This window comes from Nothoprocta perdicaria, unplaced genomic scaffold (assembly GCF_003342845.1).
Source record: "Nothoprocta perdicaria isolate Ctin4 unplaced genomic scaffold, notPer1 scaffold_66, whole genome shotgun sequence".
NCBI lineage: Eukaryota > Metazoa > Chordata > Aves > Tinamiformes > Tinamidae > Nothoprocta > Nothoprocta perdicaria.
The window spans coordinates 3,346,039-3,416,668 of NW_020455932.1; the positions used below are offsets into that span (position 1 = coordinate 3,346,039).

The window sequence follows — 70,630 nt, forward strand, 5'->3', positions numbered from 1 at the left end:
GATTGAAGTAACTGAGGTSTGGCAAGTTTCTGAGTTCACAAAACTTATTTTGGAAGAACARGACTTGGCTTTTTACAGATCATGAGCAATACATGAGTTAATCTTGATATCTTTCTGCAACTCTTTATTATGAGCTCCAGAAACTGAACTGAAAGTCTAGAAATATGTAGTGCGTGTAGTCAGTGGATATCCTAGACACTTCTCTAGCATTGAGACAGACCAGGCATCAGTCAGTGGTCCAGACAGATGTGACCAGAGCTACTTACTTTAGTTTCTCTAGTGCTCTGTGCAGCGGGAGAAACTGYGGGTCAGCAGCTAGTGGTACCTAGAGGATTCAGAATAGAGCCAGAAGGACTGTGAAACCTGGACTCACTGGTGGCCTGGAACAAAGTAATGATTGAAAGGAACAGATGATTCTCATGCAGCTGGTGCCTTGGGGAGGATGTGGAGATTAGGGAGCAAAGATAGAGGTATAGATRGATAGAACTGCTGGTCAGAGCTCACCTTGGAAGGGACCAGCTGAGGAGAACTTGACCTGGGCTAGGGACCATTGCTATGGCCCAAGAGAGTGAAGGAAAAGGTATGTGGCTTTGTGTAGAAGAGTGTGGAGGGACTGGAATCAGATCTAGTGCAGAAGCCACTTACTATGGAGTCYGAGTCCAAAGCTGCATATGGTCCAGAGCAGGCAGGTCACGTCTTCCCGGGCGTGTGTTATTGCAGTCACATACAGCCTCTGGCTCCTGCTCTGGAGGTCTTGCTCAGAACATGACTGAAGAAAGCAACTACTTTCCATCCTTTTTGGATGGTAACCACTTTCCGTGGCAACCACTTTCCATCCAGTTTTGCAAAGTGTGCTGGAAATGTGATTCCAATCCTTCTTACACCAACTCGTCCTGCCCCCCCGTCATAGTCTTCCCTCCAGCCTGTGTTGTGGTTGCCCCTTYTGATCATTTTTCTCTTAGGAAAAGCAGCTTTCCAAGCATAGTGTGGACTCCAGGAACCTGCTTCTACATGTGTTCTCATCTCTGCACTACATTTTTCACTCATATTTAGACCCTGTTAGTGGGCAATTCATCTCCCCTTCCTTCCAAATGTCCATAACTGCCTTGTGTGCTGCAGCCACTGCAGACCAGTGGCATGGCTGTGGGGATTCTGGATACTGGGCCAATACCTTGAATTTGGAGGACACCCGAACCTGGACCTCCTGGTGATTCCTCTTCTTTTTCTGGCATCCATAAGCACAACCAGACACAGAGAAGTCACACCTGCCTTTGGTGTCATCCCCATCACTGGTTGGAAGCAGGAGCACATAGTTGCTGGCCAGGATATGTGCTTGGTTGTTCTGGGGCTGCTGGCTGTTCTTGGTCCAACTATGTCTCTTAAAAAAAATGCCCTACATACATGAAGCTTTCCCCAAAGATCAGAAGTTGTCTCAAGTGTCAGTGTGACTCTCTCCATTGCATTGCTAAGGAAGTCATTGTCTCCATGAAAGTCTTAATTAAAAATATATATTTTTTTATGATTGTACTCCCAGGCGCTTCTCTGCAGAGTTATTCTTCAGCAGATCAATGCCCAGCCTTTACTGTACATGGGTTTATTCATCCCTAGGTGCAGGACCTTGCATTTGCCTCTTTGAACTTCATGAGGTTCTTCTCCCCATCTCTCCAGCCTGTCGAGGTCCCTCTGAAYGGCAGCACAGCCCTCTGTGATACCTCCTTTTTTCCCAGTTTTGTATCATTAGCAAACTCTCTGAAGGCGAGAGTCCCTGCATCCAGGTCATTGACGAATAAGTTGAACGGTGCTGGACCCAATATTGACCCCGGGGTATACCACAAGTCACAGGCTTCCAGCTAGACTTTGTGCCASTGATCCCRAGCCTCTGAGCTCTGCTGTTCAGTCAGCTTTCAGTCCAYCTCACTGTCAGCTCATCCAGCCCATTCTTCCTCATCTTGCCTATGAGGATGTTGTGGGAGACAGTGTCAAAAGCCTTCCTGAAGTGCTCTCCCCTAGTGTACCCAGGTAGTCATTCTATCATAGAAGGCAATCAGGTTGGTTAAGCATGATTTCCCCTTTTTGAATCCATACTGATTACTCCTGGTCACCTTTTCTTTCATGGGCTTAGAGAAAGCATCCGAGAGGAACTGCTTCACAACCTCTGCAGTCAGCGAGGTGAGGCTGACTAGCCCATAGTTCCCGGTGCTCTCCTCCCTGTCCTTTTGGAAAGTAAGAGTGACATTTGCTCACTTGCAGTCCTCAGACACCTCTCCTATCTCTRTGATCTTTAAAATATCATTAATATGATCAAGAGTAGCCTTGCAATGACACTCTGCTCTCTCYGCACTCATTGGTGTATCCCATCAGTCCGATTTAGGTCCAGTTCTCCTAAAGGATCCCTAATMTGATCCTCCTCCACCAAGGGAAATTCATCCTTTCTACAGACTATCTCATTGRTCTCCGGGGTCTGGGTTTCCTGAGGGTCAGTCTGACCAGTAAAGACTGAGATGAAGAAGGCATCTGATACCTCTGCCTTTTTTATATCCTTTGTTACCAGTGCCCTTGCTCTGTTAAGCTGTAAGACCACATTACCCCTAGTCTTCATTTTCTACTGATGTACTTATGGAGGCTTCTTCTTGTTGGCCTTGACATCCCTTGCCAGATTAAACTCCTGATGGATCTTGGTCTTCCCATTGCTGCGTACTCAGACCACCACCCCATATTCCCCCAGATTACCTCTCCTGCGTGGACCTTCTCTACACTTCCTTCTTATGTCTGAGCTTTGCCTTGTTTGTCTATGCAGATCTCCTGCTCCCTTTGCTTGACGTCTTTCTCATTGGTCTTGGCCTTGGAGGAGATGTTCTTGAATAACAACCATTTTTCTTTGATGTCCCTTCCCTCTAGAACCTTATGCCATGGGATTCTACCAAGTTTGTCCCTGAAGAGACCAAAGGCTTCTCTTCCAAAGTCCAGGACTGTGATCCTGCTGTTGGCCCTGCTCCCTCCTCACAGGATCCTGAACTCTACCACATGCAGGACATTTCCTATATGCTGTTATCTGAGAGTGAGTCTGAGGAGCCTTCTTCATGGTCAAGAGACCAAGCAACCCTCAAAACCCACCACTTTCATGTTTCCTGAAGCAATTTTGAGAGCAATTAAGTAAGTTCCTAATTGTGAAATGCAGTTATCAGCACAGATATGCACTAACTGTCTCATTAGCATTTTAAAAATCCTTATCCTCTTCTAACTGGTGAACTGCATGATACAACAGAGGAAGTACACAGATAATGGCTTAGAAAATCTGCCAGCTCTGCCCCTTGCCATTGTGYAAGCAGGTGGTGGTGACAGTGGCTCAGCAAGTAGAATCCTGCTTCTGTCCTCAAATAAGCTGGGTTCACAGGAGCACAGAAGGTGCTTCAGCCTCTGGTTTTCAGCCTCTGGTCCAGCCCCTGGCCAGACTAGGGCAGACTCTAAGGCTAGATGAGGCTCCTGAAGGCCTTGCCCATGTGAGCAYTGAAAATCTCCAAGGACAGAGATCCCACCACCTCCCTGGGCCCTGTTGTAGGTCTCCACCACCATCACTGGTGTTGTGCTTATGTCTGCTGAGAATTTGCCTTGCAGCAACTTGAGCTTATTGCCTTTCATCCTTTCACTTTACACCTCTGAAAAGGCTCTGTCTTCTGTACAGCCCTTCCATGAGATAGTTGAAGCCAATAATTAGATGTCCCAACCCCTTTCTTCTCTGAATAGATCCAGCTTAATCAGCCTCTTCAATGTCATAYGCTCTAGTTGGGTTCACTCTGGTTTGCCAACAGCTCCTTGGACTGGGAGGGTATAAACAGGATACAGCAGCCTCGTTAATGACTCACTGAAGGTTTTGTCCCTGTAATAATACATAAATTTTTAGTAGTAAATCGTACGTTTTTAGTGGTATCATACATAATAATGTACAATAATATGTAGTTTCTTTAAAAAGGTGAAGTGCAAATACAGTGTCTTGAAGGGATACGGCTCCACCTGTAAGAGAACTTTGGGGACACAGACACTGTGTCTGTGTCACACCACACAGAGTCACTGCTGGAGAGGCTGCAAAGCCARTGCAGCTCCTGGGACTTGGTGTGTAGGGAAGGGTTCAACTAACCTTAACCTACCCCTGGTGAACACCAGTAGAGAACTGAGCACCTCAGCCTTCTTGTGCGGCTAACAATAAATGTATATGRCAGAAGGAGAAACACAATTGCAACGAGCAGGAGGCTAAGTTAGAAGAGGACCCCCTGGCTGCTCTGCACACTCCAGCTTATTCCAGCACATCATTTACTCGATTCAGCACGACCCCTTTTCGCCAAGTGACTAGCACAGTTGTAGCATGGCAAGGATATAAGTCAGGTAGTGTTGAAAAACCTGAAAGAAAGAAGAACCTGAACATCAAGAGTGCAGCTGACCGTGATGGTCTTCTTTTTGGGAAGTAGGAGCTGCCTCTTCTTGACCTCAGCCACTCGCAGAAAGGGGAGGTCCCCCAGCACTTGGGCCCGCCTGCTGCACATAAAGGTGCAGGTAAAGCCTGCAAAGGGGCTGTGAGGAGGACAGCAGAAGATTGCAGGTGAGACTGTGGCCTGTTTCGTGCTTGCTTTTGTGGAGCACTTGCTTCTGTGAGTGGAGAGAGCCAAAGCTGTGCTTGCAGCATCCAGGTGAGGTTTGCGCTTCCTGCTGTTTGCGTGATGGTCTCCTGAACCTTGCTCTAGGGCTAACAGAGCTGCTGTCTGTCCTAGCAGCCCCCAGCAGCACCAGCTGCAGCACTGTGAGGATCTGGCTCAGCTGYTTTGCTCTCATTGTGAACTGCTCCCCAAGGAGGATCTGGGTTATCTTTGCCTGCTGCTCCATGGTGGGTGCTAAGTGATGCTCTGCTGGCACAGTCCACAGGAGCATTGCTCCTGAGAGAGGTTTGCTTTGGAGTGACCTTGTTCCACATGGGAGGTGGATGAGTAGGGCTGGAGTAAGGTCAGCTCTATGCAAGAACAGGCCAATTACCTGCACGCAGAGGACCTCCCAGGCTGTTCTAGCTGAGCCCTCTTCCCACCAAGCCAAATCCCTGGTAGCAGCTCTCCCAAGCCCACCCTGAGCTATCCCTGCATGGACAGGGCAGCTACCTGGGCTGGCTGACAAAGCAGCCACCTGCCACGGTGACCACATGTCCTTCCCTCAGCTGACCAGGGCAGCTGCCTGCAAGGACATTCCTCCTAACAAGAGCCTTCACTGAGTGGGTGATGAACTCCTAAGAAGTTATGGAGATTGGTGCTCTTCAAGATGAGGCCCATCAGCATGGGGGTGGGAGCTGGGACTGGGCAGGGTTTCCAGGATGGGCTGGGCTGATCAGGATGGCAAAGGAGACTGCACTAATSGTTGCTCCTAGAAGCCTAGGAACCTGCGTGCTCCCTGCTGCGTTTCACAGACCCTTGCTGTGTCCCAGCTCCTTCCTYGCCCCTGCTGCTCGTGCCGGAGCCAGGCAGCAGCACGCGGCAAGGCAGCAGCAGCACGAGAGCGACTGTGCCTCTGGTGGATGGCTCTGCCTTGCCCCTCAGACACTAGGACATTTGCTGCGTCTCAGCTCTTGGGTAGATGAATTCATCTSCTCCACAGAAGGTGTTGTCCCAAGGCAGTGCTTCCCCAGCAGTGCCTGAGGGACTTCGGATGCTGTAGAAACCCTGTGAGATGGGAGGCAGCTCCCTTACCTATTGYCAGCTCCAATGGCAGGTACAGGCTGGCTCAGATGTGGTGGATGCTGCTGGATTAGCAAGGAGACTCCAGGCTCCCACARCATCCCTCCTTGGCGAAGGGCGATGTGCTGCCATCACCATAATCACCGTGTCACTGCAGGGCTTCCCCTGGCAGCACCCTGGTTCTCGGGGAGCGCTGTGCGGGGAAGAGGGCACCTTGCTGCCATCAGCATGGGGAAATCCATGGGGTTTTGGTCTTCACTGCTTACATTTTTTTTTTTTTCCCTCAGAGATGAAGGCAGAAATCCTCTTTCTGGACTTACTGGTGGCCCTCAATCTGTTCCGACCATCTGTGTCATCTTCATATGGTACTGAACCTTTCACAGGTCTAACAGATCAGAGGCTTTTATGTTTCAAGTAGGAGAGAGAATAAAGCTTAGTGTAACAGAACCTGAATTATCCTCTTGTGACAGCAAAGACCCAGGGAGCAGGAACGTAGCCTTGGGTACAGTTTCTATCTACTGAAGCAGCAATACGATTTCAGGTTTTTATCAGTTGATTTTCTGTCTGATTTCTTAAAATTGCATTGAAGGAGAGGYTGGTTCTCGGAACAGCTCTAGTCCCCACAGCACAGCAGTCCTCCCACCATTCACACCAAGCAAAACAGAGCATGACTCAACTCTGARCTACCACTAACAGGTAGCTCTGGCCTTTAGGCATGGGGAAGTTGYCTGTCACTCTTCCAGCCTTGCATTTACTCCTCTATAACCTACAGGAAACTCTGATTTTTAATTTATCACTTAAAATCCTTGTGGAAACCACATGCCTGAGCTTTCACATATCTCTAATATTTGTTTGGATGGTTAGTGTTCCCATTGTGACTGTCAGATGTGAACTCTAAGTTGATCCAGGGAGGTATTTTGTGGACTCTAGGAAAAATATGGATTCTCTTTTTATGATTTGTGTTGATTTCTGAAGCTTTCTCCTTCTCTTGAAGCTGGAGAAAAACCACCCCCATGTAGAGTAGCACAGCAATGTTTGTCCTCTCCCGTTCTATAACTCACAGATATTAGATTACCRGGATAAAGTCCTCGAGCTTCTCATTCATTTTCAGGAGTTCCCCGGGGTAGGAGGAAAAGCGGTGAGAATGACAGGTCAGGGATTTGCAGAACATTATAGACAGACTGGGGAAGGTGGTGGGGAAATCCTTCTGCTTTGTGGTCTGGAGGATGTATATGAGCTACTGCCTTGGCCAGTTGGTGCCGAAGGAAGCAGCAAGCTCAACAGATGGGTATTGTCAAAAGTGGATACAAGCAGTCTAGGAGAAAAAGGCTGGGAGCAAAGGCATGGATGAGAAAAATAAAAGGAGATAAGAGCGCTCACTTGCTCATAACAGAGGGATGGAAGACAACGTTCTCATGTCTGCCCTTTCCTTTCCTTTGGCGAGGTCTCTCAGAGGAACTGTCAGATGCATCAATCCTGAGCAGTGTTAACGAAGCCAAGCAGCTAGTGGACTCAGCCTACAAGCACACGCGTGACAGGTGAGACTCAGCTCTGGCCTCAGCTGCTTGAACATGCCATAGGCTCTCGCTGTGGGTGGGTGCTATGGTGCCTTGCAGTCCTTCAGCTTCACAAGAGCTGGCTTTTTCTTCTAACTCCAGTTTAGCATGTGAAGGTGAAAGGTTCTCCATGAACATGGTGGGCTCAAACCCAGCATTTTGCCCAACTGTTATATTTTAGGCTGCAACTAGAAAAAGSTCCCAAAATGCATTTAGTGCTACTCTCCCACAGTAGAGCTAGGTGATTCTAGATACAGTCCTACCAGATACACAACGGGACAGACAACTTTCATAAAACCTCCTCATGCTTATGAGACCTATCWATAGCCTGGGGTCCTTGATCGTGTTTTGGAGGTGTCGCAACCTCTCCCTGCTGGTGGGTGTCCAGTCTCCCTTCCACACATAACGTCTGGTTTCCTACCTGTCCTGACTGTGGCCCCTGCTGCATTCCGGTTGTCCACCACCTGTGGAGGGAGTGAACAGCAGGTTAGAGTGGGGGCATTTTGTGTGATCCGGCAGGAGAGTTGTGATTTTGTCACCATGGTTTGAGTGTGGATAGCTTCCTTCTTCAGTACTTGTCTTCTGGGAAGACTTAGTAAAGCCCTGGCTTGAGAGCTTCCCTCAGCTCAAGGCTCCAACTACTCCAGCAGCATTAAGACAAGCTTGGAGATGTTTGTGGCCTCGTGGGCCTTTGGAAGGAGACAGGCGTCCGTTGGTGCTAGTTAGGGAACAGTTAAGTGAGATTTCATTGCCTCGGGCAGGTAAAGAAAGGCCTAAGAGGTCTAAGAGCTCTGATGTTTGTCTTCTAGAAGGTGGATCCCYGTTGGATTTCCTTCCTCTCACACATCCTGATCCTCTGCCAAAAGTCTTATGAGCAGCCCTGSTCTCTCCCAGCCTATGGGCAGGGTGTCAGGCCTACTCTGCCTTTTTTGGGCCGTTCATGCTAACATGCCAAGTGGAGAACTGCAGCAGCCTGCAGGGCCTGCAGTGGGGTTTGCCCCGGTGCTGTCCTGCAGAAGATGTGTTTGGTTTTTTTCTTTCCCCCCACTCCCCTGCCCCTTGTAGCATAAAGAAGAACCTGCAGAACACCAGCTTGACCCCAATAGAGCTGCTGGGATATTTCAAACAGCCAGTGGCAGGGACTCGGTCTGTAGTTCGCACCGCGGATTACATGGAAACCACCCTGACCCTCCTCAAGGAGAAGCTGCGATGGACTGTGAGGGGAGATTTCAATGTCACAGGTAGGAACGTCCCTTTGCCAGGAGGAACGAAGAGTGGTGAGTGTGGTTCATGTGGACGTGGGTGTTGGTCAACAGGCCTTTTCGAGACCTAGGAGGAAGGAGTAAAAGCGGGGATACGCTGGGTGAGGAGGAAAGGGAGGAGATGCCTGTGTCCTCTTATCGTTGGGCAAAGGAGGCAGCAGCTGCTTTTCAACGGCACTGATGGAACTGCTGGTGGCAGCAGTGGCTAAGAAACCACTGTCGGTGGTGCCCAAACTCGGGCTGTTGCGTGCAGCAGCCATGGCCAAAAGGCCTCATTCAAGCAACGAAGGTTCATGTCAGCCTCTTCCCTCCCATTTCTTGGGGAATCTTCACAGTGAAATGCAAAGTCCGCGTCCCCTYGTGGGGGACAGCAGTGTGATGGGTTCTCCAGACGACAGTCTTGCCTCTAAAAGTGTGCTCAGCAGCAGCGGTGCATATTGATAGATGCTTCCATAGGGAGGCAAAACTTCTAACAGATCCCAGGGACAGCAGTAGCTGTTAGCAAATTATAGTGGAGATAAAGGGAAAGGGAGAGGAAAAGAATTGTTAATGATAGAAAATAATTCCCCTTCTGCTCATTTGTAAAATGTAATTACATGTAAGATTTGAGCACAGCACTGTGGTTTTCAATGCCATCTCAAACCAAAAAGGGAGCTCTGCTGCTCTGGAGAGCGTCTTCAGCACAGGCAAGTCAGAGCAGGATGACCTCAAGCAGCAATCTCTTGCATTTGTCCCTCGTAGAATAGGAAACCAATTCTAGGTTGCAAGAAGGCTTTTTTAAGGCACTTTATTTTTTTGCCCTGAGCCTAGCAGACACCCTGACCCAGCAGGACCAGTGTGTTTACTTCTTATTGCTGTTTTGCAGACATTCTTACACCAGCTCAACTGGGGGTGATTTTCAAAGCAACTGGATGTGACCAACATAATAAGAAAATAAATTGTGAGTCTGCTTCCCGTTACCGAACGATCACTGGCGAGTGCAACAACAGGTGAGGGGCTCTGCCGATGGGATGAGGGACAACTGGTTCCTCTGTCAGTAGAACAAGACTTATATCCTCCAGGATGATCCGTATAGGATGCCTGCCTTACGGTTTTACAGCCCACTATATGGCTTCGTAGGCATGTGGAGATTTTAATTCCAGTCTCGCTTCAAGGGCTTTAGGTGTTGTACATGAACTAGTCTTCAAAGCGCAAAAAATAAYGGTGACTGACCTCCCCTCGCCCAGCACTGGGCTTCTGTCACCGGGCTGCGTTTTTCTGCTTCGTCTTGGTTGTGTCTGTGCCCCTTGCAAGGCATCCAAGTTCTCCCCAGCTTCCCCGGTTGGGTTGCGACCCGGCTGTACTCTCGCTCTGTACTGCGGCATGGTCTGGTCTGGTCTCTTGTGCCTTGTACTGTGTCCTCTCTGCTCCGGGAGAAGGTTGGGCCCATAGGTGGGGATGGAGCACCTTGTCCAAGCTCCCTCATCAGGCAAGTCGGGCCAGGGCTGTAAGGTGGGATATGAAGTGTTATTTCTCTGTATATCCAGAACCTTCTTCACTAATGAAGGAGGAGCTGTGCTCACAGTGGAGTGTTTCAAAGGCACAGTAAAGAATCACACAATCACAGAAGTCCATCCCTTCACTTTCACTGAGGTGAAGCATCTCCTGGCCCATGTGGCACCTCAGACAGAGGAAGGAATTGGGACAGGCTTGTCTGYCTGGAGGATGCGTTGGCTTCCAGGTATCTGTAAAAGGCACAGGGAGTGAGCTAACATCTGCTCCTGTTTTCAGGAAAGTGGCAGCTCCATTTCGGAGTGCAGGTCTGGCTTTGGGAACAGGGACTGGTCTGTCAGACCGGAGCCAAACCGTGAAGTCGTGGATTGCTGTGTCCCTCCATTGCCTGGTCCGAAGCAATGGTACATCCATGGGCACTGTGAGCAATCAGAGAACATACATGTCCCTCATGTCCCTCATGTATGTCCCTGAATATATGTCCCTCAGACCAAAATTTATTAGTAGTCTAGCTAAGACTTTAAAAGTCTAATCAACGTATAACTATTTTTAGTCCAGTCAGTAACACTCAGGATGCAAATCACCCAATTTCTATTAAGATCATTGATAAAATCAATCATCAGTAAAATCAATAGGCACAAGCATCTGCTCCTTTTCTGTGATATTATGAGGCCCTTCTTCCGTGGGTRGGAGGATTCAGTGCGTTGTCAGGATCCACAGGAGGAGGATTTGTTCCTCCTTGTTTTGGTTTCACTTGAGATTATTTTTGTATGTTTAAATGTCACTTACTGTGACAACTTACAGCTTACTGTCACTGTTGACAGTGACAACTTACTGTCACTGTTGATTTGATATGTTGTTAGTCTTTAGTAGACCTCCACTATAGGTCTACAGGGCCTAGTTACAAAGTTTGCTTAGTAACAGCAGTAGAGTAAGCTCTTTCCACACATTATTTCTTTTAAAATCCATTTGCACATGGCTAGGTGAAACTTAAAAAATTAGTATCAGTAAAGTAATGGTATAATTACAAACTAATGATCATAGGGCAGGTAGCAGACACTGATAGTTGGCTGATTTTGCTGCTGCAGGAAAGGCGATAGTCATCTGATCCTATGCTCAAGACTAGGCAAGTCCAAGCAAGGCCTAGCAGTTACTGAGGCCTGGTAYATGTTGTTGTTGTTGTTRTTATTATTATTATTATTTGACCTGAGTGTTTCTGTTGGAAGTTGACAACACTGAAGTGTTTAGACTATAGGATTCCCACATATTCCCAACTATTGTACATAGGTATGTTCATTCCCAACTATTGTACATAGGTATTTTCATTTTGGGCTTAGGTGTCCTTCTACATTCACTGCTTCATTTGAGGCGCTAGGAAATGTGAACATATTTCCTGGGCTGGATTAGACTTCCAAGGCTCTCATGTTCTCGCTTCAAGCACCAAGTGAAGATGCAACTCATCACCTTGTAGGAAGGTCCTATGTGATGTCCACCTGCACAGCATAACTGTGTCGCTAGGAGGAATTTGTTGGGTCCCCATTCATGTTCTTGGCACTGCCATAGTCCTAATGCTGCCAATAGTTTGCTGTTCTTCTGTTCACTTACACAGGAGAAACCCATCATTAGGAGCTTCAAACAGAGCCCTTGTCAGATGGTTGCCAGCAGAGTACGAGGATGGTGTGTCACTCCCTCACGGGTGGACAGAAGGAAAACGTTTCTCTGGATTCCCTTTTCCACTGGTAATGTTTCTACATTTGTCTGGAAATGCAGTAACACCAYGTAGGGATATCCAGGTCTTGGATATATCATAGTCCTCAAATGTAAGTCTAGCCGCTAGCATGGTGGGGATTAGCAGGCAGGAAGCTGAATTTTTTTAGGTGTCATTTCATCTTATCTCCACTGTGATTTAACAGACATACATTCTAACTTCCCATATTCACAGGTGAAGCAAAGGAAAAGTAATATAATTACTGCAGAACCAGTTTTAAACTCTTAAAGAGCACAATACCGTGTCTCAAGTAGAGTTCTGACCACTTCTCTGTAGTGATCACTGAAGAAAGAACTAAGGGAAGAATTATAGAGGAAAGAGGATGAATGAGAAAAGGAGGATCTTGGGAGAACAGCTTTTTCTGTTTAAAAGGAATTCACATTGCATCATTTTTTGTTGGTGACCCCAAAAGCTGGTGCACACATTCTCATGGCCATTTCCTAATACACGTGTTCTGCCTTAATCCCTTGCAGGTTCGGAAAGTGTCAAACAAGATTGTTCGTTTCCCCCCTGCGCAGCTCAAGCTGGATCAGCAGAGATCACTCATGTTCATGCAGTGGGGCCAATTTATTGACCACGACCTGTCCTTCAGTCCCCACACTCCCGCWAGAGTTTCCTTCAGCGGCAAGGTGGACTGCGAGACCAGCTGTGCCAAGCAGCCCCCCTGCTTTCCCATCAAGGTACCRTCAGCCAGGAAGGGGGAAGGGGACCTATTCACTAGCTGAAAGATTTTAGTGACTCTAAAATGATGGGCGACTCTAAAAGATGGGTGAACTTTAGAAGGAGAAGAAATTACTGTGAGCATCCAGTCTGATGGTTTGTATAGGCCGTGTCTCTGTTCACTAGATGCTACTGCCCCTTGTTGAGAAACCTTCTTTCCAAGTCAAATCTCTTAGAAATGTCTCCAACTGAACAGCTTTCAAGCTGGGGTTATTTGTCTGCAACGGGACATGGGTATGACCAGGCAATGGGCAATGTCAGCTGAGATGCTCCTTGCGTGTCCCCCAGGGCTCCAGTCTGTGCCTCTAGCTCCCTGCTGTGTCTCTGGCCGCAGAAGGACAACCCCGCAGAGCAGACCAGGGTGTCACCCTGCTGCTCYGAGGGGGCAGTGCTGGGTCCCAGGCACTGCCACAGCCTGCCCTTCCCGTGCTCCCAACCATTACTCCATCTCGAGTGGGGTGGATTTTCTCTGGAGGAATAGTGCAACGGCAACACGGGTGTGTGTGATGGTACAGCAAGCATGTCAGAGGCAGGATGGGTGTCAATCTCTCGTTAAAACACCCTATACACAGCAAATACATACTCATTCAGTGGTTAAATGCTGATTAGCATATGGGATGAGGAGGTAGAATTACTGTCATTGGTGGCTAAGGGCAATCTGGAAAGCATTGCAGTCACATTAGTCTCCACTAAATAAATGTTTAATAATAAATTAGATAGATAAATTAGATAGATAAATTTATCTAAACATTAGATAAATATTTAGTAATGTACTTGAAGTTGGCCTACTCAAACAGGAAAGATGCAGTCCTAATCGTAGGAATGTGAAGTATCCAACAGTCATTGCACTTTCCAACAGTGGGAGAGAGGTGCTTGAAATGTGCCCTGAGTCTTGGTTTGTACTGGGGGAAGGTGAGCACCAGATCCCCTTATGCCCACGTCTGGGTGGGCTTAGACATACTCCAAAACATATCCATCATGCATATGGAAACATATGGAAAACATATCCCTCTGGTAGGAAGTGGGRTAAACCCTGCACTGCAAACCTGGGGTCCTGCGTGCAGTGCAGAGCAGAGGCATGCTCCACCCTGCAGCCTTGCTCTCCTGACAAGGGCTTTGGAACATGAACTGCATCTCTTGTCCCCTCATGAAACTGTATTTCCTCCCAAAGAACATGGTGAAGGGATGGGGCACCACCTGAGTGCCCAAAGTGTGCTCAGGAATACGGCCAGGGTCATAGTTTGCAGACCACTGTCCAGAATGTAGATAAGGATGTGAAGCGCTCCCAGCATGTGAAAGGAGCGCTTGGGTTTGCAAGATTCAATCAGACACGTACAAACACAGAGGGAAAAGTAGCCATAAGACTTTCTTTATGGAGCTGTAGGAACCTCCAGGCTTTCATGGATAGGTGGGACTTGGGTTTCCAAAATGGCATCTCTGCTCTGAGTATCAGCCTTCATATCTGTGACTTGTCTGCCACCTTATCTACCATGGGATATATCTCTGCAATCGTTCCTGCCTGGTTTCTCTTATCACTGTAGTATCAGTGTGGAGATTATGTATCCCCAAAGTGATGATGAATTATTCTTTTACCTTCTTGCAGATCCCACCCAATGACCCACGAATTAAAAACACGAAAGACTGCATTCCCTTCTTCCGCTCAGCCCCGGCTTGCGACAGAGGCACGGCAATTCGAGATCAGATCAACGCGCTCACGTCTTTCCTGGATGCTAGTATGGTGTACGGGAGCGAAGTGCCTTTGGCCAACAGAYTGAGGGACAGGAGCAACCAGCTGGGCTTGATGGCTGTTAATAAGGAGTTCACTGACAGGGGCTTGGCTCTTATGCCTTTTGACAATATGCAAAAGGACCCCTGTCTTATTGTCAGTGGGAGAAAGAAAATCCCATGCTTTATTGCAGGTAAGTTGAATGATGGCATYCAGTAGCTTCCTAACCCTGAAATCTGGAGTGCTCAACTCCACTAGATTTATTTTATTTCYTTAATTGTTTGTTTTTTCTTATATGTGTGTAAAGGGAGACATTTAAAAAACGTCATGAAAGGCTTAAACAGGTTGTTGTAGGCAGGCTTTAGGTATGAAAGCATTCCTCTCATCTGAGTCTTCTTTGTGACCATGGACATGGAGTGAAACTGTTCCAACCATGCTCAGAAGTCCTTAACCTACTAAGCATATGGTGCTGCCAAAGGGGCACTGGGAACTGGTATCAGATAAGGCTGATACTGGTGTGGAACTTGATGGAACTTGTGGATTGAGTGAATGCAGCAATAGCAACCTAACCTGAACATGCCTGTGCTTGTCATTTGGCAGCTCTCTTTTCCTCACCAAGGCAGGTGCAGGTGTGTTCATGCTCAGCTGGACCASTGCTATGAAGCTCCTGCCTGTGCTGCTGCACTTGTCTGTTTGTTTAACCATCACCTAGGGGAATAGGGCTGCTCTGATTCTGCACTCCAGCTGAGACACAAACACATTGAGATGGGACTCAAACACACTGAGAAACACAAATACATTGAGATGGCTTCCTGCTCCATTTATCAGCACAGTTTCCCAGGAGACCCTTCCTCTGTCAGACTTCTGGCACCTCTTGACTATCTCTTCCTTCTAGGTTAACTCCTGCTGTCCTGCACAGATCCTCTCAAAACTTTGCCCTTGCTCCAAGCAAAACAGGGCACAGCCACCACCACTTTCCCATCTGCTGCTGTTTGCTGTCTTCTAATCTCCTTACTGCACGGGCACATTTGATTCCCAATACTCTGACCATTGTTCCCTTCTCCCTGGTGCATGCTGCCACAAGCTTTTGGGTCCAGAAAGAGTAAYATTTCTGATGCATCTTGTGAATTAGTGTCTCACTCGTTGTTTATTGTATTTTTTGTTTGGTTGGTGGTGGTTGTTGTTTTTGTAGTTTTCCTGAGTCAGCAGGACCTTCTTGCTAGCCTCTTTTGGCTCTGACCACACTGGGCTGCTCATGGTACCAGAAGAGAAAACTTTAAGGCATGACAAATTTCCTCAGCTGTGGAGCTGAACTCCATTCTCTTGGTGTCCCAAATCTTGTCCAAACTCCTCTGCACATCGTTCTTTGGGCCCTTGGATTCCATCAGGGACTAGCAGTGGGACCAGTAGGATAGGTCTCCGTAGTGACATCATCCAGTTCCCTCATTCTAAGCTCTTGGTGTTTTATATTTCCTTCCACCTCTCAGATATATTTGTTTTTCCATCTATTGCTCCACACCTTCAGTTGCCTCCCCAGTTCTGTGCAGGTCTTTCCTCAATGAGGAGCCCGCAGGCATGGCCAAAGGTGGGTGCCTAGTGAGGAAGAGAAGACAAGCAGGTATGTTGGATGCTTTCCTGCCTCCTCTTCTCATGAACTTTGATGGCTCATGAAAAGACTGTCAGGGGACCAACACAAGTTCTGCTATGCTGAATGCAGGAGCAGAACCTTCCTTTGAGTATGTCCTTCTCCAGGTGCCTCTTCCTGCTTAATCTCATCGCCTTCTTCCTGTGAGCTTTTCTGCTCTAAATGCTTGAGTAAAGGACTGGATGGGTTTTTTTGTTTGTTTTTTTTTGGTGTGTTTTGTAATTCATCCCTCCAAGGTTGGACTCACTGTGTGTGACTCATCATTTACTTGCCAAAGCACTTGATCCTGTCTGCTTGCTTTGGCCATAGTTTCATCTATTTTAGGAGTACCTTCTCACTCCTTTAGACATCCCAATTTCTCTCTGTCCATTCTCATTGCTGTCTTCAGCATTTGTACTGTGTCTGTTATAGGGGGCTCTGGAGAAAGCCTACTTGTATTTAATACTTTAAGTCATCTTTAGTAGTCCCTTTTTAACACATTTTTTTTTAACACAACCCATTTCTGGGTTCTGTCTCTTTACAAGGCTAAACATAACAGTGGTAGAGTCCATGCTTCTGGGGCGTTAGTGGGGATGTGTTTTCAGCTAGAGCTCTCCAAACCTCTCAGTCCAGATGAAGCTTTCTGTGTAGTATTGCATGTTTCTGCTTCATGATTAAGAAATTGATGCATATAACGTTTTTTTGTGTGTATTGTCCTCTTCTAGTGGAAAGCAGCCAAGTGCACGTAGGTCACTGGCATATACGTTCACTTGTATACTTCTAGGTGATTCTCGAGCCAATGAGATGGTGGAGCTAGCGTCCATGCACACACTTTTTGTACGGGAGCACAACCGCCTGGCTAGAGGGCTGAAGACATTAAATCCCCACTGGAATGGAGAGATGATCTACCAGGAGGCACGGAAGATCGTAGGTGCCATGGTCCAGGTATCAGCCCCAATGTCATATGTGCTACTGATCGCCCCAGTTCTTCCTCCCTGTCTTGCATTCTTACCAAATTCACAATAGGCTTTTTTTTTTTTTTTTTTTTTTTTTTTTTTGTCAAAAAATTCTGAAGACTGCAGTATTTTGAGGTGCAATGTCTTCAAACGCCTTCTACCTGCCCTGTTGGTCAAAAGGAAAGTCATCCAGTGACACCTGAAATAAGAAGCACAGAAGGCTTCCCCTGACTATTTGAAGTCTCTCCAGTGTTGAGTCACTGGGTGCCCAGAGAGGTTGTGGAGTCCTCATCCTAGGAGATACTTGAAAGCTGTCTAGACGGGCCCCTGGGAAAGGTGCTTTAGGTGGCCCTGCTTGAGCAGATCATCCCCTGCAGTCACTTCCCATTTCGACCATTCTGTGCTTCTGTGCGACTCTGTGTTTCCAAAGGCCATCCTTAGTCATACCTAATTAGAAACCTATCTTCTGAGTTGGCTTGACAACAAGTAAATAAATGAATAAACAAGTATGCACTTCCAGGAATGTCAGAAAGGTTGAGTTTTCAAAATTTAATGGAATTATTGAATTAATATATCCATGGCTATAGCAAAAATCTTAAAAATGTTGAGTAAGCCATTGTGGAGAAAGTTAAACACTTGCACTAGAATTATGTGTCTCCTCATCATTTTCAGATCGGTGCTTCCATTGTTCAGACAAGACATTTTCATCTTACTGCTGATGGATTTATTTTTCTACGTTATCTTCTGCAGCCTTTCAATATCCCAAGAGATCATTAGATCAGGGCTGGAAACCTATACTATGAGAGCACTAATACAGCTCCCCAGGGATGGCAATAACATCTGTGTCAATCCTAGTAGTCTATTTACTACTGCTACTATTTTTTTTTTTTTTTTTTGTTATCTGAGGCATATAGAATGGGAGGGAACGGGGAAGTGCAACTTTACCTTGCTGCTGGGAGTGACTTCTAGCTCTATTGCTAGGGAATATTTAGGAGGATTTGGGAGGCATTGTTAGTTTTTATCTTTCTCTAACCTGCTGAGCTAAAGACGAGGTGAGGAGCATACCTGGGGATATCTGAGTGCACGGGGAAAAGATCTTGGAGCACACACAGAGGATGAAGCAGCAGTGTCCGTGCTTCCTATTGCCTACTGCTGCTGCAACAGTTGTGTCCACGTTGCATTTCCATGCTCCTATCRGTGCCAGAGAGTGCTGAGATTCCCCGACATGCGCCTGGGGAACCAGAAGCAGCTGCAGCGCCTGTGCCTGGAGCTGCAGCACTAGCTACGTGATATAGTGGCTAGATGAAGAAGCAGATTTGAACCAATGCCACAGAGCTGAAGAAACAGAACTGTCACTCAGCAGTGTCACACAGATCCACACTAGACTGTGAAAGTGGTTGGGTTAGGCTCTGATAACGTGAAAGAGAAGGTGGCTCCGCATAGTGTCTCTACTCTTCATCTTGTGCTAGCTAAATATCCTACAGAAATCCTTTTGAAGCAATCATCTTGAAGTGGGAACTCTCCCATCACCGTGCATCCAAGGAAACGAATGTTTAAGCAATCAGTTTTTCATCCTTTCCATGTTTCTTCCTAGATTATAACCTATAGAGACTACCTGCCTCTTCTGCTTGGCTCTACACTCCGGAGAACAATACCTTCCTACCGAGGCTACAATGACTCTGTGGATCCTCGGGTGTCCAAYGTCTTCACTCTGGCTTTTCGTTTTGCGCATGCTTCAGTTCCCCCATTTGTGAATCGCCTAAATAAACATTACAAGCCCGAAGGCCCCAAGATCCAGCTCAGCAAAGCCTTCTTTGCTGTATGGAGGATTGTGAAAGAAGGTAAAGTCGTTCTTGCTCTGCTGGATGCATTCGGTCCTTTCTGCCCTCCCTGCATGAGCTCTTGCTTCAGCCAGACTTACAAGCAGTTTTCAATAAATGAGCTTTACTACCATTCCACAACATAGCTGTTCTCTGCAGTTAAACAGCGACCCGTCTTATTTTGAAGTATACACCTTAAGAACTTACTCCGTGTAGTCTGTAAGAACATTATTCAAGATTTTTTTTTTTTTTTTTTTTAGTGCTTTAAGTGCAGGAAAATGTGGTGTTTATCCCTCTTCCTAGGTTATCCAGCTCCTTTTTTGTCATGCACTTTCTTTACTATAGTCAACATCTCATGTAACACACTTCTTTTTCAGGATGGGAATTAGTGATATGGCATATAGTGAAATCACAGGAGCTAAGATGCCTCGGTTAAGGTGCCACAATTCCTGTACTGTAAAGTTATAAGTAAATATAAGTGGCGCTCAGCTTTCTCAGTGCTCTTTTGCCTGCACTTTCCACCSTACACTGCTCCCAAGTCACTGCATAATTGTTGCAGGTGGGATTGACCCCTTCCTCCGGAGCCTCATGGCTAATCAGGCCAAGCTGATGACACAGCAACAAATGGTTGTGGATGAGCTCCGGGATCGGATGTTTGAGCAGGTCTCAAGGATCGGGCTGGATTTGCCTGCACTTAACATGCAGCGTTGCAGAGATCATGGCCTCCCAGGTAAGTTGGGCGTGTGAGCAGGGCATCCAAAGAAMAATAGATGAAAACCAGGCACTCTTGGAATCGATCACAGAGAAAGCTCTCCAACCTCCATTCTCAGGCCCGTGCCTTGACATAACCTCTCTTGACTGAAATTCCTCAGAGGTCTTTCCCTATTTGCTCCATGTACTGCTATAGACAAATAAATAGGAATTTATGCAATGAAGTKAGAGCCTGGTTGGAACTGCAGGAGACACATACAGGACACAGTCAGAAGAAACTTTTGCATTGCTCAGACAGAAGTCAAGTGTTCAATAACTGAATTACATACATTGTTATTTAAATAACAAAACTGGAATCAGTAGTGGAACTGGGGCTGTAAGTGCAGCATGACCTCTCTCCAAGCAATGTGTGTCTCCAAGTCCATCTAGTCCAGCCACACAAGTTTGGAAGAGCAGATCATTRTATATGGATGTCATCTTATATTCTGTATATTCTGTGTCCCAGAAAAGGGCATGTCATAACCACTCACAGGGCTCTGCAAGATGCAAAATCATTACATCATTGCAAGACAATCTTGAGAAACAGATTAATAATAAGCCTTTACATATAATGTTAGGCTGTCAGAGTTTGGGTGTGCCATTGCACAACAGTGCTATCATCAGGCTGATGAAAGATGCTTTGTCAGTAACGTGCTGCGAAAGGCAGCAAAGCTCACTTTGAAACCGTGATGAAAATAATGCAAGATTCACAGGTTCTAACCCTAAACAGATATTGGTATTACGTTCAAATGCAATGATCAAGACATAGGATTGCTGTGCTCTTCTGCAGCAGAGGGATTTGATTTTTCCATGATGCAACTGGAAGTAAAACATGATCTGAACCAAAATCTTGAGTTCCTATATTCAGCTGCTGATTTACTGTGATAGAATTAATATATGTATATTGAGTGTAAAACAGATCCTAGTAAGACAACTGAAACCAAATCTGGAGAAGAATTTGCCCGCTACCATGTTGTACAGAAGGTGGTAGGATCAACATCTTGTCTAGATAACGCTTTCCAGGAAAGTGACATCCTGAGCTTTGTGAATATCTCTGTTCTGGTGTCTTCTGACTGGGGTTCCTGGTTTGCAGTGAAGATCAGACAGCAATTGGACAGGCCCAGAGCATCCATCTGGGCACTCGGAGAACAGAGCTAGGAGCAGTCACAGCACACTCAAGGCGTGTTTCAGCCTGTAGTCTCTTGTGCTATTTGAAATGTCCCAAGGTATTTCCTCCAGCTTTGTGATGCAGCTTCAGCAGTGTCTGGTTCTCCTGCCATTCCTGTGTCACGTTGTGGGGAGATTGTTTCAGGTATGCTCTGACTCTGGAGCTTTTGTACAGACATCTGCGTTGGCACCAGTGGAAAAACAAAGCAGCAATGGGAGGTGGTAGAGTGACTCCCACTTGCAAAGAAATGGCCATTCCCTAGACAACACTAAAATGTCAGGCAAGACACRTTGACTCTGGAGGAGTGGAAATACAGTGTATTAACAGAAATGTGGAAGAATTTGGAAAAAAAAAAAAAAAGGATTTTAAAAATACTGAGATCTACCTGAGCTCTGCATCTGGGAAAGAGAGGACAAATGTCCTTCCCAGGGAGGAGGAATGAGTTACTGACCACTCTTCGCTCTGATACCTGGTTTCCTTGCAGGTTACAGCTCCTGGAGACAATTTTGTGGGCTCTCAAAGCCTCACAATTTCAAGACACTTGCTCGAGTGTTGAAGAATCGCGAACTGGCAAGGAAATTCATGAAGCTCTATGGGACACCAAAGAATATTGACATTTGGATTGGGGCACTTGCAGAGCCCTTTGTAAAAGGAGGAAGAGTTGGTCCTCTCATGGCTTGTATCATTGGCACCCAGTTCAGGAAGCTACGTGATGGAGACAGGTAAGAGAAGAGCCAGGTATTCAAGCCAGTTTCAAAATTGTTCTAGTTAATTTTTATTACTCTTAGAGATGTCCTTTTGCCTTTCTGGTAACGTTCTAATTTCCAGTCTAGGTCTGTAATGGTTGGGACGGTAGGTTGAGATCCCTTCCCAGACAAGTGTTTTCTCTCGCAGACTGTTCAGCTCAGCTGCCTGTCGTTACCTGTGCTGCCTGAATTGCCTTTCTCCACACTGATGGTGTGCGGAGTTTGAGCTCTTTGCTGATGTTCAGCTAAGTTATTTCAAGGACCACAATACTATGTGTTCCAACACCAGCTCACTCAAGGCAATAGTAACGCTGAAATAGAGCAGAGGTACRGAGGAGGAAGAGATGTGCCCAAGGTACAGCACTAATAATGGATAAAACAGACCCTGGATGGTCTGACTCCTCCAGCTAGAAGCAAGCTGGCAAGTTTTATCAGCCTAGGCAGTTTGCACYGACAGTCCTGTTAGATGCTCAGTATCTGTCGATATGGTCGTTAAGGCCTTGTACAATTTTGCAAAATATACGTAGATTCCACTAAAAGGAGATGTAGTTCAGTCAGACACAAACTTGGAGGTATGAATGGATGACAGCTGCTTTTTYTCAGTTGGAGTTAGACTGGTAGGTTCTCTGCTGATAACAGATAGTTAAATTATCCAAACTGGAAATGCCTAAGGACTAGACTTTGAGACTGTGCATAGGCAAAGGTCCAGGGCCTGTGGGCCAAAGGATTTTGCCAAATGGCTAATGAGCTTTGAGGTTTGTATGGTGTGAAGGAGATTAATTGTTCCCTCTTGGCAAGTCTCGGCTCAGGCCAGGCTGCCTCCAGGGAGAATCCGCAGTGTCCTGCAGATTGTGTGTCCATAGGTCTTGCTCTGATGGGAGATTGCTCCCTCTGTGCTGCTGCACTAGGATCTGCCAAAAGTGCTAGTTCTGCTTTGCCATGTCCTGAGTTTCCAATGCACAACTTTGCACCGTCCCCATGAGCTTCATTCCCAGCTATTGTCTGGAAAAAAAAGTAGGATACAAATCACAATAAATGAGAGGTGTAACCAGCACTATTAGAACTGTTCTTTAGAAATTCATAGAGAGCATTCACTCAGGTTATTATCGGGAGAGATGTTGAGGCACCATATCAGGGTCTTCTGTGCCTCCTGAAGGTCTTAGAAGTGTTTTTTCACTATTTCTCCTTTCCTCTCTAATCTATATGTTGGAGTCTTGTGGCCCAAAATGTAGCAGTGTTTGAGTTGCAGTCAGGATTGTCGGGATTGTATGACAGCCAGAACCATGAAAGCACCGTTGTGCTTTCACAACAGGAGATCCTGGGGTCCTCCTCCTCTCTGGAGTTGCTGGGAGCATCAGATGCAGGAGTGAGCTATGTGTCCTTTGTTGAGTGGTATTTCCCAGTCATTTCTGAAGCAGAATCCTTGCATGGTTTAGCAGTCTTGCCCAAAGATTGGAACATGACATGTATTTCTGGGAAACTCTTGTGCCAAGTACACATCTGGGAAGATTTACTACGGATTTGTAATCAAATTGGGAACTTGAAGGCAAACATGGTTTCCATTGCACACCTAATAATGGTATCGATATATGTTTTTTTACTTTTTTAAGAGATGAATAATAGATCTCATTCCACCCTGGTAGGTCTTCTTTTGAATAATAATAAAAAAATTAAAAAAAATCATATTTATTCCTGACAAAAGAAATGTGTTTTGTAGAGCTCTTAACAGGAAATAAAGTATCAAAAGTCTTGAATGTGAAGAAGTCCAGAGGACCAAATCTATTGTGTCATTTTCTGTCTTCTGCAGGTTTTGGTGGGAGAATAAAGGGATTTTCACTCCTCAGCAACGCTGCTCACTGTCCAAAATCTCATTGTCGCAAATAATATGCGAAAATACCCACATCTCTAAAGTGCCAAGGAATATCTTCCACACCAACAGATATCCTCATGACTTTGTGAGCTGCAGTCAGATTCCTAAGCTGAACCTCAGAGCTTGGAAGTCAAGGAGGACTGAAGAAGGTACAAAATGAGGTGTAAGGTTTAAACAGTAGACAGTTCCCACTTGCAGACATGTGAGTTAACCCAGATAAGTCCCATTTTTAAGAGTTTTTAAACGTCTGAGCAAAACCTGACTCTAACGCTCTAAAAAAGAACTAACATATGGTCTGAATGTATATGTTTAGGTACTCTATTACATCAGGCCAATTGTGAGTAGATCATTACTGTCATTATAGGACAAAGTTAACTGCATTGCTAGGGACTATTTCTGGTAATGTTCAGTTTAGCTCTTCATTTTGCAAGAAAAGCTTTGGTGTCGTAGAATCATGCCTGTTATTAAAAGTCCTGATTTTTAGTATCTGCAGCTAAAAGCTATATTTAGGGCCTCAGATAACTCCAGCTGCAGTCTGCATCTTGCGAGGATGTTAAGTCACATTTTCCACAGGACTATGGATCGCATGCTTGAATCTGCGTCAGGGTACAACCAMGAAGGTGACCTTCAAGGTGCTAAAAGAGCATAGACAAGAGAAAATTTGGCTTAGTCTTAGGGCTCGTCCTCGGGAGGAGAAAGAAAGGTCCTTGATCAYGGTTGCCCCCACTGCTGTTTGCATGACAGCAGTTCTGCTCCATCTGTCTGGGTAGCACACTGCACATTCCCCCAGCCGTCACCAGCAAGTAGCTCTGGTCAGACACTTGGAGGCCCATATAAAACTGGAGGCAGAGAAGGGAKTCCTGGAGGTCTCCAAAGCAGCCTCCTTCCAAATAGAGCTAATATCAGGCTTATTTGCCTGCTTACCCCATGAAAATAAATCACACTAGATGATTAGATGACATCACATCAGGTGGAGCCACACAGCTCGTCTTCTCCCTTTTGTTAACACATTGCTTTTTATATCCTGTAGAAGAAGCATCTGGTGACTTACAATGCTGAACGYTGAGGATTTCCCCAGACGTCTTGGCCTGGAATCTGCTCGGGTTTTTTTGTTGCTGATGGTTATTTTTATTCATTTGTTTTTACTACATTTATGCTTTTACTGCCAAAAACGTTCAGGCATGATTGCTGTCGTTTGCTCAATCTAGTTTGCATGAAGCCTTTTCAGTGAGATAGAATCCAGTAATAAAAGAATTTTATTAAAAGATGTTCCAGTCCTATGCTAATTACTCAATATCACAAAACAGAACAAAATGACATATCAGAAAAAGATGGGCTACAGATCTCTTGCTTAATCATATATTCATATATATTGGATTTCAGTGAGCTTTACCATCAAAAGCATTCTTTGCACTCTCCTTCAACAGGACAGCAAATAGTTGCCAGCCCATACAGAAAGAAATGGCCTACTTGAGGTTTTGGAATGAAATCTTCCCTTCTTGTGCATATTTATGCTCTCCAATGTTTTATTTCAAAAAATACAGATTTAAATATCTAGAGGAAACATAATTGCTAGTTACATGGTCCATCTAAATTAAGCAATGACACTGTCGTGCAGAATCATGGCCTTGTCCACATGGAAGAAAGAATATGTTTATCTGATCAATTTTTTGTCCTTGTTCCAGGATGCTTAAAGGCGTCATCTAATGCAGGGGAAAACTGTGACAACCTATTCCTGTAGCCAGAAATCTCCCATCAGTAAATTAAATTCACTTGAGTGGAGAGCTACCAAGATGTTTGAGGAGTGAAGCATCCATAATGCACCAAAGAAGGCTGAGGGAGCAGGATTTGTTGAGTTTGGAGAAGAGTAGGAAGAGAGGGTAATTTCATTGTTAGTCTTCTCCTATTTAATGAGTAGCTACAAGGGAAATTTCCATTAGGCAAGGGAAAGGTTTTCCCCATGAGAGTGACGCAACCCTGCAATAACAATCTGAGAAGTGGTGGAATCTCCATCCTTAGAGATATTCCAGTTAGATATGTCTATCTTAACTAGATAAGGCTAGACTCTGAGCAACTTAATTTTTTTGGATTTATTCCTGTTCTGAGCAGATATTTCAACTAGCAACCTCCATCTGTCCCTTTACACGTTATTTTATTTTTCCTATTTGATTTTGTGATTTACAATGATAAACTGATTTATTCTGCAGTCCTCAGTTCATCTGGCTGTGCTGCGCAATACCCCTGTGGCTGAAAGGCCTGTAGCACAAGCCATTTCCACATGTTGCACTGCATTTTTGTCACAACTGCAGTGAGTTGGCCCTGGGCCCGTCTAATGCCATAGGGATCTTCGTGAGCCCGTGCGTACTTTCTCACAGAAACCCTCCTTCTTCTTCTCTGACTGTGGAAATTTCCAGCTATTTCTTCACTCATAAGTGGGTAGCCAAGTTATTCCATGCCTTGTAAGGGCTGTTATGCATAGATTTATCACGGAATTACAGGTAGAGCATGATAACTGCAGTTTCCTTTATTCTGATGATCTACGTCTAAAATATTTATCCTGGAACCCTTTTGATGGTTTGGATTTTTTTTTTTTTTTTTTTGTTCCATTTAACTGTCTAGTAACTGCATGTAATATATGAGAACACTTTAGCACTTCTTCCCTTTCAAGGACTGCATGGCAAAAATGGTCCTTGACAGGGGTGAGGCCCAAAGCTAGTCCCTGATGATTTGTTCCAGTCAGTTCCACTGGAATTGCTTGCAGCAGAAGCTCCCAGTGGCATTTGCTCCTACTTCAGAAACCACTTCTCTTATCTCCTTCTTGAAATCATTCCTGCCCAGTTTAGAAATCAATTGTGATCTTTAAGAAGCTCTTGTTTCTCTCCAGTTTTTCCTTACTGACAGCAGCCTGTTCTCCCCTCAGTGTTCATCCTTTTTACTGTGGACAAGACAACTTTCTCAGGCTTTTCCCATTAGATTAGATTGCTTAGCTCACCTTTCCCGCCCCCACCTCTCTACCCTGGCCAATGTGCAGCCTAGTAGAGCTGGTGAGTAGGAGTGTGAGTACAGATGCATGATAAAAACTAATGATATGACCGAGCTCCTCCCCTACTTAAGAGTCATTTAAAGTGGGCCCTCAAAATAGGTGCAAAATCCCAGAGGCAAAAAGGAGTCAACTGAACATGGATATGGTTAGGCTGGAAATCATGATCTTCATTAGAGCTGCAGTTGCTGAAAAAACACCTTGAAGGTTAGGCAAGACCCAGCTGCTTTTGAAACAGAAGCATGACGGGTCCAGATGCTACAGCTCCTTGCAAAAGAAGAAAGTTGCGTGTAAGGATTTCAGTATCTGTGGCTTTGGAGCCTAAGCATTTTCTTATTTCTGAGCTGACTATCCTTCTGTGGTGAGTTGGGAAAGGCATATTTTTTATTTCCTCTTTTGGTTCTTCCCTTCTCCCACACTCACCGGAGAGACTTACCAGCTTTTGATAAAACCATATACATTGAATTTAGCTTCATATCCTTCAATATCTGGTGTGTCCTTGAGATCATATTGTCCTTAGTGCTTTGAGAGTACTGACTCTGGGTAGAACAGCTTGTTGATGTCAGATAATGGTTATTCCACAGCCTCGCGATGCTACAGAGAGAGCTACCTCACTTCATTAGTAATGTGGTATATTAAAGAACTAATGAGTTTTCACAATTTTTTTTCCCCCCGATATCTTGTGTCTGCTTTAACTGGAGATTTTTTTTTTTTGTCTTTCATTCAAGTTCTGGTTCTTGTGCTCTTATATTTAAATTGTATTCAGGAGTTGCCATGTTCCTCTAGATAAAATACAAATGTGCTAAAGCTCGATTCCTGTTTTGTCATGCCTTTACATCTTATAAAAGTATAATTTCATTACAGCCTTTGCTGAAATCATTTGAAAACTTGTATCTGTAACTAAAAATAAAGCGTTTTCAGTGGTTTGCAATGAATTTATATTTGCATGCTTTCCTGACTTTAGATATTTTGGGAAAGTTTGCATGAACAGAACTCTGTAAGATTTTTTACTCTCTGGTTAGATACCTGGTAATAACAACTTTGATTGGAAAGCCCCAGCTCTCCTTGTCTTTTGTCATTCCTTGTTGTTAAAAGTCTCTTTCATCGGCATCACCTTTCAGGAACATCTCTAATTGTGGCTCAAACTGAATAACGTGGTTGTCAAAACACCTTCCACCCAATTGTAAGAGGTTGTAACCATTATTGATGAGAAATTAGAAAGATTAAGGAGCATAAGGAGTGTAACTGTTTCCTTGATCAGAACTTGATTTCTGGATGAACATGTCACCTGTCACCGAGTATCTAAGAATCAAACTCAAAGGCAACTGATCACTGTGGTGCCAACACCAAGGGCTGGTAGCTGGTTGGAGAGCTAGAAGTGCCTTGATTCTGTGTATGCATGAGGTGCCTGTCTTTTGTACATGCTGATGCAGGGAGACACGGGTGTATGTTAACTCAGAAAGCCCTTCTTTGGGATGCCCATCACCCACAATGGTATGTCCACCGTCTYTGCTTTGCCTGCCTCTCCTGGGGTTGACCTCAAGTCATAGACCTCAAGAAAGCTGAGTGGCATGAAAAACAGGAGGTGAAGAGCTGCTGGCTAAACCTTGGAAGCAGGGAGCACAGTAGATCCCTTTCTTTATTATCATGTTTTTTCCCAGCTTCTTCATGAATTATTGTTCAGGCTGGTTCATTTTATTATTGCATGGAATTAGATCTTATTTTCCCAGCTGCAAGTGGTGGCCAGAAGGTTTTATAGGCGCTCTGAATGCGTTTGATAATGTGCAGCTCCTGGTCCTATTTGGAATTTAATATTGTTACTCCTCTTCTAAATGCCAGTAGCTTGAGCAAGGCCTGTTGTGCAGCTGCTGAGGCACTAATCTTTTTACATTTGGTGTGACAGTACTTTTCATGCTTCGGTTTTGAAGTTGAAATACTGACAAAATACTCTCAGGACAAAACAAGTAGAACCTGATTTATTTCTTAAGTATGCAGATGCTGTCTAAACATGTGCCTGCCTCTGGCTATGAAAACAACAGGAGCAGCAGATCTTGCTTTTGTCTAGACATGTGGCAATTGTGTCACTTTTCCCACTCTGATTGAAGACTGGCCAATTGCTAAGCCTCGTTTCTTTAATGGCTACATCTGTGGGGCAGGAACTGGCTGCTAAGAGCATTGCTTTTCTTYTTCTTCTTCTTCTTATTTCTTCATAATACTAGTTTCTGATTTCCTGCATCTGCTGAAGTCCACTCACTTTTACACTCATGCTTCATGTTTCCCAAAGGAGAGTGAGAAAGCTAGGAGAGTGCAACAGCCACGTGTTTATCCTATCCTGACCATCCTGCTGCCTCCAATAAAGACTTTCTCACAGTTTGTTTTGTTTTGTTTTGTTTTGTTTTTAAAGTTCCCATGCACAGCATTTGATAAAGACATTCTTGTGACACAATGCCCTGAAGACCGTCTCTTCCAACCCCGACCCACCTTCCCACTCAACACAAACCACTTGCTATTGCATGTTTTCCTGCACTTGCCRTTCTGCTCCTACACACACTCTGCGGCAGCTTGCTGGCTAAACCGGCTTTCCAATGTTACTTTAGCTCCAAGCAGCAAACAGCCTTTCTGAAGCACCTCTCCCAAATCTTGTTCCAGCTTTGCACCACCCACATGTAGCTGATCAAGCAAATCTAAGCTCTTCCCCAAAGTAGCAGACACTAGTTACTCATTTCCAGCTCTGTCTAACGCTCTGGGCTGAAGGGATGGATATACTGCCCATTTCCTATCCCTTTATTTTTCTGCTCATCACTTTTCTAGTCTTTTATAATGTGAATCCCAGATTCAAATACTTCTGCAAGATGACCTTCTATAAGTTGTGGATCTTCATCATTTCTGGTCTTGTTGTTATTGTGAGCATTCCTCGTGGACGTAACCCGGAAAACATGAAGTAAGTTGTCTGTTAGTTTTTTTTTTTTTTTTTTTAAAGCTTTAAGCATTAATGGAATTGATTTGCTCTCTATTTGGTGGCCCATGGGAGTTCTGCTGCCGTGAGGAGGAATTAGTTGTATGTTGGTGTGGAGAGTTGCCAGGCCATCTAATTCAGAGGAAGGATATGGTTTTCAGAATCTTATTTATTTGCAACCAGTTGCAGGACTTAACTGGAGAGTGCATAGCTGGATGTATTTGTGTGAGCTGCGATCAGTAGCAGTATACAATAGTAAGACATGCTCTTGGGATGGGGATTGAGTGGGGGGCTAAGAGTCAGGAAAATACTTCTGCTGACTCTGTTACAAGCAAGTAACTTCTAGTAGATAGGGCTTGTAGCCTCCTGAGATGCTACAAAAGTAGGATTTATTATGCCGTAGATATTGTATGCTGTAGTGGGAGTTCCCAGGTGTACCTCCTCCATAAGCCTCAGTCTTTCATTTAAAGAATTTTTCTTCAGTTCAATTGTTTTGTGCCTTTCTTCTTTTTAACACCCATTGATGATGATATATAATATTTTAATGAAATTACGAGCTGAAGGGTGGTACTGTTATGCTCCTGGAGACAAGTTATGGAACAAGTCTGGGACGGCAGAAAGACAGGCTCACAAGAGCAAATTGTAAGACAGAGTAGTTTGGATGGGAAGGATTTGACCCCTTCATCCAATTTCAGCTTCTGTCTGGCTCACATCTGCTCCCCGTTTTTCAGATATTTGCAAATGCTGTTACTGCCACTCAAATACATCTTTGGTATCAAGATAGTGGTGAAAGGCAAGGAGAACCTCAGAACTAACAAGCCCGCCATACTTGTGCTGAATCACCAGAACTCCCTTGACATTACGGGTATGTAGAAATTTTGCCTGCCCTGCTCTTGGCCCCAGTGCTCTGGGCAGGGCAGTAGTATGAGAGGAAATCCAACTACTTCAGGGGACTTGCAGGGAGGGAGCATMAGTCTTGGCTTGTCTCTAAACACGAGTACCACAGGGATGGCAGAATGATAAGAGTATTGGCTGTGAATTAATTCACCTCCAATCAGTCCCAAGCCAGGGTTCTTCAGGGCATTATAGTCAAACAAAAACTTTCCAGCTGAACTGGCTTCATATTTTTTATTCAAGAGGACTAGGATAACTGACTGACCACAACTGTATCGTAGCTGCTCTAACTCAGTGTTGGCAATGGTCCTGCTCTAAGTGGATGGTTGGTCTGGAGATCTCCATTGTGCCTTTCCCAACATGCTTATGACAGGGTGATGTTGGGTGGTCTAGTAGGAGGTGCAGGCATGACATCTCCCAGCTTAGAGGCTGGAGGGAACCTCAGGGAAGATGCCAACTTCTTCTGTCCCTGTTTTCCCCTTCCAGTGATGATGGAGATACTACCAAGTCGCTGTGTGCCCATTGCAAAGAAGGAAATCCTATACATGGGTACCTTTGGCCTGGCATGCTGGCTTTCGGGTATAATTTTCATTAATCGGAAGAAGAGAGAAGAGTCTATCAATATCTTGACAGAGGTGGCRCACTCCATGAACAAAGAGAATGTGAGTGGGGAGAACAATTTGAAGGGGAGCAGGAAGCACTTTGTGCCACATGAAAATGTGCAATTTGTTGTGGCTGGAAGGSGATTTTTTGTCTCTGGGCTGAACACTGAACCCAATGGGGTAGGAGTACCTCAGATGGGATGCAAGATGGTCTTGCATGTCCTGAAAGTGTTTGTGATGGAGAAAGTGGACGTATCCGCATGGCTGGGAGCAGACAGATCGTTCTTGAGTGGTGTGCAGTGGTCTGAGATAGTGCTGGGACTGTGGTCCCTCCATCTCAATGTCTTCTTCCTCCTGCAGTTCCAAGTCTTGATCTTCCCTGAAGGAACACGTAACCATGCAGGGTCCATGTTGCCTTTCAAACGTGGAGCCTTCCAGTTGGCAGTAAAAGCCCAGGTAAGAGACACCTTCCTCCCACCACACTGGGATGCAGTTTTCCTTCCATAATCCACAACCAACCCAGAAATATAAGGCTTCTGGTCCATAGCTTCCTTTGGGAATGAGCGGATGTTGAAGAGCCTAGCAAGAGCTAGGAGTGGCACAGGCTAGGCTGGGTGGAAAACATCTGTCGCTCAGATGGAAAAAATGGTGGATGGATCCTGACAAGACCCCTGGATCTGCATGCAAGAGTTTCTTCACAGGTCCTGCAGAATAGTCCCCTGTAAATAGTGATCTGGCCATCTCTGCACTGTTGACTTCAATACAGAGCTTAAAGGTGAAATCCAACAGAGAGAACATTGGAAAATATGGTTACTTGATCTAAGTAATCCTCTGAAATTCTACTAGAAACTGTCTAATTATCAGTGATACACAATAACTCATCTGAGAACATTGGTTCCTTTTTTATTTTTTTCTTGGGTGGAGGAGGGATGGGGAGATTTTTAAACTCACTCACTGTAAACTTGTAAACTGTCTTCCCTTCAGGTCCCCATTATTCCCGTGGTGATCTCTTCATACGACAGCTTCTATAGTCAGAAGGAGAGGAGATTTACAACAGGTAAGGGTAAAGCASAGGGGAGAGAAACTGCTGATCTCTCTTTCTCATTGATATCTGGGTGTTGGTACTAGCTAAGTCCTGCTAGTCAGCTAAGCCCTTAGAGGGAGCGACAGGATGGATGAGCAGAGAACTGTGTGCAGCATGCAGATAGCAATCAGACAAAGGCAGTCTTGGGGGAAGGAAGGAAGGAAGGGTGAGATTTCAGACAAGAATTCTGCCTTGTTCCATGAATTTCTCATCTCTTGCTCAAAACCTGTGCCAGGGAATCTGGGAGAAACAGCAGAAACTTGGGGCAGAGTCTTCTCTTTGCTCCACTGCACTGTCTTTGCAGATGCGTAGAAAATTGCAGAACAAAAGGAAACAGAGAGCTCAGAAAATGTCTATATGACATTTATAATAATATGACATATTATAATACGTCATATATAGTATGACATAATAATATGACATATATAATATGACGTATGACATTATGACATATATAATATGACATTTGTAATAATGACAAACTGTTGGCCACTGATAACTTTTCATGGAGGAAAAAAGATACAAGTCCTGGACTTCAAAAGGAAAATGCAGAAAAAAAAATCTGCCAAATAGACTGTGTCTGGTATCAAGTGCTTTCTAGTACTGGACACATGGGAGTCAGGAGCATGAACAAGGATTTTAGCTGTCTGTCCTGCTGTTAGCCTGCTCCATTCCCTCTTCGTCCATAAGATGCCTGCTCAGTTCTAGTGCACTTTCCTGGAGAATCAGAGGGGGCTTCCTGGTAAGAGTCATCTAGAGTGGGATAGTAACCTCTGGAGTAGTCCAGCCTCTTCCTTTGAGGAATGTTAGCTCCAAAGATAGAACAGGTTGCGCTGTGTCTCATCCAGTCCAAAGAGAAAGATAGCACAACCTTTCTGGACTTGTGAGAGAAGACTATTTGCAACTGTACGTACATTTGTCCTTATTTGTGCTATCACCTGAGGTGTTCACAGTTACCTGGGATTTCTGTGACTCCTAAACATGTTGCAGGGCCAGTCATTCCCAAACTGCTGATTATTAAGATCCTCACTGGTAGGATCTTCACTGATAGAGAAAGAACCACAATGAACTTTTCCTGTAATGTCCTCCATGGCCCGTCCCCACTCCATCCCCTTACTTTACCACATGGAGGTTTTGCCAGAGTTTGTAGTTGTTCTGTATAGGGTGACAATTTCTGCATGTCAGGGTGGAGGATCCTTTAGGTCAGGAGAGCAGGGGCTCAGGGTATGCTGATAAACTTTGGGAAAGCCCAATCTCTGTCTTGGGTGGAATGAATGTTGTGGGTCTGCATGCCTTTTCTTTTAAAAAAAAGACTTCATGCCTCTGCTACACCTTCCTAGCATGGCTGTGCTAGCAACCCTTCTGGTTCTCATTTTATAGCACACATGTAGAGGCATGAAAACATGCTAAAACATTAAAAATGCACCAYTCAATCACCAGGTCTTCAGGCAGGTCTATGTACAGGTGGTGTCTTGTCCTCTGGCAAGAATAAAAGCCAGTGGGTGGAAGAACAGAGGAGTATAATGATCACTTTTTCAGTGCTCTCATCCTGCCTCCTGACTGTCTGTTGCTTAAATTTGCTACCTCTCAGCCAAAGAGGCCTGTCGTCATTGCTCTCCCAATCTGCATTTCTGGAAAAGGCAGTTCTGCTCTATTGAGTATACATGATCCGAGCATGGCCAGGCTGGATGTGGTGTGTTACAGAYATCTCACCCTCTTTGCCCTCATCTGGACAGACTTTAAAGTCTCAAACTACCCAGCAGTGGGTAATTTCAATCCACTGTGAAAGCTGACTTTATTCCTACTGCCTGTACTCTGTTTGACAACTCACAATGCCCCTTTATTCCMTGTGAATTATTGCTTAGGATGTTCTCTGGAGCTAGTGTAAGAAAGAGATTCACCTGGGGACAAGGATTTGGGTAAATAATGTGTGTATTTGGGACGCAATGGGGTTGCCATGTGAAAGAGGGCATTTCCATTTCTTTCTGTCTTGTTCCTTTGTTTACACTGATCTCTATGTTATATCTCCTCCAACTTTCCTATAACCCTCTGACCCTCCTGTCTTACTTCTGTAGGGAAGAGCACCATCCAGATCCTGCCAGCAGTGGAAACCCAAGGCCTGGGCCCAGATGATGTTCCCAAGCTCACCGAGCAAGTCCGTGACTCAATGCTTGCTGCCTATCAGGGGATATCAGGCATGACAAATGGAGCTTCCCACTAGTGATCCTGTCTTTCAGCTCCAGGAGCTTAGGGATAGGGCATGGCAGCCACGGGAAGATCTGAAATCACAAACCTCCCTGAATTACAACATTGACATACCAGTGATGGGCAAAATACCCTCAGTGGAAGGAAAAACTTTTAAATAAGTAGGGGCTGGTGAAATCTTTCCTTTGTTGCTGCCAAAGAACCACTTGTACAACCTAAGCTGTGCCCTAAACACACCATGGAYAACAGAACATGTTGTTTAATTATAACCCAAGGTCCTCTGTCCAAGTGGACACCAGCCAATTTCAGGTAGATGCAGACCCTTCCTGTGATCCTTGCTACATGTTTATAATCAACTTTTTCTACTCAAAACCAACAATGTGGAGACATTTGTCTGTGGGACCATGGTGATTCAACCAGATGTTGGGTCCTGCAGCTGGCACTCTTGGAGAAGAGATTGTACAGCTTGAGGCAGCAGGTTCCATTCACCTGGAAGTGCGTTCAGAAGGAAGCACTGTCTCTTTTGCTTTCAGTGCCTGGGCTTGAAACTTTGAGGGGAATGTGTCCAAGGGACTGAAATGTATTGCTGAAGACTCTAGCTGTACCCTGATAATCATATGATTTTATGATTTTTTTTTAACACAATCTAAAGATTTTCAATTCAAATATATTCCAGAATTACTGATTTTTAAATATTGCCTGGTTTTACTCTGTCTTCTAGTCTACGCTGGACCATGGACAACAGAGCACTACAAAACCAAACAGAGTCTGAGCTTCATGCACTTAGCTTCATTTCTGCTGTATTATTAAGACAAAAATGATGGTATGTGTTTGTATATGCATCAAACATGGCCTAAAAGAGACAGCAGCGCACCATGATCCCCAAGAAGTCCTACAAGGATGCATTTGAGAAATGAGTGAGGCTCTGTGGGCATAAGAGACCTTGATCCAGTCAGTGCTGTTTGGGAAACCAGACTGCACAGCCAGCATGCCATAGTGTCAACTGCTATATCATTGCATACCACCCAGACCTGGGTGGTGGCATTGGTCTACATCAGCCTCCCTGGTTCATGGATGGGCAGCAGCTCTTTGGCCTTCTTAGGTGAGATGGGCTTGACTCAGCAGCACATCTACATGGCAAAGCCTGCTTGCGTGCTCTGTAGGCAGGGACTATTACATGGTTGGTACTAGGCACCTGTATAATGGCTCCTCATCAGAGAGGCACCTGCTTCACCAGGAAACTTTAKACAAGAGTCTAGCTTAGGTTGCTAGAGTCTTGCTTACATATCCTTGCTCTCATTTCCTGCCCTCCTCCCCACCTGAGCCAAGAGATGGAAACAATACAATTTGTACTTGTTCACCTTAGGATTTAAATAATAGATGCCTCTAGGCATCAAGACAGAATTGCATTCTCCAGCGTCTTTAAAGACGAAAATCTCTGTGCTAATTACAAACAATCCAAACAATTTATGCTCCTATACAAAACAAGGAGATAAGGAAAGTTGTGATAATGATTACATGAACTTAGTGATTTCTGAGAAGGATAAGAAGTTTGATTTATGATGATCATTAGTGTTTAATTAGCTGTAATGTAGAGAYTATAAAAAAAGCTGATGTTTAAATCCTGTTTTGTGAGAGCACTGCAGCTTCCAGATTTGTCAGTCCTTCAGAATGGGAAGTATAATATTTCTGTCTTGGTTGCTAATGTCACTGCAGAGCCATAAATGATACCGCACCTAACTGAGTCTTGTCAACTTCTGAACATTTTTTAGGACAACAGAAAACACAGTGTCACATCCCTTCTGTCTGAAGGGCTGCACTGCTGAAATATTTTACAAATGAATGAACTAAAGAACATCATAGCACAGCAGATACAAGAGTAGATGCAGTTTTGAGCTTTTTTTTCTGGCAGAAGCACATGCAAGAGGCTGAACAGCCAGCAATCAGATTGAGAAGTGTGATGTAGGCAGCAGTTCTCCAAGAGCAGCTCAGCATCATTAGGAGTTTCCAATGTTAATCTGAGGAATAAGATTAGAAATTGTCAATTAAACACCAAAGGCTTCTGAGAGATAAGAAATCTTTCCAGGACACACTATTTCACCTCACATTTTTTTCCTTTACTCCACAGTTCCTGAGCACTCAGTACCCACAGGCAGATATCCAGGTTTGCCTGTTTATCCTTTTAGCTCAAAGTTACTGCAGTACTTCTTGCCCCTTTCAGTGACCTAATACCAGCGAGGTCTTTGGGGACAGTTTCTTGGCACTTGTGAATGTTTAACTTCTGTCAGTAGCTGTTTAACATACTGGGATTGTAATGCTGCAAGGTTATACAAACGTGGTTCAGATCCTTTCCAGACTGGTAGTTAAATTGTCTGATCTACTGGCTCAGACAATTTCAGTGACCATAAAAATAAGTAAATAGAACTATTCAGGAAGTGTCTATTTTTTAGAGAGGTGGAGAGAAGGAACTGGAAGAGAATCCCAAAGACTGGGATGGAGTCACCAACACATAGAGTCTTTACATCAAGTGGGAGTRTGTCTTGCTTAAAAGTAAGTCTTTGTCTCAAAAAACAGTTCATTACACTCAACCTGGAAACTGCATGGAGATGCTTTCCAGTCTGTTCCTTGCAAAAGGACACAGGTGATCCTAATATATTGTGATAGACCACATCTGGTTTGCTAGAAAGAAAGCTCTAGATACATTCTTCTCAGGCCAAGCTTGTCTTAGTTCTCCCTTCATCCCTTCCATTTGGGAATGCCTATGCCAAATATATGTCAGCAAGAGGTCAAAGCTAGTGCTTGTTCCTACATAATTGCTGTTTTACTGTCTTTCCTGTGAAGAATGATCTAAATATCTTGGAACAGATTATGGTGACTTGGAATGTCAGACTGAGAGAGCTGGGCCTGTTCAGCCTGAAGAAGGGAGGCTGGGGGCGGGTGGGGAGTGGGATACCAGTGTATAGAAACACCTCAGGGAAGGAGTGAGGAGGATGGGGCTGGCCTCTTTTCAGTGGTGGTCACTGTTACTACTAGAGGAAACGGCCACAAACTGAGGCACCAAAAGTTCCATAGGAACTTAAGAAGTTTTTCCTTAACAATGAGGGTGACAGAGCCCTGGCCCAGGCTGCCAAGAGAGGCTGTGGAGTCTCCTTCTCTGGAGATCGTCAAAACCCACTTGGATGCAGCCCTGTGCCACATGCTCTAGCTGACCCTGTGTGTGCAGGGCAGTTGGACTAGATGATCTCTAAAGATTCCTTTCAATCTTAAGGATTCTATGATTCTATGAATAAAACATTTAGAGGAACACATGTTCACAGGAGCCAAAATAGTTTGGGTTTCCTGGAATTCTCCTAGTTGAAGAGGAAGAGAGAGCCTGTAAGGAATGATTAAGGTGACAGATTGCAAGAGACTAGACTAGCAGGGGATCTGTCTAGCTGAGCATAGAGCTGAATGGATAGTCAACATGTTTTGAGGGGCAGAGACTGCAATGACCTTAATTCTTTTATTTTTCCAAGTACAGAGAAGTCTGATCTTGCAGGACATTTCTTATTTTTGATGAGYCTCAGGCAAGAATAATCTGTTGCATACCTTTCATGCCACTTGCAGGCTAATCTTTCCAGGATGAGAGGTTGAGTGTGCTGATCTCACGGCAGTCTACAAAGTCCTTGGGATAACTGCTGACCTTGAACATGTCCTTGGGTACCTTTTTGATATGAGTATTGTCACAGATCAGCTTCGACAGGGAGATTTTTTCTAGAGCATTCATCTGCTGTCGAGTAAAAACTCCTGGGTTCTCCCACCAGAACCTGCAATGATATTTTCAGAAGCATTTCATTGTCACTTTGAAGGCATTTGGTGCTAGGTATTTGACAAAATGAAAATCTGTCCAAGGTGAATCCCTGCTCAGATCCACCTTGACTCATCAAGCACTATGTGCACCCATTTGAAAAAGTGTCTCCAGGGGGATGCCAGCCAGATCTGGATTTTTCCACACTCATTATCAGGGCAGAGAGCCCCTCTTTTTCACATAGCCTCACAGAAGATGTAGTGACTGATGCTCCTCATTAGTATCCTGAGACCAATGTCACTTCRGTCAGGAACAACTGCAGATCATCCATGGCATGGAGTTGGCACTCCCCAGCCGTATGGTCTGTAAGCAGGGGCTGCAAATAGAGCCTGCTGGCAATTGGGACTAAAACCATAGTGCAAGTCCTGCTGGGGTGTGGACTGGATCAATGTGTGGCATAAACTGTCACCATTTTTTACCATAGCAAACGGCTTGCTCTTAGAGCTACCTACCTGTCCCCATCACGAAGATTCCTGAATTGGGTGGCAATAATGCAGGTGAGAAGAGGACCGACTCTGCCCTGAGGAACAAAAGGCTCTGCGATTGCTCCAATCCAGAAGTCGATATTTTCTGGTTTCCCATACAGATCTATAAACTTTTCAGCCAGCTTGGAATTGCGTAGCACCTCAGAGAGGTCACTCGCGCTTTGAGGTTGGGAGAGCCCACAGAATTGCCTCCAGGCATTGTAACCTGAAAAAGCAGAATGGCAGCTCATCCGCATCCTTGTGTCCCCACTACCTGCCTAGACTCAGGAGCTTAACAGACCTCTTGGCCCACACTCCATGCCCGCTTCATCCCATGTCACTAAAGCATCAGGGAGACCTTATCAAAGTGGGCACTGGCAAAACATACGCTCTTTTCAAAAGGGTCTGTTTGCATGCACACATTAGAACAACAATTTGGTCTGTCTTTATMCATGATTAAGAGTTCAGCACATTGTAAATATTAAATTTAGCTGACGTTGAAGCTGAGCGTATCAGTGGTTTTCTGGGAATCAAATGTCTGGAATCAAAATCCTGGGAAAAAAAAGGCAATATTGGCCTGTGTTTAACCGAAGAGTGCCAGTTCCTCCCCAAGACCAGGGGCAATCATATCTCTGGATAAAGACATAAAACAAGTCTTGATTAGACAAGATGCTCTCTCTAGCTTGTGTGAAAGCTGAATTTGGTTTCTTGGGCCCGTATCTTTGATTCAGAGCTCTGGCACCTTTTTGTGAGTTATAGCTGAATTTCTGTCTAGTTTTTCTGTGTACTTACTCTGGGTTACAGTTTTTGTGATTCATCCCAGAACATCAAATTCATATCTAGGCCTTTCTGACACCATGTTTTATCTGTTTTTCCCCCTTCACAAATGCAAGTTTGTCGGTCATAACTATTTCAGGGGATTCAGCARAGATAATTTTACAACTGAATCACTTAAACCCCTCATGCTTTCACTTTGCAATACACTACTGCTTCCCCTTAYCTTTAACACATCAGGCCAAACATAATTTTTGCTTTCCTAAATCTCTCAGAAAAAAAAAACAGAAAACAAACAAGAAAACCCTTTTTTAATACAGAAAGCACTTCTTCCAAGAGTCTAATTGCATTGATCCTTCTCCATCAAATTGAGGTGCTGTTTCTACTCTTTGGTATGATAAAAAYCTCAGCACATTCCTGGAGCTTCCTTAAGTAGCTGAGGAAAAAGGAGTATTTTCCRCAGAATTGTGGACTTACACATCTTTACCTGGAAGACCATGGTCCCTTCCCCTCTGCAAGTTCAGGGCYGCTAGATCCAAACCCATTATTGCCGTCTGTTCAAACAGATGATTCCGGAGTTCCTCAATGAGCAGTTCATTCTGTTTCATCAGTTTTGCATGGTCAGACATCATTCCTCGTAAGAGTGGGTCAATACCACCTATGTTCATTGCAAATTGAGAAAAGGCACAGACTTTTKTCAACTAATTCTAACTTTCATGGTGCATACAGCAATATAGATCCTTTCTTCTTCAGTGTTCATTTCACCTAGCCTGGCCAAACAGGACCGAGMCAGCTACAGCTCAGAACTTCTAGAAGGATGACTATAGAGTAACTACAATGATCACTGGATTTCAAATGAAGTTTCCAAGAAGGACAACAGATAGAGCAGAAGCAACACCTTCTGGACACTGAATCCCTTGCTTTTACAGGCAGAATCCCTTTCATCTACTCATCAGGCCCACCTTCCAACTAGGAGSAGTGTTTCCACTACAAGACTTGAAAAGAAAACAATTACATGCTCTCCTTCCTGGTTCAGACAGGAGAGCCAACTTTCCACCCTAAATCTTAGGCTGATATCAGAATTAAGGTTGGAAAGGGTCTCTGGCGTCCCTGCTCCAAACAGGAGCTAGAGCAGGACTAATTTCAAAATTATAGCAGGTTGATTAGGGGTTTGTTCAGTCAGGTTCTGAAAGGCCTGAGAATGGAGGTCCTACCAGGTCTTTCAGCACTTGTCCCAAAGACTCTTTCTTCCAGTTGGAAGGAATTTCCTTTCATGCAACTTATTTCTATTTTGGCCCTGTACACTCAGAGAAATGTTTGGCTCCGTTTCATCTGTAAAGAAMCCTAGCAGGTCGGTGAACTGCAATCAGAGTCACCACTCATGCTGCAGCTGTCTTTTCTACACCCACTTCTTTCTCCTAGTCCACCAGGTCTCTTTCTGCAGTGAGTCCTTACCAGTCTGTTTCCAGGATCTACTGATGCACAGGAGGGTTCAGCTCCAGGTTTACAACTTGCAGTTGTTTTGTTTACAATTAGATATTAATTGACATTAATTTATTAATTATTTAACATCTGTTCCTAGATTTGTTGGTTATATTGTTTTCATAGCCGTTAAGAACACAAATACTAAAACAAAGCAAAATTGGACACGTGTTTCTTCCAGTGTATTTTCCTGTCCTAGCTCAGACTGCACTAGTAATGCTTTGGCCATGCCTATTAATTTCACAGTGATGTAAAGCAACCAGTTTAGACTAACCTAAATTTTGCTTAACTGACATTTGGTGTCTTGAGGCTGATGCTTTCCAGAATAATGTGAGCAATTGCACTAAGTGTGTGTAGTAGGATGCACACACTGTCAGGTCTCATTGAGCTGGAAGACGGCTATCTGAAAAGYCCCTTTGCTCTGCTGCATTTTCCAGTTATTTACTGGTATTTTCAGAATATGGATGCAATTATCACCACTAAAGTGGCTCTTTCTGAGGAGCTGGTGATTGAGGATGTTCAACAGTTAACAACACGTGACTTTTGGCAGAATTCTTTGTCTGTTACAAGGCTGTGTTTGGAGACAATTCTGCCACATTTAGCAGAATGATGATTAGACTTCCCCTAAACATCTTCCAAGCTGAATGGAACTGTAATATGGTTGAGACAAATTACATAATTATGTAAATTGAGCTCAAAACGTTTTTGGAGTTCAAGTCTGGTGTGTCTTAGCAGTTAGCCACCATTTGGACACCTGCTCCAGACCTAGAGCAGGATGACTGGCTGCCGTATGTWCTTACCTTCCATTATAATTCTCCAGGAAGCACAAAAAGTCAAGCGGAGAAGAGTGTGACCTAATAGTTGAAAATTGTCATCTAAACGGTGTACAAGGGGCTGCACTGAAGTATGACCAAACCGAAAAGCCAGGGAAAAAACATTTGCCACTGTAGGATCCACAGTCTCGTTGTAGCCACYGTATGGTGGAATCCACTTGCTAGTCTCCTCTCCAAGCAGCAAGGGAAGGTAGTATTTGTATGTTATTATCTGAAAGAACATACAGGCAGAGCTGGTCAGAAATTATGGCATCAGTTATAAGCAGAAATAGCACCAAATTCAAAATGCAGAACATGAATGTGGAGGATAAAATAACAAAAAAAAAAAAAAAAAAGAAAAAAGAAACCCTACTGAAAGGCAGCATTTGCATCTGAGAGAGGAGGAAGATTTTACATGCTTTCCACCCTGACTGTTACTGCAGAAGATGACAACCAAAAGTGCTGAGCTGGAACAGCCCACATCTACTGAACAAAATACACAAGTCACTTTACACTCCTTTTCCAGGAGATTTTCAACCCCTAAAAGAACTCTGAGATCTGCTAAGCCTGATTTGCCTCATTTTCTGGGAGGCAAAATAGCTATAATCATAGAGATGATAAAGAATGAGCAGTGGCCAGTACCTGGGTTACAGCACCTATGATCTTCCGAGTCTCCTGGTAAATTTTTTCTCCATCCCAGTGAGGATTTAACTTCTTCAGCTCCCTAGCTATGCGATTGTGCTCTCTTAAAAAGACAGTGTGCAAAGCAGAGAGTCCCAGGTTTTCAGCTGCCCGTATATCACCTGCAAATGGAAATATTGCAGGAAATATGTAAGCGTTTTTTTGTTTTCAAGAGCAGATTTATGTTAAAGGAGACAGGCTGGTAATAACGCCTGTGCTAAGCTGTCCRGTGGTCCACACAGTCTCATTTAACACACTGTAGGAAGGCGTTAATGCCAGATCTTTGTTTCCAGCCCAGGCAGGCCATTCACTCTCTCCAAAGCGTTTGGCTGTTTTGGAGGACAAGCTYTTGCCAGTTTGAAAGGTTTTGCAGATTTTTGTGAATGAACTGTGAAAATCTAATGCCTGACTTCCCTATGCACATCAAGGCTTTTGAAAATATTCCTTCATATCAGGTGAGTAAATTCTTTTTGAAAATTTGCCTCAGTTCACATAAGTTATAAATGGTTTGGGGAGATCTGTGAATGTAACTTTAGTACAGACACTGGATGGCATGCAGTGAAGCCTGACAGAAGAGGATGGAAGAAACACCAAGTAACTGCTCCTTCAACAAGTAATTCCTCACACACRTCAAATAAGACAATAATGTACAATAGAATTTACACTCTGTCGTCCTATGGCTGTCTTTGCAAGTGTCATCTCTAATAAACTTTTTATGCTTTGCTTAGGCTGGAGCATTTTTCATTTGAAAAGACTTTCTGAATTKTAAATTTGATTAGAGACTGACAGTTCCAGGTTTATCTGAAATTGGTTAAAAATTTTCAACTATTAAAATGTAGAATGTAGTTCTAGAGACAGTAACYGCATTGGTAAAGAACTATTAACTGTTAGGATTGAGTTGAAAACTGGTGAACTTAGGTAGGAAAATCGCTTAGAAGTTTCAAACAATGGTGGTGTTGAGTTTTGAAAAGAACTTTTAAAGGTTGGATGACTTCCTATAAGAATTTGAGGAATTAAACATGTAAATATACTTATATTCAATTAAGAAGTTCTTGTCAATTCTTGTTCTATTAATTTTCCTCTGTCTTTTGCCTTACAATATCTTCCAATGACTCATACAAATACAATGACCTATCAGTCACTTGGCTGCCACGACCTTTTTTGACTTTATAGGCCACAGAAAGACTTTTTTGTTGATCACATCAGCAAAGAACTGTACCCCAGACGTGCCTTACCTGCTTTAAAACAGGGGATGTTCATGCTCTTGTTTGTGAATACACAAACACTAACTGTTTTATTCTCAAAGGGCAGTAACTCCAGCCCTGCATCAGTAAAATTCTGGTTGACTGCCATCAAACCCAGGTCATTGGTATGATTTCGAAGTCTCTTTGCCACATACTGTTCGCTGCCATATACCATGCTGGCATCAAGGAATGAGCTAACTGCATTGATCTGCTCTCGAATAAATGTCTTGGGGTTGCAYGTTGAGGCTGTCTGGGTGAATGGCATACAAGAATTTGATCTCTGCATCCGTGGGTCATCTGGAGGGAACTAAAACAATCATAAGCAATGCCAAATGTTATTTTTAGGGTGTTTTCAGGTAGCGTGGGGTAGAATGAAGGTTGTTATACCTTAATTGGGAAGCAAGGGGACTTGAAGACACAGTCAGTCTCACACTGAAGCTCCTCATTCGCTCCTGCACTATTGAAAGGGGCCAAATCCATGTCGTGGGTGATCCACTGGCCCCAGTGCATGAAGACTAGAGAGAGATCTTGATCGTGAGTGGTGCTATTGTTGACTGTTCGAGCAATTTCATTTGACACTTTTCGAACCTGTAGAAACCCAAGAAGACAGGGTGGTTCATCTCTTTACCAAGGTGAATTTGTCCCTCACTACAAGACTGAGACTTATCCATGAGACTGTGGATAATACTAGCTATCTAAAGATGCTTCTATTGGATGCAATAAGGGCAGTTTTCACTCTATTGTTTGAGCAAAAATAAAGGTTCTCACCAGAGGGAGTGGAAATCCATTGTAAAGCTTTCCTTCACTTGCTCCTCTGGGAACAGATACTCCATCCTCATATTCTGCAGGCAGCCAGCGAGTGAATGCTTGGTTGGAGGCTCCAAAATGAAAATGCTTTCTGGAACATTGAAAAAAGAAACACAAACACGTGTATTATCTCAGAAAGGGAAACGTTTGTAGATGCATTTTTCTTGCAGCCCTCTAAATTCTGTCCGATTCCTACTCAGCAGAGGTGATAGCTGCACTTTGTCCAGAAAAGACTGAGAAAACAATATCAAGAGTATTACTGTAGGTAAAAAACAAGCTTTCTGAGCTTAAAAGGACTCCTCATGCAACTTTATTGTTTTTCTTTGGATTTAAACCTCTGTTTATTATTGTATCTGTTTCAAGTGCTTCCACATGAAGATTCTCTGAAGTGCTGGTTGGAAAAGGCCTCTGCAGTTTGTTTTCCAGCATTACTGCTACCAATGATCAGAGTGGCCCTGAGCTGAGGCCTGACAGCCTCCAATAAAGACCTCACACACCTCTGTGGAGACCTGCCACAAGGTTATCCCTTCAGGGATTTTGTTCCTTCATGTCCCACATGAACCTCCCTAGCTGCAGCCTTTGGCTGTATCTCTTTATTATATTGTTCCATKCTACTGAAGTGACTTTGACTTGTCATTTCATAACTGCCCTTCAAACAGAAGAGGTGACAAGTAGATCTCCCTTCAGCCTCCTCATTGCCAAAATGCTGAAGAACTTTTTTTTCAAGTCTCAGAATCACCGTTGCCAGAACTAGAAAAGCCAAGAATGAAAATCTTCATTCACTTCCCATCCCTGTATAATCACAAGGAAGTGTATKTGGTAGCCACACAAACATGAGACCTGTAAATATTTCCATTTGCTTTATGCAATGCATGAACAAGAGGCCAAGTCTTATGTGCCATTGTGTTTACTGAGTATAATAAATACGAATTATTTGTACCCATGATGTCCAGGAGAGCTCAAAAAAAAAAAATCTGCTCATATATTCAGTCCAAGATATCTGAAGTTTGACTGCCAATGCACTCACAAGTGCAACGCATGGTGTCTGCTTGAGTCCRAATTAAATAATATAATACACATTACAGACTAAAGAGGAGTGCTTTCCTGAGGCCTCAAAACGAGCTAAAAGGTTGTGCTGGAATTGCATTCTAACTGCCACAACCCCGATATCCGCTCTGCTCTATCTCTACCTCCCCAAGAAATAGCTTCCCTTCAGTGTAAGCAGCATGCAGAGATCAGTGGGCTCAGATTTGAAAGTTTTGTGGAAAAGACATCTTTTTTTTTGTGCCAAGCATAAGTGGAAATGAAACAGCTGTACAAGCCTCACCTAAATGAGCATTTCCTTCTTGTTGCTCTGTGAAGGAAACTCATGCAGAATGACCTAAAAACATCTMTTCTGAGTCAGTCCTTAGGCAGGAGATGCTCTTTCTCCACAGACAGATCCTACCTGTTGTTGCACTCTCCAGAGATTGTCCGGTAAATGCCATCATCTTTGCATTTGATGGAATAAATCTGGGAGTAACAGCCTGTTTCTTTGGAAATCATTTCCTTCTGTCTGCTGTCTAGTAGATCTACAAGAGAATCCAATAACAAAGTTTCTCTTTTCCRTCTCTCAACAACATGAGAAATTTAGCACAAAAAACAGAGCAGGTCTATGCTGAATGAGTCAACTACAAAATCCCACAAGATAATAATACTTTTGGAGAATTTTAAATGTATGTCAGCTCAGTGCCTTTTCTCTAAAAATGGTGCATGGATGGAGAAGGCTCATGCACTAACTGTGGAGGTCTAGAGTCAGCAGATTCTCTGAGAATATCCAGGACTTTTTATACTGAGAGTTCAGGTTACGATTCATCTGCCTAAAAGTAGACATCTACCTTAGGGTGGCTAGATCATCACTTATCCCTTTTTTGTTACAGATTTTTTTCACCCAGGATGTATTTGTTGAAGAGTATGTACACAGGAAGTTGCTCCATAACAGCGGATATTCAGGAATTGATTTCCCTGGAATAATTTGTGTCTCCATGTCCCTCTACACGCCATTGACCATTAGTTCAACCAGAGTCACTCTTGCAACACCTGAGTCTACCCTTGTCAGCCACAATTGATGGAGAGTCCAGCGAGTGTTTCATTCTCTCTAATGGGCAGATTCTAAGGAACACAGGATAAAATACTTCCAGCAAGTGCCTATTCCTTCCTATGGAAATTCTGTTCAGCCTAAAACCTTAGCCTCATGTAGCCCACKTCAGCTGAGATCAATCCATGGTCATGCAGAGATTTGAGAAACAATGAAAMTCGTAGCCAGACATGAGATTTAGGAGTGAGGAACAATGCCACAGGGCTCAGTTCTAAGAAAGCCTTCCAAAGGAGCTGCTTTGCACCAGTAAATTATCAATGTGAGCTGGGTTGGCAGGGACACTATTGCTGCCCACTATATGGAAGGGCTGCCTTGCAGTCTGCACTGCAGTAGATGAGTGTTGAACCCAYTGCGTCTTGGTGGATACGCACTCTTGTGAAGTTACAGAATTTAGCTCTAGTCATGGAGATCAGTTGTTTTAGCATGTGGTTTTAACTTCTCCAGCAATTGATTATCAAGATGACATGTTGTTCTGTCAGTCCCCCAGGAGAAGGCATCTAAAGTCACACTAGATGTGAGGTGAGCCAGAACTGTGGAGATTTACCATCTGGATTTGAACTGCTGATTTGAAGCTGTGAATCGCCTCTGAATCATCTCTGGGGCAAGGGAATCTGGTGTGGCATGGGACAATCTCCCCAGAGAGTAACATGGAGCACCAGCAATATTTTACACCAGAACAGAAGCAAGACCAGAAGCTCTCAGGGCAATACACTCAGGACATTTTGTGTGAGAAGTCAAAGGTGAGCTTCTAYTCCCTGCAGCCAAAATTCCCACCACTCAATGCATTTTGTCCCGATTTACCTCACTTATTTTTAATCACCTGTTGTTAGCTTTCTCACCTTAAGTGGTTTTTATAGTCAGAAGTTGAGAAAGGCACTGCTAAAGTTTGATTAAAATAGAAAGTATCTTCGGTCAGCCTTTGCACATGCTTTTTTTCCAGGTCTGGTCACTTTGAGTCTCAAAGTGGAAAGAGCTGGGGCCTTTATTGCAAAGGGTTTTATCACCACTTATTTGAAGAGTGACGGAACTGCTCTTCGAGCTTTTCTATGTTTTTTTTTTTTCTTTCTTTTTTTTTTTAAACACTATTAGCTGTATGCAACATTTTTGTCTAAAGCACATTACCTGTAACATTAAATTCCCCTTTCCCATACATCTCAAACTTCCTTTTCAGTAATTTCAAAGTAGTTTCCAAATAATCAGCCGCACGCACCGCAGATCTGGTTTTTCCTACTGGTTCTTTTAAGTGCTTCAGGAAATCTGTTGGTGTGGCATCCTTCTTCTCCAGCTTTCTCTTTGAGCTAAACATAAGAGAGTCCCAGTAAGCATCATCTCCAAAATCGGACCTGTTGTGCTGGGCTGGGTCATGTTCAAGAACTCAGACACAGTATCACTGCTCTGCTCACCTACAACAAGCTGACTGCTCATCAAGTTTACACATGAGCAGTTCTTAGCTGAATYATGGTAAACAAATTATCATGATCTCTTGTTTTCAATTTGTATATAAGGATTCGTTGTGATGAGAACATAATACATACAAAGCTGGGATGATACATGTAAAACTGATTTATTCAGTGACTGGATATCCTTTTGCTTTAATATGTCTCAAGGTAGTCTACAAACCAAGAGACTGTCTTGGTCATGTAGTCTGTCTTTCTGGCCCCAGAGATTCTTATCCCCCAAGGAAACAAATTCAATAGGGTTAGCAGACAGACACTCCTTTCCAACTGCCTGGTCCCTGATCTGTGAATCTGGAGCTATAAGAAGAGGGTAGCTAACTTCGGAGTTCCACCAAAGCTTATGAATAAGAGGAGCAGGGGGGCTGGACTAGATGATTTCTAGGAGTCCCTTCCAACCTCAACCATTCTGTGATATTCATCTGCACAACTATTTCATGAGTTTGCTTCTTTTTGARAGAGGCAGAACTTCAGCAGCCAGGAGAGGGCTCGGAGTGTACTTAGCCTATTCATACCACTGCAGACTACCACATATATCAGCAGTGTAAGTAATGCAGGATGAAGGGTGGTCCTGCTGCTGACAGAGGACACTAGAGGCCAGGAAGGCTGAGCAGAAGAATCTGTTCAACTACCTCAAGGAGAATCCTTGAGCAAAAGTGTCTCCATAATAACTATGCAGCAGGCACCAGAAGACATTCATTTCTCCCATTGCTTTGCAATGTTAAGCCCTTCCCCTTCAAGCAAAAGGGACTCACCTTTCTCGGGCAAGTAAGTATGCTGCATCTACGAGCTTCTTGGCTTCACGAATGCTGCTCAAAAGAGAGGAGTCTGACAGCACCTTTGAGTATCCTACTCCAGAAAAAAGAAGAGAGCAGGGCATAAGGACACTTTGCGATGCACATCAGGAAGTAAAGGAGCAAGGTTTTTCCCTACATCATACTTTGAATACCTTGGACACTCAGAATGAGCATCTGGGCACCATTTAGATTCATTATCTTGATGAGTTACATCTTTCCACAAGAGCTAATTCTGCCTAGTTGTTCTTCTCTTTTTTGCTTCTTCTGCATAAAGCTTCTGTACCACAATCTTTGCACTCATCCTTGCAAGCCTCTTTCAGGAAGGATATAAATTCATAGGGATGTCTGAACTTATGCCTGCCTTTGCTGGAGCTTTTTACTTTCCCATTTGGAGTTCCCATTTCCATGTGGCTGCCACACTGAGCAAAGGTTAGAGGCAATCCCATTGCAGCATTCCAGATGAGGCAAAAATGTGCAGTATGAAGATGTAACTAGAGGCTATAGGAAACTTTCCTAATTTAAATTTAAATGAAGATAGCTCAACTAGTCCTTGGGCTTYCCAGGCACCCCAGGCAATACCTAGGTACATATCTAAAATAACTCAGAGGAATTTCCCTTAGACATCTCCCCTTCTTCACTGGGAGGTCAAACCAAGCGTGGCCTCTACATTGCAGATGCCCAAGGGAAGTAAGATGAATCTCATGTTAGATAAGCCAAAGTTCATAATAGGCAACATCTCTCTTCATCCACACTAGGTCCCTCTCAACTGACCCTTGTTCTCAAGGCACCAACCTACTGAGAGGYACCACAGGGGAACAGGAGCAGCTTACTGCCATACAGGTTAGTATGACAGGAGCACAGCCTCCAGTTACCATGTAAGCAACCACATAAAACACAAGGAAGAGCAGCAAAAAAATGAGAAAGAGGACAGAGCAAAGGAGTTCCAGCAGTAGTAACAAGAGGTGCAACAAGGAAGTGAGCAAACATACAACACAGACTCAAAAAACTGCAATTACCTTTGAGAACTCAAAACGCAATGGAAATTGGCTAATAGTTTCACGATGATAATGGGAACTGAATGGGAACAAGAAGCTGCATGGATATGCAGAGAGTGATTGGGTAAGCACTGACTATTAAAAAAAAAACCTGAAAACTGGCTAGAGAAAAAAGAAATGGATAAAAGTGAAAAAAAGAAGCCATTAACTATCAGATCCTCTTAATGTCGAGATGACCCTAACATTGAATTCTGGCAGCTTGGAGGAAAGCCTGCTCTCCCCAGGACTCCATTCAGCCCCAAATCCTCCACACAATATTACACCCTTCTAATCACAGTGGTGGCAGCAGCACAGACAGAGAATCTTACCACTTGATGAGGAGGTCCTTGCCCCAGGTATGCACAACATGATGACAAATCCCAAGAGAATAATTCCTGGTTTTATTCCTGGACAGAARCGCAACAGAAGTCCTCTCAGCAGAAACTGGATAGACAGGCTTTCAATGAAGCCTCAAAAGAAAGTGACTCTTTCAGTTYGGTTTGAATATTTCTTTCAGGATATAGGAAGAAAATGCAGACTGCCTCTGAGCATGTTTGTAGCTTGACTGAAGAAATTGTATGTGTAGAAAGGACATGAGCCATACGTGTGATGCAGGGATAAAATAACTGCCAGGGAGGAGGTACCTAAATATTGTTCAGCTTTCAGTAACGCAGGCTGTTGGCAGGAGAACTGGAAGAAGGCAATATCCTGATATTATGAATGGTAAGGACAGTCTATTGCTAGCATAGAGGAGGTTAGACAATCTGTCCACTGTCCTTTTGTCCCCACTGTCCCCTATATCTTCTTATTGATATGCTGAGCAAAACAAGCTGCTAAGACTAGCACGAGTTCTCCATTGTTTGATTCCTTTCATTAGCCTCCTTCATACTCCCTAATATTTGTCACTAAAGTTTTCCACCCTAACACTAGGGATGCGTATCATTTGAACTCAGTCTTCTACACATGAGGCAGAGAGCCTTCCCTGAAAGAAGTCAACCAGAAAGTTACTGTTGGAGACATTTAAGGTGTTTTAGGCAATATTTTAATCAACTCAAATCAGAATAGGAAATACTGGCAAAGTTTGGAAGAACAGACAAAATTTATACAGTGGAAAAGGGTGTCTTATAACATGTGGAAATTTTTGAATCATATTTTCAGTAATTTAAGGCTGCTTATTCCTAGCAATATTTTACTGCAGGTTATCACCATATGAAAGAGAGAAGTCTTTCCTGTCACTGATTAAAATACATGTATTTCATGTATGCCTGAAGCAAAAGAAAGGATGAAGCCCCCRGAGGTCTACTTTATGTCCTCAGGTTTATCCAAAAAGCGCACCAATACCCACACCAGAAACATAAAAACACTTAAATACAGAAATATAATTGAAACACACCAATCTCACCTGCCATGTCTGCAGAAGAGCTGGTGGGGCCTTTGAAACAAGACGGTCTTTTATAGCACTTAGCTCAGGAAAGAAATTAGCTGGACCTGATCTRGGTGTGACCAAAAGAGGAGAACTTGGGACAAGACTGAGCCAAGAGGAAACAGTTGTTTTACTTTCCTGGATTAAGCAGCACGTTGCTCCATTCCTTGTGTTAGAGGTTAACTTCCTTTTTGAAAAATCATTTAAAAAAGGAGAAAAAATCAAAAAAAAAATCCAGGAACCATCTTAGTGTTACTATGGCAAAAATGATGGTGGAATTTGCTTTCTTCTCACCTTGTCCCTGATATGACTGTTGCTTTGGAAAATGTGCCACATGCCAGCACTGATTCTGTGGGCCACACCAAAGTCCGAATATTGTAGGTGTGAATGAGAGATTTGTGGGCTGCATATTATTTCTGTGTTCCTGTCCTGTAAATTCACAGTATCTGACATGAACTGTAGACCATGGGCATGCAGAAGCAAGATATATTTGACATATTTATGCATCAGATTGCTATACGCTTACATATAAACTTGCTACACTTACAGTTTGTAAGTGGTAATCTGATTTTGAAACTCATAGATTTAGTGGGATTGAATAGACATGATTTATACATAAAGGATAAAAAATGGGATATTTCATCCTGAAGTATCTGGAAAGGACCATGAAGTTGGATTGACCAAGTCGTTCCACACATATTTCAAGAACTAAAAAATGGGAAGAAAGGCTGTACTTCAATGTATAAATGTTAAGTCAGCATAAAGAGTTTACTTCTTGAACACTAGTCCCTCCAGATCTAAGCTAGATACCTTCACACGGTCTTGTCTTCTTTGACACTCATAAGGCACCTCCATCCTATCAAAGCTGCTGGGAAATTTGAAATCAGTTTTTCTGCCACTCTGTGGTTTGACTTTTAACTCTACTTGGAAAACTGGAACAAGTGGCAATAGAGGTAAATTAAACCCAGAGGAATAATGAACACAAACAAACAAACAAACAAAMAAAATACTGAATGTCAGGATCAATAATCCCCAGAAGATGTTGCTATAATAAATATTCATCTTTCATCTCTTGGAACTTTCAGCTCAAGATCAGAAAGGAGGGTTGGATGAGTGTAGGCAATGTTATCATGAAGTAGTAAATGTTTCTCATTAGTAGGACATATGTCACACTCAAGGAGCACAACATTTCTTACAATAGAAAAACATTAATGAAACTGTCATTTGTGGGTTCAGAAATAAACAAAAGGAGATATTTTTTCACGGAGCACACAGATGTAAAACTCCTAGACACAGAACGAGCCCGAAGACTAAGCAGACAAATTAAAGGAAGAAATAACCTTCAAAAATGTATTAAACACAAAGACTCCACTACAGTTCAGTAGTCCAAGACTGAAAAATGTGCAAAAACACCAAGTGGAGGAGAAAAAATCACTGCATCTTTGCTGAGATAAATTTGCTTCAGCAGGTGCATGTTAGCGACCATTGGCTATGACAAGACATGTAGACAATTGATGTGATCCAACACAGTCATTTTTATTAGAGGTATTACCAGGTCACAGTAGCCCAAGAAGATTACAGTTACTAGTTTACTTTACCTTTGTATRCATGGCCCAGGATGATGTTTGCCTTTTTTCACAGCAATATGGGAGTGTTTGATGCCATCATGTAGTCCAGTTAAGCTTTTGATTTGCTTTCATAGACAGGCTAATAAGTTGCTTGTCTGATGTCTGTAAGTCTGATTATTCTTGTATAAAATCCGTATGCACCTCTGTACTGTACTTTAACTATTTTCCCTTCCATCAAACAAGTTCTTAACAAAACCAGCAGATAATGACAGAACCTCAACTGTCACTCGTGGCTCTCCAGCACTCAAGAGTGACGCACCAATATTCCTTATCTAAGCAACAGGTTATTTAATTGGCATCTGCCCTTTAGTATTTTCTTCTGGACTATGCTTTCAGAGTTTGTTTCCAATAACATGATTTGAAGCCAAAAGCATCACCAGAAAGCATCTGTGATGCCTTTTTTCTTCTTTCTCTGTAGGATTTGCTGCCCTGATTGATCTGGCATGATTACTTGACAAGCCCATGTTGACACTGGCTCATCACCCTAATCAAACATTTTRTCAGTACTTGCAGAAGTTTTTTTCCAAGATTTACCTACATTTCCTGGTTCCTTTTTCTGAAGGTCAGTACTGAATTTGTCCTATTCTGTATCCTTCACTTCCGCTACCACTTCTCAGAGAATAATGTCATAAGCTCGAAGAGTTTCTCAAAGAATTCCAAAGTGTTTCACCAGATCCTTTAACATCAGGACCAATATTTCTCAAAACATCTAACTCATGACAATTTAAAGCTAGGATCTTTTTTTTTGTCAGTATTATGAAAAATAGCCAAATTGCATTGAGCTTTACAGTGAAGACGGATGCCAGCAAGGTAATAAGAATTTTTTGCTTTCAAACTTCATAGGTTGGTAGCTCTCCAGCATATGTGTTTTGCTTGTTTCCCTTGATGCACTATTGAGTTCATCAAAGGAACGCGTGGGGACCAAGCTGATGGGAGAGACAAGGGTCAGGTGCTGAGCTTCCTTGTGTGGAGGTCGGAGCTGGGGGTCATTCCTGTCATGGCAAGTTGTACTGGAAGGAAGCGAGGAGTGGCAACGGGCAGGAAGCCACAGGCGGTGCCCAGATGCTGCTGGTAAGGAATAAAATGTTAGCCAATGTGCCCTGGTGCTCTGCGAGCTTCATAGTGTCCCACATCTACTAGCCCTCCAAGGCCACCCCAGTCCTCCATACCCTGCCAGGTTGCAAGGACTTCCAGTGCACTTAATAATCTCAAAATTTTCAATGGCACATCAATACTTCAGCTTCAGAATTGTACAAGAATCAAACTGCATAATGCATTGGCACGCAGCATTTCTGAAGTGAAATTTTAATTCTGAACAACAACAAAAAAACAACTAAAAACCTGATGTACCTAGAAATAATGCTGTTTTATTGAATCAGAAATAATTCATTCTTTGAAGAAACTTTCCTCCCCTTCCACTGCAGCACTGCTTTTTATGACCATCCTACATAAGTTGGTAAAAGTTGTTGAGGGCAGRTCAGAAGTGATTGACACTGAAAAGGAAATTCTTGTTGACAATCAGGCATGAAAATCCCCAAAGATCAACTGACCAGAYCTTCCTACTGTTTAAATATTTTCTTTTTTATTATTATTATAATATAAATAAAAAGAAAATACAAGGAAGAAAATTTCCAAATCAATATCTATGTTAAATTTGAAAAAAAAAAAAAAAAATGTTAGGTTTGCAGGAGCTGAAAATACTATGTAAATGTCTCTCCTGTAAAGAGAAATTCAAAATCAAAATCAGAAGCTGGCCACCAGTATCACAAGTGAGTCTAATCATCCTGATTGAAGCTCTGWCTCATCTACCTAACACTCTGCATACAAAATGTACGCATAGAAGCCCACAGAGGTGATATTCATTTAACTTCTTGCTGAAATGAAAGGAGCTAAATATTTAATAGGTATGAGATGCCTGAATATATCTGTTTGAACTGTTAGGGTTGAGATTTCACCCATCAGGAGGATAATGCTTGCAATTCCAGGTATCTGAGGGCTGCTTTACTATATCTTTTTTATTTTTCATGTGTATTATTGCAATTGCATTGGTGCCTTAGAGAGTCTGGGAAACCTCAAAACTACAGAGACATTTGAAGGCAACCACCATGATTTGCAGGTCAGCTGATTGCCCTATCCCAAAATCAGAGTCACTGCCTATTCGCCTTGCACCATTGTCACAGGTGTGACATTAGATGTGCCCTTCCAATTACTCCAGGAAAAATTCTCCAGAAAACTGTGTCCAGCACATGTTCTGGTCCAAGAATGTGTTGGCCTTATGATGTGGAGTTTGTAAATTCATGGAGTGAGCACAAAATAGAGTGAGCACAATAAAATAGATGGGCTACTTGTACTCAAACTGTAGACAAGTAGAGAAGAAAAAGTTCCCAGCAGTTCAGAGATGCCATTTAATCAAAAACATTTTGTCCACCTTTATAAACGAAAGTTTACAATACTAATAAGGAAGTTCAAATCTCTGTTGAGAAGCCCATCCAGTTCTATGCTCAAGGCCAGGGCATCATTGCCATACTGAAATGCAGAAGGGAAAGTCCGTAATTCTCCACAGCTTCTCTTCTCTCCGCAGTCCCAAAGATTGCAAGGGCATGGTGTGTCTTGGTGGGCTGTGGTATACCAACCTACCTCTGCTCGGAGCAGTGGACTCAGTTTCAAGGACACAAAAGCTGGGGAGGCCACCTGTGCCTTTCTAGCACATTGAGAGGGCACACCCAGCAGGACAATAAAATCTTCATCTCCTCCTCAGGAATCAAACTTCTTTCTGTTCCATTTTTTAGTAGAAAGGTCCCTCCATTCCATTCCATCTTTTTCTACTCTGTGATTCTATGCTCACTCTGGAGAGTAAGAGATGGCTTCTCTAGGGCTGAGGTTGGCCTAGCAAGAGACGTCTGCTCTCTCTTATACCCAAACAGAAGGCTTTTTTCTGTTCACATTATCTTCTTGCTCTGCAGCCAATTCCCATCTTTTTCCATAGTCTGGGACAGCTGCAAACCAAAACAGGAGCAGTAGTTCAGCCTCTAAATTCTAGAGGGAGAACACATGTCTTCAAAGGCTCTAGATTGTTAGTTGAACAAAGAAAGAAGAAACTCCAGATGTCTCTCTAGTTTTCAGATTTGTTATACCAGCTGGGGGGTTTGGGAGCCATACACTGCAATGGACTCTTCCCTGTATTTKATTTCCCTGGCTTGATTTCTAGAGAGGGTTAACACACAAGTGGCTGAGGAAATATAGCACAAATTTCTGTGTTTGACTCAGTGCTTAACCACATGAGGGCATGTCTGTGTTAACTCCAGATACCAGACATGTAGAGGTTCATCATATTCACCCTGCACAAGTGGAAGGGCTTCTCCAAAATCCAGTAAGCCATATTAGAACCAGTGAGATGTTTAAACACSTCCATCAGGGCATTATTGTCAGGACAAGTTGTGTTCAGTATTGTGTCAGGTAGCACAAGGCATCATCCACCACAGCGTGCTGAGCCTAGGAAAATCAGTACTCAAGAAAAGCAGCTACTTTTTTGAAGCTTGGAAGATAAATGGTAAAAACTTGTAAGCATAATTTGAATTACTTCTTGAAAGAAAAAGTCTGTCTCATGAGTTTTCTTGTGGTTTTCGATATTGCGAAATATTGGAAAATTTTATTTGTTGCTTGAGAAGAGCTGTCACTTGTTCTATTGAACACCATTTTTACTATAAACACATCCTGTTCTATTAGGCAAGATCGTTTTATCCGCAAACATTACAAGAACTGTAAAGAAGAATGAGTGCCAGCAACACAAGACAAGAAAAAAAGGTCAACAAAAAGCATTCTAAGAATATTTATGAGAATGTCTGGTGCTCTGCAGTTTTGTGACCTCCTCACGCAGATACTTGGCTTGGCAGCTCAGTTCCTTTCATAGAATCATAGAGTCATAGAACGCTTAAGGTTGAAATGGACCTCAGAGATCATCTAGTCCAACCCCCCTGCACACACAGGCATGTGGCACTGCCTCCAAGCAGGTTTTAAAGATCTCCAGAGACGGAGACTCCACAACCTCTCYGGGCAGCCTGTGCCRGTGCTCTGTCACCCTCACTGTCAAGRAGTTTTTCCTTAAGTTGCTGTGGAACTTTTGGTGCCTCAGYTTGTGGCTGTTTCCTCTAGTCCTATCACTGTCCAGCACTGAAAAGAGGCCACCCCATCCTCCCCACTGCCTCCACTGAAGTATTTATAGGCAGTGATCAGGTCCCGCCTCAATCTTCTCTTCTCCAGGCTGAACAGGCCCAGCTCTCTCAGCTTTTGCTCACAGGGCAGATGTTCCAGGCCCCGATCATCTTTGTATTCCTGCGCTGGACTCTCTCCAGCAGCTCCACATCCCTCTTGTACTGGGGAGCCCAGAACTGGACACAGGACTCCAGATGTGGCCTTACCAGGGCTGTATCTCCCTCAACCTGCTGGAGACGCTCTTAATGCACCCCAGGATCCCGTTGGCCTTCTTGGCCACSAGGGCACACTGCTGCCTCATGGTCATTGTGTCATCCACCACGACAYCCAGGTCCCTCTCTGCRGGGCTGCTCTCCAGCAGGTCAACCCCTAAKCTGTACTGGTGTCCRGGGTTRTTCCTCCCCAAGTGCAGGACCYTGCACTTGCCCTTGTTGAACCTCATGAGGTTTCTCGCCGCCCAGTCCTCCAGTCTGTCCAGGTCCCTCTGGATGGCAGCACAGCCCTAAGGGCTATCAGCTACTCCACCCAGTTTGGTATCGTCGGCAAACTTGCTGAGGGAGCACTCCAGCCCTTCATCCAGGTCRTTAATGAATAAGTTGAACAGGACCGGACCGAGAACTGACCCCTGGGGGACACGACTAAGTACAGGCCTCCAGCTGGACTCCGCACCATTGGCAACCACTCTCTGCACCCTGCCATCGAGCCAATTCCTAATCCACCTCCCCGTCCACTCATCTATCACACACCTTCGGAGCTTGCCCAGGAGGATGCTGTGAGGGACRGTGTCAAAAGCCTTGCTCAAGTCCAGAYAGATGACATCCACCGCTCTGCCCTCATCTATCCAGCCAGTCACTCCATCACAGAAAGTGATCAGGTTAGTCAAGCATGATTTCCCTTTCATAAATCCATGCTGGCTATTCCTGAGCACCTTCTTCTCCTCCAGATGTCTGGAGACAACAACCAGGAAACACTGCACACAGAGCCAATCTATCTCACACAGAGCCTTTAACACTGCACACAGAGCCAAGCTACCTGAGCCTCAGCAGGAGGTCCTAGTCCCTCCCTGCAGCCAGAGATTTACCAAACAGCGTCCTCCTCCTGAGGTGTCGTCTGTGCTGAAGCCCCAGATGTTGCAGGGACAATTATTCCAGCACCTGCTGGGAACCTTGCCACAGTTGAGGACATGCCTGCTGGTTCGAGCAGCGTTACCAGGTTGTCTTTGCACCCTGCTGGATTACTGCTCCATCATTTGGCTGCCTCTCGGAGCTCCGCTCTGTACCTGGCTGTGTGCCTGGCCTTGCTGTCAGAGAGAAGGAGATGGCAAAAGACGAGACACAGAGCTCCAGGCTTGTGCATCTCCCAGACTGTTGTGCAGCAGCTCTCTAACAAATTCCCCCAGAAGAGGTTCTCAGGCTACTTTAGCCRGAGTTTTGGTCATAAGTGGCGCCTGCTTCCCTTTTCCAGAACAAAGGGAGTGCTGATTTGTGTATCTAGCTTCATTGCCAGCCCTTGTTCTGTGCAGCAGAGGCGGCAGCACTAATAGCAATATCGGTGCTGGGTGCAGGAGAGGGGTCAGCACGGCGGGTGCAGGCTGTGTTCAGAGTGGACAGGTAGGTCCTATTGTGGCCCTGGGGAGGGCTGGGGGTGGCAGGCAGCCTCCCCTGCCCTCCCTGCCTTGGCTTGCTGCAGAGGCTACAGGTGCCAGCTGCTGTGATGGCCGAGTGGTGAAGGCGTTGGACTTGAAATCCAATAGGGTATCCCTGCGCAGGTTCAAATCCTGCTCACAGCGGCAGCTTTTACTGGCAGCCCGTGCCCACGCATCCCCGGGGTGGGAGGATGGACACCCACCTGTCGAGGCTCATAAGGATGGTTTGGTGGTGGTGTGCACTGGCTCGGCGGTCTGCTCGGATGATCCCTAGGACCAGTTTCTAAATTTCTAGCTGAGCTCTTCCCTTTAGGAAGGCTGAGACAGGCAGTTGGTATGAAATGATGCTCAAATGTTTGCAACATGACACGTACTTGTCCTTATCCATATTTGTCCTTATCCATGCCTATCCTTGTGCTCTGCACCCATAACCCTTTTCTGCAGAGAAGATCCAGCCTGATGGCATCTGGGGGCTGTCATCCACACACATACACTTTGTCCTATTCTAGGGACATTTCTGCTTGCTAGAGCTGATCACCTGAGCTGACCAAGAGAGCTGCTCTTGACCCTGGGGCAGGGTTGTCCTACTTTGAAGAAAAGGGCTTGGAGCATCTATGGAGATGAGAAATTGGCTGGAAATTGAACCCAGGCTGCAGCAGTGGGAGTGCAGAATCCTGACCACTAGACCACCAGGGATGAGGTGAGTGTTCACCTGGTGATGCCAACAGCAAGTCTCCACAGGGAGAGACCACCCATGACCTCGATGCCCCAAGAGAAAAAAAAAAAAAACATCTGGAATGGACTCTACAGACTTCCTGGGGGACTCTGCAGGGAATCCTAGTCCTTTCTGTGAGTAATGACACGGGACCAACCCTCTTCCCAAGGGACCTGTCCCCACCAGATCCAGGAAGCAAAAACTGTCTATGCAGAGACTTTGATCAAGRCCAAAACCAGTTTTATGTCAGGAAATGGTGACCAATGATTCAAGTGGAAAACTAGAAGTCCCTAGGGGTTCACTGGAGAGATGTGGCCACACATCTCACTGGCTACAGACAACTGAGCTTCATGGCTCCTAATGCCATGGTACAAGGACAAGGATCTGGGCTTTTGGTGTCTGCTAATCCCCTAGAATGAAGTCAGACAAGATGCTATGGAAAATGTGGGTCTGTAACTTCTTTGATTCCATCTTTTCTGCTAAGAGCAGCCGTCAAGAATCCCAGACTGTGGAGGCAAGGAAGAAAATGGATAAATGAAGACTTTCCCTTGATGGAGGAGGATCAGCTTAGAGATCATTTAGGCAAAAAACATCCATAAGCCCCTTTGGGTGTCACACTTGTCATGCAAGTATTTGCATGCAGAATCTCAATGTTAGTCAAAAACAATGTCTTTTATGATTAGTCAGGATTGGTCTGACAAAAGGACTAGGCAATAGGTAAGCATGATGTTCTGAGTTATGGTGCCAAGCGGCACTCTGGCTACTTTCAGTCTTTCTGAAGTCCAGGTCTAGCTGTTCACCAGAAACGTGTGTGTGTTTGTGTGTGCACATGTGTGCATGAGGGATAACAGTCAGTCCCGAACCTTCCTCAGGCACATGAGATGGCAGGCTCTGTGTGAGTGATATCTCAGATGCAGCCAAGATACACCACAAGCTTCCTGGCTCCTAATGCCATGGTACAAGGACCCAAACGCTTGGTGTTAGACAGGGCTCTCTACTAATTCCCTAGAACGAAGCAAAACAAGGTGTCTGATATCACCYGCTGCTGGGTTGTTGACCCTGATGTTTGCACATGGGTCCTTGGAGCTTTCCTTAGTTTTGATTTCCCTTTTCTTTTCCATTCCAGTTCAAACCCATTTCTCTCAATGCAGCTACACTGCTAAACTGAATACTTTATCCTCACTTGCAAGACTGAGCACTCAGACGCACATCTAACCTGATGGCAAGGTTTGAGTTCCCTTTCACGCACTCAGCTCCTCTCCATTCTTCTCTATATGCAGTCTTGTCTCCCCTGTTCACTCCATGGTGATTCCAGCTGCTATTCCAGTCTCCACTGTGTGCACTCAGACCTCTTCTGTTCCCCTTTCTGCATGCTCAGATCTCTTTCTTTTCCCTCCATGAGTTCTCTTATCCCCTCCATTACTCTATCTGCATTCTACGATCCCTGCCATTGACTACTCCAAAATTAGAATTAGGAAAATGACATGCAGTGGATAGTATTCATCCTTTCACTCTAAAAATACATTTTTCCCCCTCAGTTTGCATTGTTTAAGATGTAGATGATGAAACAAAGAACTCCAGTATCATTTCCTACAGAAGAGGGCAGGTGACCTGGCAAGTGGCCCTTGGCACTGAGGGTTACCACCTGCCTCAGAGCAGGTCTTACCCCCCAAGCTCTTTCAGAGAGAGGCTTGGAGTGCATGGGAGGTTGCCYCAAGCGTGAGGGCACTGCCTGGGGCATACAACGTTCCTTCCCACCTCTGTGAGAGTTTCCTTCTCCCTGTGGGCAAGCCAGTGACAATCAATCACATGGTCCCAATGGTGGTGTCCTGTTTCTCTCCCCTGTTGCTGTACCAGAAAGCCAGTGACATTTCCATTAGCTCTACTTGCACTTCTAAAACCACAGCTCCAAGTATTTGGTGCAGAGTCCACTGCTTCTGTTGCAAAAACCTGCACTGAGCTGGACTCACAGAGCAGACTCTGAATGTGGGTTGCGCAGTGCTCTCAGGAGATGCCTGATATAGGGGTTGTTCATCCCTTGAGGATGTCAAGGCAGAAAGAGCTGTGCTGGAATGAGCTGCAAGCAGCCTGTGTTTGCACAAAGATCAAAGATAACCAGATATCATGGTTTCGGTACCTACACAAGCTCTAAGAGTGTGTGAGCTAGGGCAATGTTGCGGCTGAGAAAGCATCACTATATCTCTGTGGTTTCTTAGATCTCCATCTTGGTCTGTAGGATATTTTGTCTCAGGCAATAGCAGTTGCTGCCTTCACCCACAGACCGTGTAACAGGTTCCCTCGCAGTGTCAAAACTGGACATGATCTCTGGCTSTAATGCCAGCATCAGGGAGGGGAGGTGAACAATTGCCAGAACACACAGAAGGGTGATGCAGCCCAGACAGGTYCGTGTTGGACAGCAGGAGCAAGCCGTGGTGACGGATGGGGCTGTGCATGTTTGTGCTAGGCTTATAACGGCCAGCCTCGTGGCTGTTTGTGCACACGGAGATGTCAGTGCATCCATGGCAGTGTGCTTGCAGGCATGGAAGGTGGATGGGCTTTCATCCCTGGCAAAAGATCCACCTGCAAGCACCAAAACCACCAAAATGCACCAGAAAGATGAGCACCTGTGAGCGTGCTGCTCCAAAATGTTTGGGACATCGTGTTTGGGACAACGCCGCACTGCCAGGCACAGCTGCTCCCTGCTCTGTGTCACTCAGCCTGCAGCTCCAGGCCATTCACGGAACCAGAAGTCCTCAGAGCTGGCACAGACCTCACAGCCCTTTCTCAGGAGAAATCTGCTGGGGACAAAAGCTCTACAAGCTGGGCAAGGAAGGACYGGGGCCTTGCAGCTCTGCTCCTGCTGAGCCAGCCCTGCCCGTGCGCTGCTAGACCCAGTCGAGTGTGGGGGTCTCCCSCACGCACGCAGAGCTTGCACCAACCTGGACAATCCCTGGCTGCACCCGTGGCCCCCATGGTCCTGTGCCTACCAGGCCATGGGCAGCAGCCTGGGCCCAGCTCAGCACCAGCTCTTGTCTTGAGGACTTTTCCAGCAGTTCCTTTGCAGTCCCRCAGGGATAGCTCCTGYCCTTGCCTCGGGAAGGGCATTTGGGAAACCCTCAGGCTCTTGTCAAGAGCCAGTGGGGTCCCACAGCCCTCAACTGGCACAGCCTTGCTGGCCTGACATCTCTGTCCAGAGTGCCAGGGCTCTCCTACAGCACCCCATTCCTCCCTGCCCTTGGACAGGGCACAGGGAGGGAGATTTTCTCGGGGGAGGCCTCCTCCGCTGGCAGTGAGTGCCCCACAACACAGGCTCTCAGCGCTTGTGTCAGTGCGCGTCCCTCTCCGTTGCCAGGTCAGGAGGAGATCCCGTGGGCAGCAGCTCTCCAGCTCTGCTTCTTCATCCCACCCCACGCTAAACCCATAACAGCACTTGTGTTTGCACCACATCTCTATAAGAAGACAGTATTTCTAATTTCTGACTAGCAAGCCAAATCTCCCAAGCAGGGAGGGCAGGGAGGACAGCTCCAAGGGCTGTCTTTTCTTTGGCTCCTTCTAGTGGAATTGCRAGGCCATGAACTCCGTTTGGAGAGCTGTGTTTCCAGAGTTCCTACCAAGAGTCCCTGAGGGCAGCAGTCATCCTCACTGCCTCTGCACACCAGAAGCAGAGGTCAGACTGTGCCCGCTGCCCGCGCTGCCCTCCTGCCCCCAATGTGTGTCCCCGAGCCACCATGGCCCTGGGCTGCCATGCGCTCCTGTGGCTGCTGTCCCCAAGACATATCCATTCTCCAARAGAGACACTATCAGTTGTGGGCCATGTTGTCTCAAAGTCAAATGCTTGTGTCCCAGGGCCTTAGAAAAGGCATTGAGTTGGGGTCCTCTTGGCTCCAACTTTGCCAGAACTGAATCTTTTTAGGGCTGCTCTCGTGCTAGTGAATATAACTTGGGACCTGCTGCACAAGGACTGTCTCACATCCTGTCTTGGTCACTATAGCCCTGACCTGCTTGCTGATTTGTTCAGACTTATCTCACTGCTCACAAGGTCTATTCTGGTATTTCCTAGACCTGTGGCTTCCTTTTTTTTTCAGTGTCTCTGAGGCAAAGGTGCCATGACATCAGCTACGTGACGCATTGGAAAACCCAAGTGCTTGCCTTGAAATCTAACTGTCAGGGCAGGGTAGCATCCCTATAAAAAGCAAGGACTGTCCAGACACCTAGCATCAGACACAGAAGGAATCTGCTCTGCTCTTGAAGCTCATCCCTGCCCATAATGACTCCTTCTTCAGTATCCCTCTCTATCCTCCTCGTTGCTGCCCTCTTTTCTCAAGCCTCTTCAGGTCCATGTGAGTATATTTTTTCTCTCTCTTCTTCTAGGGGTAATTTTTTTTCTGATTGACAGTAATCTTGGAACAGAGCTAGAAGAGATCATCTGCAAAGGTTGAAAACTTGAGTACATGGCTTTTTCCTCCTTTTCTGGGACTAATTTACCCTTCTAGCTTCCCTTTCTCTGGAGGACATGTTGAATTTTACCTTGTAAATACCAAAGTTTTTGCCTTGATCTCCTCTGATTTTGTCGATTGGCTTTAAGAATGATCCCAGGATGACTGATGGGTTTTTTACCATTGCAAGTGAGGAGGGGAGGGTTACGGAAAGGTTAGCAAGATACCATAGCAATAAGGTTAATTAAGCTTTGGTGTTCACTGTAATTTCTTGTCATTCTGGGGAAACAGGCTCCTTCTGGAAAGAGAAGGGGACTCCACAGTTAATTTCAGGGTATTTTTCCCTAAGCATCTTGTAGGGCATGTGCTGGCTATCTCCTTGCCATGAGTGCTCGGCATGCTTACCTTCTCAATCCCTTGCAGATGGTGCTGACACCACTGTGTGTTGCTTCAGCTACACTCTACGGAAGCTCCCCCAGAATCATGTGAAGGAGTATTTCTACACCAGCAGCAAGTGTCCACAGCCAGCAGTTGTGTAAGTGCTGGCTCCTGCCCTGGGCTATGGATGAAAGGCTCTGTCATCCTTTGGATTCTACTCCAAAGTCGCTTCAAGTACCCCAGTGCTAGGAGTTGGGAAGTGTGGGGAACCATGTCTGGGATAAGGAAAGGGGGCAGCCAGCCCAGGTGTCCTGCAMAGCACATGAGCTTTCCTCCCTGACTGAGAAACAAGAGCATTCTGGTGCTAGAATAAGGAGTGGAAGAAAGGYGGCCAGCAGAACCTCTGATGCTGGGTGTCTGCACCTCTGAGCAGGACCTCCTTGTGGCCACAAGCCCAATGCAAACGGTTTTCTAGATTTTCTAGATTTGCTGAGGAGTACTGAGGCCAGCAGATGCTGGCTCCAGAAACCCTACCAGTTCCACACTGCATGAAGGCTCCCCTGCACACTGGACCAGGGCAGGAATGTTTGAGCACTTGTCGTTTCTTCCAAGACACCTTGAACTCTTCCTGCTGACTGGGTTTTAGCAGACCTCTGTGAGCTTGAGGAAAGGATTTGGGCAATGGGAGTGAAAAGGAGTGATGGTCCCTTCAGGAGCTTGGCTCAGCAGTGCTGAGCTCCATAGCTGGGTAAGTTAGGGGCACCCAAGGGCATGGCTGCCACTTCATCAGGTACCTTTCCCTCTCTGGGTCTGTAACAGCCTTCTGCCTCTTGTCACAGGTTCGTCACCAGGAAGGACCGGCAGCTCTGTGCTAATCCTGATGCCAGGTGGGTGAAGGAATATGTGAACTTCCTGGAGCTTCAGTGAGGACTGGGAGYGGAGAGAAGCCCATCGCTGAAAGTCCTACAAGATTATCCAGCAAAATCATCTCTCAGGCCTAGAAATGCTGCTGCTGAGCACTAAGGCCAAAAGCCACCTCAGTGCCATTGAAGTTCCTTTTGTCCTGCCAAGACATGGTTTCTCCAYTGCAATTCAGCCACCCGTATGGGCAGCTGCAATGCTGGGGACCTCCTGGCCRTGCAGAGCCACTTTGTCAGCCTGTTGTGTGACCTGGGGTGAAACTCTGTCCCTTCCTTGTGCTTCTGATGCCACAAGGGGAGAGGAACGTTTATCTTGAAAACTATTTGTGAAAAGTGGCTTGTTAAAGTTAGATAGGAACGCTGTTACGTGAAGCCAGACTGACATCGCAGTCAGCAGCTAAATTTCACCACGTGTGATAGATGCTGTCAGCGAGGTCTGTGCCTTCAATGGAGGAATTGCTACGCTGACTGTTCACTAGATTTGTGCTCTGGAACCGCCTTGTTCAGCCTTGTTGTCCAAATGTTGTCTCTTGCTGGTGCCGTAGAATAAAGATTACCATCTCTCTGTGTCACATGGATCAGAGGCTGCTCACCTCCTATCCAACCCTAGATGAGGTCAGGGAACACTTGGTCCCTTGTAGGGGGTGGGATGTGRAGAGTCCCTTCTGCTACGTAGGCCAATATCTGCACATCTTGGYGCTGATACTGAAGGGATGGGTGAGATAGGATGAACACCAACCACTCAGGGAGAGGTAAGGGAAGAACCCTGGCTCTTCATCTAGAAATTCCTCAGCCTCCCTATCCCACAAAATCTTCCCTCCTGCATGACCTCCTCGCTCCCCAGCGTCGCGACAGAGGCAACACACTGCCCCAGCATCTCCTGGGGTCCAGGCAATGCATCTGTACTGCAACCCCCCAGTCCCCGCTCTGATAYCCCCTGACCCCTTCACCAGCCCTTTTCCCTTCTGTCTTGTCAACAATGAAGGCCACGAGCCCATGAGACCAAGACTCCTGGGCCCACCAAGGCCGCAGGAGCAGCAAAGGGATGTGTGTGGAGATGCTGCCTGAACAACTGGAGGCTGCACRTCCCATCGAGGGTCTCACCTCATGGTGAGGTCAGTCACAGAACCAGGGGTTCAGCTATTTTACAGGGGAGAGCAAGGGAGAGCTGCTCTGGGGGCTGCCTGACGAGAAACACTTTGGGAATCACTAGGCACTGAGCGCGGATGGGAAGGTCTCCGGTGTTATCTCCAAGGAAGGTTCTCCAGAGTGGGGCAGCCAGCATTGCCATGCCCAGCACTGGCTCCTCCAGAGATCGGGTGCAAGCTGTGTTCTTCTCAGGTTCTGTTGGTATCTTACTGTGAAATACGGGCAACAATTAATTACCCCTTTCCWAACTGTGTTGCATTGTGTTTGGAAGGAAATCTGAATTTGGTTTTTAAAAAAGTGTATRTATTTCATATAAAATGCACATTTTACCAAGTACAGCAAAACCTTTTAAACCAGATCACGTCTCTGTGGGTAGTGAATTAAATCTTTGCAGAGCATGAGGGCACAGGAAAGCTCTCAATGCCCAGCGCAAGAGCAGCCTGGGTGCAGGGAAGGGATGGCCATGCCGCAAGGCCAAGGCAACAAGGAGCCTCKGCTTTGCAGCCCGGGCAGACCCCAGCTCTCCAAACTGACCTTCCTGCTGGAGAGCAGGCTGGGCTCTGGCAGCGAGGCCAGCAGAGGGAGCACCATGATGTCCATCCAYGCGTCCATGGCAAGAGCAGGTGTGATAGCCCCAGAGCCCCTGCATCCCTGCATCCTGGCCGGGCTTCCACCTTCATGGGGTGCAGGTATCCAGGGGTCTACCTCCCGGTGACCGAGGGGCCTGGAGACGGCCCCACATCCTGAGTGACAAGTCAGCAGAGGGGTTGTCCCTGGGGATGGGGAGGTGCCTGGGGATGGGGAGCAAAGCCGCAGGGAGAGGGGAGTCGCATGCTGTGGGATGGGTGCAGGACACCCTGTGGGGTGGGGAGGTATGGAGGAGGCACAAAGGAGAAAGACACAGACACCATTGCAGATAATTTCTTGATACAGGTGGTTGAGGAGCCGACAAGGGGAGACCTGATACTAACAAACAGAGATGGTCTAGTGGGAAATGTGAGGGTTGGGGGCAGTCTGGGCCAAAGCCCGGGTGGAATTAGAGTTGGCAAGGCATGTCAGGGACAACAGGAAGGGTTTCTATAAGTATGTCAACAGCAAGAAGAAGACTAGGGAAAATGTTAGTGCACTGCTGAATGGRGAAGGGGCCTTGGTRACGAAGGATGCTGAGAAGGCAGAGTTACTAAAYGCCTTCTTTGCCTCTGTCTTTACTGCTAAGGTGACCCCCCATGAACTGCAGGGCTCAAGTGGAAGAGATGTAAATGGGCTAGAGGAAGACCTTCCACGGGTTGAGAAGGATTGGGCTGGGATCACTTAGGCAAACTGACCACTCAAAAATCTATGGGCCCAGATGTGCTGAGGGAACTGGCCGAGGTTATTGCTCAGCCTCTCTCCATCATCTTGGAGAGGTCCTAGAGAGCAGGGGAGGTGCCCGAGGACTGGAAGAGAGCCAACGTCACTCCAGTCTTCAAAAAGGGCAAGAGGGAGGAGCTGGGCAACTAGAGGCCGGTCAGCCTCACCTCCATCCCTGGAAAGGTGATGGAGCGGTTCATCCTAGAGAGAATCTCCAGGCATATGAAGGAGAAGAAGGTGTTAAGGAGCAGTCAGCATGGATTCACCAAGGGGAAGTCATGTCTAACGAACCTCATAGCCTTCTATGATGGGATGACTGGCTGGCTGGATGAGGGGAGAGCCRTGGATGTTATCTACCTTGACTTCAGCAAGGCTTTTGACACCATCTCCCATAATATCCTCATACRGAAGCTCTGGGAGTGTGGTCTGGATGAGTGCGCAGTGAGGTGGATTGAGGGCTGGTTGGATGGCAGAGCTCAGAGGGTGGTGATAAATGGGGCCGAGTCCAGTTGGAGGCCTGTGGCCAGTGGTGTCCCCCAGGGGTCAGTACTGGGCCCGGTGCTGTTCAACCTGTTCATCAATGACCTGGACGAGGGCACGGAATGCACCCTGAGCAAGTTTGCAGATGACACCAAGCTGGGTGGAGTGGCCGACACTCCGGAGGGCTGTGCTGCCATCCAGAGGGACCTGGACAGCATGGAGAGATGGGCAGAGAGGAACCTCATGAGGTTCAATAAGGACGAGTGCAGGGTCCTGCACCTGGGGAGGAATAACCCCAGGCACCAGTACAGATTAGGGGTCGACCTGCTGGAAAGCACCTCCACGGAGAGGGACCTGGGAGTCCTGGTTGACACTAAGTTAACCATGAGTCAGCAGTGTGCCCTCGTGGCCAAGAAGGCCAATGGGATCCTGGAGGACGTTGCCAGCAGGTCAAGGGAGGGGATCCTGCCCCTCTACTCAGCTCTGGTGAGGCCGCACCTGGAGTACTGGGTGCAGTTCTGGGCTCCCCAGTGTAAGAGGGACGTGGAGCTTCTCGAGAGGGTCCAGTGAAGAGCAACTAAGATGATTAAGGGAATGGAACATCTGTCGTACGAGAAGAGACTGAGTGAGCTGGGCCTGTTTTCTCTGSAGAAGAGAAGGCTCAGAGGGGATATGATTAACATGTATAAGTTCATGAAGGGAGAATGCAGGGAAGAAGGGGACAAGCTCTTCTCATAGGTGGCCAGTGATAGGAGAAGGGGAAATGGGCATAAGCTGAAACACAGGAAGTTCCATCTCCAGGTGAGAAGGAACTTCTTTGCTGTGAGGGTGACAGAGCAGTGGAACAGGCTGCCCAGGGAGGTTGTGGAGTCTCCTACTCTGGAGGTCTTCAAAACCCGCCTGGATGCCACCCTGTGCCACACGCTCTAGGTGTGCCTGCTTGAGCAGGAAGGTTGGACTAGATGATCTCTAGAGGTCCCTTCCAACCTTGAATATTCTGTGATTCTGTATTCTGTGATTCTGCAGGCCGTTGGGAGTGCAGGAATAGAGGAAAGAGGTAGAGGAGGGAGAAAGACAATGCAATGGAGGAAGGGCACTCCAGCAGCTAGGTCTGAGACAGGAAGAGTGATGACAAGTGAGCAGTTGCTCCCACACCAAGGCAGAGAGAAGAAGCTGTGGAGTGGAAGATGTCCCAGCTGAGAGGCAGAATGTCCCCAGTCAGACTGACCCACCTGCCCCACTCCTTCCAATGACCTCCACCTCTCCCATAGGCCTCAGGGAAGATTCGGAGTATCGTGAGAGGGCTCTGTGCACTCACGATGCAGCATTTGCAGCATCCTCTGTCACCTCCTCAGATGATAACTACCATGGAGTGAGCAGGAAAGACAGAGAAGCCCATGCACCAGGGAGGAGGCCCAGGCATGTCAGAGCTCCATGAAGGGCATGGAGACAGACTTTAGGACCAGAAACCTTAAGTCTTTCATGTCAGCATGAAATAATGTCTAGGGAACAAAGCTGAAAACTGCAGTTAATACATTAGTGCGTCCCTCCTTCACTTGAGGTATTTGAGGGATGACCCAAAGGCGACATCTGCGTGACACTGTGTCTGTCCACTTGCTCGTGCTGCCCGTGTGTCTGCCACATGCGAGACTGTGAATTCCCCTTGAGTTTCCAGAGCAGGGAGGTCCTCTGCTCCTGGCCAGCCCCGTCCCTGCGGGGCAGCACAGAGGGACAGTGCAGGGGCCCCGGGAGCCCTGGGATAGGCACGGGGAGCCCTGGGATGGGCACAGGGAGCGGGACRTGCAGGACCTGCCCGGACACGAGGAGGGCCCCGCAGAGCCCCCGTGTGTGACAGGAGCCCGGGGCAGGGGACCGCAGAGCCCCTTCAGAGCCAGCCTGGACGGACCGCTCCGCCAAGAGGTCCAGGAAGGAAACTGAAACCGCAGACTACATGAAGGGAATTTCCAAAGGATTCCTGGGCTCCCTGCCAGGGACTGTCCAGAAAGGAGCCCTGGGGCTCACTGAACTCCTGCTGCCTGCGCTCTGCACCCCAGGGTTTCACCATCAAGGCTATGGCAGCCCTGCTGGCTCCTTGTGTCCCACACAGTGCTCAGAGCTCCTGCTCAGGGACCAGCTGGGGCTCCTGCAGTTCCCCTATGGAACTTCTCAGGGGTCAGGAAACCGTGGGTTGTGCAGCGATGTGCAGCGTTCCAGCAGCACCGCTTGCTGGGCTCCTCGCCTGCCCGCCCGCGGCCGGCAGCTGCCCCATGGTGCAGGAGCCGCTCTCTGCTCCTGCCTTTCATGGCCCAGTAGGAAAGCCCTTCTCAGGATGCAGCTCCATGTGGACTTTCGTCCTCCCCCAGGACAGCAAGCCAAGCCAGGGGGCTGCTGGCAGGAGGATATTAGATTTTKCAGAAGTGCCAGCAGGGCTGTGGGACCCCGCTGGGGCTTGACAAGAGCCTGAGGGTTTCCCAAATGCCCTTCYYGAGGCAAGGACAGRAGCTATYCCTGCGGGACTGCAAAGGAACTGCTGGAAAAGCACTCGAGACTAGAGCTGGTTGGCCCAGGCTGGTGCCCATGGCCTGGTGGGCACAGGAGCGTGGGGGCCATGGTGCAGCCGGGGATTGTCCAGGTTGGTGCAAGCTCTGCGTGCTTGCAGGTGCTCCTGCATGAGACCCCCTTGACAAAGGGCTGCAAGGCACCAGTGCAAATGCTTGTTTGGGATCCTAATAAAAAAGGCACTTAGATTCCATAAGGTGTTCATTAGTATCTGCATGCAGAACAGAAGCTGTCTGCGATGAGGTCCTTCCTA

The 70,630-nt window shown here is 45.5% G+C and overlaps 4 protein-coding genes and 1 non-coding gene across 5 annotated transcripts; 4 read left to right on the forward strand and 1 right to left on the reverse strand.

The window, feature by feature from the left end:
* Positions 1–6,000: 6,000 nt before the first annotated feature.
* Positions 6,001–23,328, forward strand: MPO (myeloperoxidase). Its single transcript, XM_026050189.1, has 12 exons — positions 6,001–6,076; positions 7,156–7,249; positions 8,333–8,508; positions 9,395–9,518; positions 11,630–11,759; positions 12,262–12,468; positions 14,112–14,427; positions 16,643–16,803; positions 18,409–18,655; positions 19,194–19,364; positions 21,037–21,274; positions 23,106–23,328. Exons 1-12 carry the CDS (start codon positions 6,001–6,003, stop codon positions 23,326–23,328), a joined length of 2,163 nt encoding a protein of 720 aa, XP_025905974.1.
* Positions 23,329–28,964: 5,636 nt separating this feature from the next.
* LOC112956731 (1-acyl-sn-glycerol-3-phosphate acyltransferase alpha-like) lies at positions 28,965–33,965 on the forward strand. The gene is made up of 6 exons (XM_026050211.1): positions 28,965–29,149; positions 29,896–30,029; positions 30,545–30,720; positions 31,021–31,116; positions 31,645–31,717; positions 33,820–33,965. The coding sequence occupies exons 1-6, from the start codon at positions 28,965–28,967 to the stop codon at positions 33,963–33,965; spliced, it is 810 nt and encodes a 269-aa protein (XP_025905996.1).
* A 1,973-nt stretch (positions 33,966–35,938) lies between these two features.
* LOC112956744 (myeloperoxidase-like) lies at positions 35,939–50,916 on the reverse strand. The gene is made up of 14 exons (XM_026050228.1): positions 50,885–50,916; positions 49,812–49,889; positions 48,407–48,500; positions 47,320–47,495; positions 45,508–45,631; positions 44,022–44,151; positions 43,641–43,841; positions 43,245–43,560; positions 41,971–42,131; positions 41,317–41,560; positions 39,522–39,692; positions 38,249–38,486; positions 37,538–37,755; positions 35,939–35,967 (listed from the first exon to the last, which is right to left on the reverse strand). The coding sequence occupies exons 1-13, from the start codon at positions 50,889–50,891 to the stop codon at positions 37,557–37,559; spliced, it is 2,139 nt and encodes a 712-aa protein (XP_025906013.1). The 5' UTR covers positions 50,892–50,916; the 3' UTR covers positions 35,939–35,967; positions 37,538–37,556.
* Positions 50,917–58,452: 7,536 nt separating this feature from the next.
* On the forward strand, positions 58,453–58,534 carry TRNAS-UGA. Its single transcript has one exon. It is a non-coding gene; the product is annotated as a tRNA-Ser (tRNA).
* Positions 58,535–63,372: 4,838 nt separating this feature from the next.
* On the forward strand, positions 63,373–65,405 carry LOC112956740 (C-C motif chemokine 5-like). The gene is made up of 3 exons (XM_026050221.1): positions 63,373–63,445; positions 63,965–64,076; positions 64,759–65,405. Exons 1-3 carry the CDS (start codon positions 63,373–63,375, stop codon positions 64,844–64,846), a joined length of 273 nt encoding a protein of 90 aa, XP_025906006.1. The 3' UTR covers positions 64,847–65,405.
* The last annotated feature ends 5,225 nt before the right edge of the window (positions 65,406–70,630 follow it).

What these genes read in the sequence shown, in the direction of transcription:
- LOC112956740 (XM_026050221.1), top strand. Translation starts at nt 63,373, where the DNA reads ATGACTCCTTCTTCAGTATCCCTCTCTATCCTCCTCGTTGCTGCCCTC. An exon ending in TCAAGCCTCTTCAGGTCCAT is followed by an intron (nt 63,446 to 63,964) that starts GTGAGTATATTT and finishes AATCCCTTGCAG; the next exon opens with ATGGTGCTGACACCACTGTG. An exon ending in TGTCCACAGCCAGCAGTTGT is followed by an intron (nt 64,077 to 64,758) that starts GTAAGTGCTGGC and finishes CTCTTGTCACAG; the next exon opens with GTTCGTCACCAGGAAGGACC.